The 60,948-nt window shown below is 50.0% G+C and overlaps 9 protein-coding genes across 9 annotated transcripts; 4 read left to right on the plus strand and 5 right to left on the minus strand.

The window, feature by feature from the left end:
- Positions 1–29,549: 29,549 nt before the first annotated feature.
- On the plus strand, positions 29,550–32,348 carry LOC131216306 (neurotactin). Its single transcript, XM_058210759.1, has 2 exons — positions 29,550–30,699; positions 30,772–32,348. The coding sequence occupies exons 1-2, from the start codon at positions 29,550–29,552 to the stop codon at positions 32,346–32,348; spliced, it is 2,727 nt and encodes a 908-aa protein (XP_058066742.1).
- Positions 32,349–34,561: 2,213 nt separating this feature from the next.
- On the minus strand, positions 34,562–37,016 carry LOC131215323 (E3 ubiquitin-protein ligase RFWD3). The gene is made up of 2 exons (XM_058209713.1): positions 36,295–37,016; positions 34,562–36,207 (listed from the first exon to the last, which is right to left on the minus strand). The coding sequence occupies exons 1-2, from the start codon at positions 36,953–36,955 to the stop codon at positions 34,688–34,690; spliced, it is 2,181 nt and encodes a 726-aa protein (XP_058065696.1). The 5' UTR covers positions 36,956–37,016; the 3' UTR covers positions 34,562–34,687.
- Positions 37,017–37,600: 584 nt separating this feature from the next.
- On the plus strand, positions 37,601–39,629 carry LOC131215408 (actin-related protein 6). The gene is made up of 4 exons (XM_058209800.1): positions 37,601–37,729; positions 37,799–38,806; positions 38,881–39,062; positions 39,163–39,629. The coding sequence occupies exons 1-3, from the start codon at positions 37,608–37,610 to the stop codon at positions 39,008–39,010; spliced, it is 1,260 nt and encodes a 419-aa protein (XP_058065783.1). The 5' UTR covers positions 37,601–37,607; the 3' UTR covers positions 39,011–39,062; positions 39,163–39,629.
- On the minus strand, positions 39,056–40,622 carry LOC131215419 (protein lin-7 homolog C). The gene is made up of 2 exons (XM_058209811.1): positions 40,193–40,622; positions 39,056–40,104 (listed from the first exon to the last, which is right to left on the minus strand). The coding sequence occupies exons 1-2, from the start codon at positions 40,227–40,229 to the stop codon at positions 39,548–39,550; spliced, it is 594 nt and encodes a 197-aa protein (XP_058065794.1). The 5' UTR covers positions 40,230–40,622; the 3' UTR covers positions 39,056–39,547.
- A 478-nt stretch (positions 40,623–41,100) lies between these two features.
- Positions 41,101–41,809, minus strand: LOC131215557 (optineurin-like). The gene is made up of 3 exons (XM_058209949.1): positions 41,711–41,809; positions 41,315–41,649; positions 41,101–41,257 (listed from the first exon to the last, which is right to left on the minus strand). Exons 1-3 carry the CDS (start codon positions 41,807–41,809, stop codon positions 41,101–41,103), a joined length of 591 nt encoding a protein of 196 aa, XP_058065932.1.
- A 654-nt stretch (positions 41,810–42,463) lies between these two features.
- On the minus strand, positions 42,464–44,776 carry LOC131206103 (phosphoglucomutase). Its single transcript, XM_058198499.1, has 2 exons — positions 44,451–44,776; positions 42,464–44,388 (listed from the first exon to the last, which is right to left on the minus strand). The coding sequence occupies exons 1-2, from the start codon at positions 44,526–44,528 to the stop codon at positions 42,781–42,783; spliced, it is 1,686 nt and encodes a 561-aa protein (XP_058054482.1). The 5' UTR covers positions 44,529–44,776; the 3' UTR covers positions 42,464–42,780.
- A 262-nt stretch (positions 44,777–45,038) lies between these two features.
- LOC131214920 (translocon-associated protein subunit beta) lies at positions 45,039–46,316 on the plus strand. Its single transcript, XM_058209263.1, has 3 exons — positions 45,039–45,208; positions 45,291–45,483; positions 45,555–46,316. Exons 2-3 carry the CDS (start codon positions 45,291–45,293, stop codon positions 45,938–45,940), a joined length of 579 nt encoding a protein of 192 aa, XP_058065246.1. The 5' UTR covers positions 45,039–45,208; the 3' UTR covers positions 45,941–46,316.
- A 31-nt stretch (positions 46,317–46,347) lies between these two features.
- LOC131215558 (uncharacterized) lies at positions 46,348–47,499 on the minus strand. Its single transcript, XM_058209950.1, has 2 exons — positions 47,375–47,499; positions 46,348–47,291 (listed from the first exon to the last, which is right to left on the minus strand). The coding sequence occupies exons 1-2, from the start codon at positions 47,403–47,405 to the stop codon at positions 46,348–46,350; spliced, it is 975 nt and encodes a 324-aa protein (XP_058065933.1). The 5' UTR covers positions 47,406–47,499.
- Positions 47,500–50,357: 2,858 nt separating this feature from the next.
- On the plus strand, positions 50,358–51,251 carry LOC131205398 (uncharacterized). The gene is made up of 2 exons (XM_058197477.1): positions 50,358–50,704; positions 50,789–51,251. The coding sequence occupies exons 1-2, from the start codon at positions 50,358–50,360 to the stop codon at positions 51,249–51,251; spliced, it is 810 nt and encodes a 269-aa protein (XP_058053460.1).
- The last annotated feature ends 9,697 nt before the right edge of the window (positions 51,252–60,948 follow it).

Consider the following 60,948-nt stretch of genomic DNA (forward strand, 5'->3'; position numbering starts at 1 on the left):
GGCGGTAGGGAAGCAAAGGGCATCAACGAACGCCGGATGGTATCAGTTATGGTATTTAGCCGCAGACGTGCGATATGAATTGAACTTTTCACTCCGTTCGCGGGCACAAAGGACGAGCTCAATCTCCGACCCATTCGGTGCATTTTCAGGGCCCCAAAGGGAGAGATTGTAATTGGAAACGAATTGATTTAATAACACAACGCTCCCGTGGTTCTCGTGGCCTGCAAGCAGTCAGCAAGGAGATTTTACTGATAAAAACATGAATTGGAATTTTGCTGTGTGCAATTGGAAAACCCAATGGCTAAGGGACAGTTTGCCAAATCATACACCGCAAAGGCGAACCGCAAGGACACCTGACACAGTTCTCGGGTTCGGATTCGGTCAACAAGCAAATTTAAAAACCCATCTCGGAAACGCATTTCTTCAACGCTCTTCTCCCTTGTTTTAAGCCATCGAAAAAATAGTTGGGTCCGCCGCACGGTTCCTTTTGGAAAGCAAGAAAGTGCTTAGTCTTTCTGGAACAAACTGCAGCGAGCTTAACCGTCTTTATCGAGCGTCGAGCGTTTGCCTCTCTCTTTCGCTCTCTTGCAGGAGCGTTGATTTGCTGCGCTCTTCTCAAAACCGCGTCCCTAGTTTCTGCCTCGCTCGCACTCAGCACGACGGTCTCGCTCTAGCGTATAACGGTTGCTAGGTGCTATTAACAAACTCGAATCTAGAACTCGAACGTTCATTTGAGTTAATTTTGCTACAGCTTTCTCTTTCTGGCTTCTGGCTCTTGCTGTATTCTGCTTTCTCTCTTACCGTGTTCACTCGAACGATCGAGTTCTCGATTCGAGTTTCGTAATAGGGCCTTTGGTCAGGTTCGTCATCAGGTTCGAAGTTTCAAAGTTGTGTTCAACACGGTTGGGATTCTCAGAGAAACAGCGGTCAGAAAAAAAGTCAAAAAATTTTCAACTTTTGCCGGGATCGGACGCGTTTTTGTGCGTGCGCGTGTGCGAGAGATAGGTAACGTCGAATTCTACGCGTTTTCCGGTTCCGGTTGGACGGTAGAACGGTTTGCACGAACGGATGATTTCCCATCGTACAAATCGAAGAACCCTTTTTCCTATTCCAATTTTTGGCTTTCGCCGGGGAAGGACGTGTGCGTGTTGCGTGCGGTAAATTAGCTGTTCAGTTTTATTGAATAGTGTTCCGGTTGAAGGTGGTCACTTCTTTGGGGGGAAAGGTGCACTCAATCCGTGCCCCGTAGCATCATAGATTTTTTTCTTTATTAGTTTTAAAACTAGCGCGTGTTTAATATTTTGGGCGGATAGGAGCAGGTAAAACACGCGAACGCCGAAAGTGTGTGCGGTGCCCATAAGTGAGTGTAATCACCGTATATCCGTATACGGCGCGAACCGTTGTGTGCGACAAGGATATATGCTGTAACCAAGGAAACCAAACCACCGCTACTACGGGTGCCGCTTGTGATGAAGCCTCCTGTTTTTTTTTCTTCTCCCTTCCCGCAAGCCAAACGTTGTTGATTTCGGCGCGTTTTGGCGTCTCTGTGGCCAAGGACGCCCAAACGGGTAAAAAGGTGCCGGATTCGATCGTAGCAGATGCGTGCGGTTTGGAGAAAAGAATCGCCACAAAAGCACGCTTCCCTGTGCTCTCGAAGCTGACAAAGCAAAAGGATATTTTCTATTACACCGCACACGCACACACTCGAACGACGAAAGCGCGCGGTACAAGGGAAACACCAAAAGTGAACAGCAACCGCGCCGCGCGCGAGTGAGCTCCTTCTTCTTGCGGCAGCGGTAACCTCTTTTCGGAAGAAATCCCTGAAAAAGGAGCGAAAAGATACCGCGCCGGGGCGAAAGAAGAAGAAGGAAAGAAATTCGAAGCAACAAACAGAAAGTGACGCCGAGAGTGGAGAAAAGTTTCGACGGGTTCCTTTCGAAGTTTTTCCGCCCGAAAGTGTATGTTTGTGTGGCGGCGGCAACTAAAGCAAACAAATAAATCGTGTGCGTCCAGTTCGAGTTCGTGAGCCGGAAAACTGAATTTGGTCGGGAAAGGAGAGAGAAATATTGTGGTTCACACCGAATTCTGGCCAGCAGCCAGCAGCAGCCCGGCACCTTCTGCGCACACGTACCAGCCTACTACGAAAAACGAAACGTGGCGTTTGTGTGCGTCCGCGTGCTTCCCTGTGTTGGTGTCGAAAGCGGAAAATTTCCGCAAACTATCGGTGCCGGGATTTTTCCTCTCGTCGTTGATTTTCCGTCCTTATACAGTTTAAGGTTTTCCCGCAACTGTTTCAGCAAAGTGTGTCCTTTTTCGCGTAGCATTGTACCGGTTCAGTGTTCTAATGTTGTATTCTCCATCGTTTTGTAGTATTTTTCTTAGCAAAACTCCTCAAAAGTGTTCCAGTGCCGGACTGTGTTTACGACGAAAGTTAAGAAGAAGAAAAACGTGTGTCCTTTGGTGATATTCAGTGGGCTCCTTACTCCGTAGCGTCAGCATTTCAAGGCTCCGAAAAGAAGCTCCCGAGGATCCGATTTTGGGTAAGTAACGGGACACGCGCACGAGTGAGACAGCGACCCACCGCGGGCCTGGCAATCACATTCAACAGCTTTCCTCAATTTTCCGTCTGAAAATTCATTACTTCTCCACTGCCGAGGGTGTCGGGAAAAATCTCGCCCAAATGCGCCACACCTGCCAAACGCTCTAGTGCTCGGCGATGATGTTGGACGCGCGACAAAAGCGTGAGAGAGGTGAAAATTGCATTTATCGATCGGCGGCTTCGGGATGGCCGATACTGCGCCACTCACACAGTAAAACCGTGTCCCCCTCGATGTGTTCGGTGTGCGGATGACCAGATTTCGCTTTTGCATGCACACGACGCGCGACTGCACTTTTCCGCGGTCTGATCCTTGCCGCGGCCCGTCTCTGAGGTTCACGCGGGTAAATATAAACTCTCCCGGTGCCGGTCCCGGATCGGTTGCTGGCGGGTAGCGAAAAACCACCAAACCAAGATCCTAGGCCACAGGATTTTTCGGAATATTTGACCGGTTTGGGATCACAACAGGATGCTCACAGCAATCTTCTCGAACTGGACTTTACTCTGCCTGATTTTTTTTCGATACCAAACCGACATAATAATCAATATGCTGTTCTAGAGACTATTGTTTGTCAGTTCGTATATTTCGTCTCGCCAAGCCCTAATCAACGCACACAAACGTGTGCCGTTTTATTTGTGGAACTAGCTCCATAGAAAGTCCTAGAGAACGGAACTACCGAAAGATCGGTTCAATGTTTTTCGGACCAGCAAAAGGATCGAAAGCATTCCGGCCATGTTGCAACAGAGCACCGTCGAAAAGCCGTCCAAGTGTGTGCCATGCATGAAAGAGGCGCCTCGTAAATTTGGCAATACTTTTGTGGTCCTATTTGGGTGCCCGGTGTGCCTCGCTTTAATATGGTCCCGAAGGACTCCCAAAGGACAACGATAAAAGGTTGGCAATACACACACGCACAATGTTGTTGCGTATGTAGCTGCTGCGTGATGGCACAACCGTTTAACAGCTGCCGTTTGCGGCACATGCAATATTCATGGCCCGGACGCGAAGGAATAATATTGGGATGTCAGAAGGCACCGTGCCCGTGTCCGTGCGTACAACATTCCGTCTCGTTGTGGATGGCTTTTTAAGACCGTATCTCGAAGGACACTCGAAGGTTTATAGTGCTTTTCGGTGCTCGTCGTTCTGTGCCTTTTATTGCACTTGACGTTGCAAATGTCCTAAAAACGCTGATCGAACCTGAACCATCAACAAACAACAGTTATTACAATTTTGCTAATGAATAGCAAACGAATGGACGAAAAATATCCGCTATTTTTGAACAGTACCAAAAAACCTTTTCAATTACCTGCCTGTCTCTAAACGAAAACCTTGCCGTGTTCGAAAATCTGGCAATTAACCGAAGGCATGCGAAGGTGGGTTTGTCCGGTCACCGACAAATCGCGCTGGGTAAACGCGAAACCGACAGCCCTCTAGCACCGTACCGTAACCACGGCACATTACGCCGGCACGCAGCAAAAGCATCACAACAGCCCGGATTTTCTGCCTCCGATTACCTGATCCTTCCACCGTGTCAGCCGTTTTGGCCGATGGAAACTTCTCACCCATTTTTCCTTTTCAATTTTTCCTTTTTTTTTCTGGCGGCGGACCCAGCAATCCTTTGTAGAATCGAAGCCCAGCGTGGCCGTCTCGTAGCAGTTCCCCCTATGGCAGTAGTGGTCGTTGTTTGAATGTTTGAATAATTGAACGAGACTTTCTGTTGCTGTTAAAGTATTGCTCATCTTGGTGCTGCCTTACTACCGGCCATAATCCTCAAAGAACGCGACAGGAGGAACTACCAATTATTATTGCAGCAAAAAACGCTACCCTGATCAACTATCTACTGGACGAGGAGCGCTGCTTAAACTAATCCAACAGCGATCTAGAAAATTAAAAATGATTAGCCTGTCCACATGGCCACGAGCAATCAAAATTCAATTTCAATCCACTTTTAATTTAGTGCCCCGTCACCTAGTACACTTCCGTTCTGATTGTTGCACCCGGTATCGGGCCATTGTTGGCTTTCAAGGGATGTAAAACCAGATATCCGACGACTAGTGTTGCTCCCCACGCGCCATTGTGGTGGTGGTGATGTTGCCGTGTCCTGTCAGCCATTTCCTCCTAGTTCCGGTGCGGCGGAAGTAGGCACTTGGGAAAACCCCCGTGACAGGCATTTTCGGCCCAGGACACGGAACTGTGTGTGACTAAACACATTTCGAACCGTGTGGCACCCACCCGACCAACAAACAATCCAGCGTGTGGCGTGAGCTCACCTATTGCAACTGCAACACCCGCGACCGGCTGTCTCATCAGCCCCGCGAAGGTGTACAACGCGCCTCGTGTGATGATTGCCTCGCGATAAGGCTCTGGAACTTCCTTCGCATTATCCTCCATATTGGTGCACGCTTCCGCACGCCACGTTGCCACGTCGCGTCGTGTGGTTCCGACCGAGTCCTGGCGAGTCCTGTACCGTTTCGCACCCTCTCAGACAGCGCGCCTCAAACTCGCCGAGTTGAAGGGACGAAAAAAACACATCAAAAACCTCCTGTGCTCTCGTCGGTTGGTCACGGGAGACGAGGGCGCTGTTATAGGTCCTCATGTGTCTGTGTGCCTCCTAACAGCAGGAACAGCGCACGGCGGGCGCACACTGTTGTATGTATTCGAGTCTGGGAAAATGGTTCCCCCAGTTCGTGTACGGTAGCAATCGAAACGACGCCTTCAGTCAGTCAGTCACCCTTTTCTAGGCGTTTGTTTCCTTTTTTCCAACCCCAGCCTATCGGGGAACGGCGCTAAAAAGAGCGAAGGAAAACTCCGATTTTCCGAACGGGGTCCCTACGTATAGAGGGGTTGAGAACGCCCTGTGGCTGGCTGGCACCCAGAGTCGCGAGGGTTCGAACCGGAAATTCAAACGGACGCGCAAAGCGCACGCCACATCACGGATCCAGTGCTGCCAGAGGCTCGGGCAACTTCTGGAGGCTCCCGTTTTTTTTTTGTAGGCTCCATCGGGTATCCGGCGACCTCCAGCAAAACCCGAAACAATCGCCTGCCATTTTCGGAACGGCAATTTTTGTACTAAAAGTCTGTAATTACGCGCGCCAAAGCCAACAGATGTGTGGACATGCATTGCGATTTGATCGAATTCCGAGCCGATTAAGGATTCTTATTAAGGATCTGAGTGGTCCCCTTGGTGTTGGTCTCTTGGCCCTAGATATCGATTGCGCTCTCATTAGATGATGTAATGGAAATGAATGCCACACAGGGGCGCTGCTACTATTATTGCTTCAGTAAATCTTAGGGTTGGCTTCCACTTCCATAGCTCTGGTCCCGGTTCACCTTCTGGTGCCCGGAGGCGATTTCTTCAATCTGACCGATCCCTGTTCCCAGATAGCAGCGCGCGATACCTACTGGGTCGCGATTGATTGGCGGAGACTCTGCTGGACGCTGCCCGGAGCTAAAAGACCAAGGGGCCGTGAAACACAGAGAGAGAGAGAGAGAGAGGGTGCCAAGAAAACAACCATCATCCTCCCCGCCGGGACCACGATGGCGAAAGCGCGATGGGGCATGGACCCATTTTTCATTCGGAGCTAAATATTTAACGAGTCGTTCTATCCCGAACCCTCCTGAGCGGGAGTCCCGAGGGCAGCCCATGCGGGCCACGATGTCTGCTGGGGACCATCACAGCATCCCCACACAGCTGGACACAGCGGGAGCAACAACAACAGCGCCTGGCACACTGTGGCACTGCCGGAGGGTTTGCTTTTCCGACTTGGGCCGCTTCCACATCATTCTTGGTGGGTCCGTAGCGAATTCGTTGCACACAACATCTTCGTGTGAGGGAATCGACTTTGCTGCCCTTTTTGATGCACGACTCTCGCCCATAGGCCCATAAAACGATCATTTTGGAGCCAGCTAGGTCGCGGTGGCGTAGTAATTCCGGTAGTAAACAGTTCCACAAACCGAGGGTCGGGTCGCATCGTGAGCACTTTACGCCAGGGCACGTTTACGATCGGCTGTGATCCTGGCCGGGTGGCCCTCCCGCGAAGTACCATAATCGATCGGCTAATGCTTTTAAATTGCTTGTTCCCCAATTTAACACTTATGCGCCGTGCTGGGACTGCTGCACCGGATGCGACGATGAATCATTGGCCGGGTTCCCGCGGGTGACTTCCTGGAACCCGCTCTGAAGCTGGCGGGCGAAAACGGGTCATTTCATCGGGAAACTTTCCGGCCGGCGTCGAGATCCCGGGCGCTGCTGTTCTTGGCTGCTGTCCAGGGTCTTTCCGTCCGGGTCTGGGTCCGGGTTTGAGGCTGGGTTCGATCGATAAAACTCATTAAAAGCAATAATCGTAAAACGGTTGCGGTCCGGAGAGAGGGCCACGGTCTACGGCTTCCCCCCACGAAGACTTTGGGCTACTTTGAGGCCTAGGGGAGAAAAAAAAAAGACGGGGAACGCTCGCGATCGATAAACTGTCATCGTCCGACCGGGCCCGGAGCGTCGTTACTCATTTCTATTGGCATCTGTCCAGTCATTTTTCATAATCCACCAACTCTCTCGGGCTCATTAGTTCGGGGCCTAAGAGGGATCACTGATCTCCCCCCGAGTATTGGACATTCCGGAATAGGGGGGGAATCTGATCCTCCGGGTTGTGGATTCTCCAATCCAGAATCTCCACACCTAATTACCGACTTGACCCGCGTTTGCTCGACTTTTCGACAGCCTCTTGATTCGGGAGTGTAGATGCCGTGGATTGATCGATCGGTTCCTAGAAGTCGAAGGCAGTGGCTTCTCCACACAGACATACACACCCCGGACTTCGTGGCAGGTCACGCTGAGAGGGCACTGAACGCATTTCGGGTTGTTGTCTTGTGTTCCGCCCGGACCGAAGTTTCGAGTTGTGGGGACGGACTGGCTGGCCGTACGTGGTTGAGGTCAAGCCGGCGGGTTGATTAGATTGAAAGATACATAAATTCAATTCCACCAATCGATGGGGGCTGTCCTGACCGTTGGTGTCGCGGTAGCTTCAACACTTGCTCGTTTCCCCAGCCAGCGAAGTGCTGCGTCTGAGATGAATTCAGGAGTGACTCTCACAAGTCGCGCAATCTTTCGTGGACGATCTTCTGCAATACTTGACGTCGCGGACAGCTTTGTGGACCACATTCCTGTGCCCTAGACCCTGGACGCTGGTTCGCTCTGTTCGTCGAACCGTAACGGACGAACCGCGATTGCGGCAGGCGGTGTTATTGTTCGGTATCTTCATAAAACCCTAACCTAGTTCCCGTCGGATGCCTCGATCGATCGATCGTGATCTAGTTGTACCACAGACTGATCGAGACTCGGTAAACCGACGCGTTGTGTCGTTGGTCTATGGCGATTAAAGTTGCTCATGTTCTGTGTTCGCCACGACCCCTCTCCACCCGGGGAACACAACGGTTCGATTGTTCCGTCGTCATTCGAGTGGCACTAAAGGCACTTTTGGGGGGAGCTCTGTGTGTGCTGTACCGAACATTGTACATTCCGGCTCTTGTGCGCCCTCCTGTCGGTTCTGGGTCCCCACCACCGGAAGGTTACGTTCCGTATCGCTCGCCACGATAATTACGTAACGAGCAAACATTGCCTTTTCGGTGGACTCACTTCCCCGATTCTCACCCCAGAGCCTGGGGTAGACCTCCTCCTGGAGCTGGTCCTCCCAGGTGATCGGCCGCGCCACATTGTTGATGTAGGCTTTTTTGCCGTCGCCCCGCCACACCATTTCGGCCACAATTATCCATTGTCGGGTGCGGGCGAATGAAGATAATTTTTCCAATTTTCCCCGCACAAATCGCCCACCGTCGTCGCCTTGGTCTTTTGGACCTAATATCTCCAAATGATGACCCAACAGAGAGGGCGATGGACGGTGGTGCCGGTGGTACTCACATTGTTGCGCGATTCGGGATGCAAGTCCGCCACGGCTTCCTGTCCCGATCCCCATGGGGAAGATTATTTTTACCGAGGCACGAGTGTGCCCCAAAACGTGAGCTAGGCCTCTGCAATGCTGCAATCCTCAAACAGCCAACAACAACAGGAAGGAGCAGCGCACAACAAATCGGTCGGGAAAATGAAACCTACAATCACTACCCGGTTCGTGTGTTACGAGATCAAACACATTTCAACACAGCACGGCGGCCCGTCCGCCGACCCCTTTTCTTGCGGACACCGACGACGACCAGTTGCGGAACTTCAGGGGGCATTTAAATTCTCGTTACCGAGTCGGACCGCGAAGTTGCGTCTAGCCAAGAACCGGGCGTAGTGCCGTGTGTAGCGCATGGGCTGAAAAGTCCCGAGCCTAAGAAAGAAAATGCTTTTCCAACTTCATCAAGAGACACAAAAGAATCATAGGACAAGTTATCTTTTGCCAAGAAATAGGCCTCAGTTTCAGCCATAATCTTTTCATTCGAGCAAAATTTCTTACCGGTGAGCATTTTTTGAGGTCTGCCAATAACCAGTGGTCGCTGGGAGCCAAATCTAATGAAAACGGTTGATGTGTGAGCAACTCGAAGTTCAAGTTCATCAAATTAAAAATTTAGCCTTCAAACGCTCCAATTACGCTATTTCATTATCACCCTTCTCAAGATAGTCGATGAATCCCAAACACCTGACGCAAGTTCACTTTCCGATCATTCGGAGCAATTTTGTGAATTTTTTAAAATGTTTTCTGGTGTTACCGCCTTATTTAGACGTCCACAACATTTATCATTAGCGGTATCTTTACGATCACGCCTGAAGTCAACAAATCATCGTTTTACTGTTGGTTCTGATGGCTACGGGGTCCGTGTAACATTTTTCATTTTTCAATCATGAAACCCATGTAGAATTAAAATTTTTATTAGAACGTTGTTACTGACTGAGAAAATGACGAATGTAATAAGACCAGCATCATCTATGTGTTAGGCTCGGGACTTTTTAGCCCATGTGTGAAGTTTTCTCGGGCGTATTGCTCTGCGGACCGTCCCGGGGAATATTCGGGTTGGGTTCTTCCATCTTTCCACCAACAAAATAGCAACAAACACACTCCACACGTACTCCCGGACCCTGGCAGTCAGCTGAACTGGCAGAACTTTTTAAACTAATTACCCACTAGCGGGAAATCGATGATTGATGAGATGAGGTTGTGTTGTTGTGTCGGGGGGGTTCATCACCCCACCCGGGGGAAATGCGCTTGGCCAGAGAGCGGGAGGCAATCCCGCGCAATTTAGCTACGCGATGGACGCCGGACGAGCTTCAGGTTTTTTTTCTTTTGGTTCTGGTAGCGTTTTTCTCTCTTCACTCTCCATTCGTCTACACGGCACCATTCTTCGTCCATGTGTGTGCCCGTTCCGCGGGCCGCGTTCCTCCCGCTATTATGCGTGGCCGCTGCTTTCCGGTTCGTTCTGTTGTGCTTCCGTCTATGTTTCGTTGGCCGTAGACCGGACTGAGGCTGGGAAGGAGAACACAAGAAGCAGCAGAACTCTCAATTCCGCCAATCTTACCGAGGCAACGGACGACACGCCGGCACCCACGGCGCGAGAACGAGAACCGATCCCGAAAGTGGCAGATGGTTGGTGGCGATGGACACTACACTCTGACATCGTGATCGCTGTTTGAATTCTTAGGAACCATTTCTTTATTCTTGAGCCAGATGGCGCACAGCCCATTATGTCGGAGTCCTTTGCAACGCCCCAGGTATTGGTCACCCATTGAGCTTTACAAAAAATGAGAAACTTTAACGTATGAAGTTTTGTGTTTGGACCAACTGAACGAGAGCTACTGGGCATTTTGTCTAACGGTCGACATTGTCACATTGATTTGCTTTGAAGGATCTGAACTGAGTTGAGCTGATCAAAAAACTTTGCAGATCACTTAGAACCCCAGACTTTCAGATGGCATACATTTTATGTTCTGCGTGATGGTATATCCTTCAAACTAAGGATAGACTCGAACAGTGGTTATCAATTTTAAGGTATAAAATTTTAACGTAAAGGTGGACGTAGAGCTAATCAGATTCCGTCCATGATTGACCAACTGAGATACATTGTTTGTGTACTTTTGCGATCTTTGCTTCGTTGTTCTTGGGGCGTACGTGTTTTTGTTGATGTTCCTAACTACGATCAGTTACATTTCCTGTGCAGCTGCCTTCTGCATGTTCATCGATTGATCGCCACTGTTTGATCCTTCAAATACATCCTTTTATGTCCATTATTTTTAGGAAGTAATCGCTATTTCTACCAGTCCACGGAGACATAAATTGCAGAATGGCCGGCAGTCGATAGCACTATTCAATATTCGTTGGAATTTTTTCGTCAAAGTCGAAGACCTTCTTCGATGGAAAGTTTTTCACTTAAGGTTATTTGAAGCAACTCCTTTTCTACCAAATTTTCGTCTAATTCTCCTATACCAGTTCCGTAGAGCGCGGATTCTCCGATCGACACACAGCAGCAGGTCCCACTGCTGCTTGCTGACCGGGGTTGATCCTTTCCCTGTGGCTCACTGTCGATCCCCGTGCCGCCGCCACGTCACGATCGAACGCAGATCAGCGATCGCCTCAATTTCGCACCATCTACGGGCATCCTGGAGCACGCCTGTTTGGGGCCCCCGATGCCAAAGGTCCAAGGCGAAGACTTGTAAAATCGAAGACATCCAATCTCTATCGAGAAGTGGCCGTTGGCCGCCGGACTGTGCCAGCGACCTGCTCTTGTAGTTGGATCGTTGTTGTTGCGATGTTGTTACTATGCCTCTCTCTCTCTCTCTCTCTCTCTGTTCCCGCTTGGCCATTCGCCCTGGGGCAGCATCGTAAACACATCACCCTCCGTGGAAGTCCGAGGAGCGCTCCTGCTGCTGCCAGTTTACTTTAGCGGGCACGAACTTCCTTCTTGCGTTTTTTTGCTTCTGGCCCCGATCCGGCGTGCGTCTGTGTGTGATTGCTGTTTTCATTTCTTGCTTCTTGGTAGTTTCCAAGCAGGTACCGACGGGGTCACCCCTTAAACTAGCCCTCTCCTTCTCGGACATTCGCCGTACACTCTCCATCGCCCGGTGACCCGGTTCGGCGTCATGTTGCTCCGGTTGTTTGGGTAGTTTTTTTTCGCAGCCCGCTTCTTTATTTGTCCGGCTCGCGGAACCCTTCGGGCGATGCTTGTTATGTGTTACACAACATACTGAAAAGAACCCGAGGAGAGAGTGCATACGACGCCATACCATGATGATGTTTCTGCGCTCCCGGCGGATCCTTCTGGTTGTGCGCTGAAATCTGAGATTCGGCGTACGGTCAAGACGTCTCCAGTGACTGGAGTGGACTGCCTCTTGAATTCTTAAACCAAATATTTGTGACCATTTTATCGCCACCCGAAAGTCGTCCCCCGAATTCGATTCGCCGGCTCCACGCCGATTCCACGATTTGCGTGAAATCGGAATCACGTGCAATTGGCGGGTGTCAGGTTGTGGTCGGTCGTTAAGAGAAGCGCTTTAAATGTGTGAACGCAGCTCGCGGGGCTCGTGTTTTGGTTAAATCGTGGAACTAAAAGGCAGAGAATTGCAACCGGGGAAAAGAAAAGCCATCCGCCGCCCTGCAATGGGGGTTTGAAGTGGGAAAAGTCCCACACTCGCTTCTTCGTGGAGCAGCAGTTGTAGTCCCATTTACTTCTCAAGAGTCCCCAGATCGTCGGGGGCACAAGCGGACGCACATGTGGCTGACCTTATTTGATTGTTTTGATTTCCGTTCGGCCAGGCGGAAAGCGACGGTTGATAGAATCCTCTTCCCGATCTTGTTGAAGACAATGTGTTTTAGGAGCGAATGGTGTGGCCCAATCCCAACTCAATCCCTACGACACGGGCACGGCGAAATGGGGCATGAAAATGGGCTATTACTCTAACCATCCCGAAAGTGGTGGCCAGATTTTCCCAACGGCCGCAACGGCGAATCCCCACCACAATCTCTCTGGGAGTCCGAACCCATGGTCGGAGTGCGTCCCGTGGCACACCACAATGTTTGCGACATCGCGCCCAGAGGACGTGGCGTGGCCGCGTGAGAAAACAAACGATGCAAATGATTGTTTATTATTGTGTAGCGACTAGGCGATGGCCAGGAGGAGCCAATCGAAACATCCCCAGAACTCTCCGGGCCGAAGTTGGACCAGGGTGTTGGGTTAAAGGTGTGAAATGGTTGCAAGCCCGGGTCTCTCAACCAGAACGCTCGTTTCGTGTAGGATTTGTGTGTTTGCGGAGGACGGACAATTTTCCTGCCCCTCACACACGAACGGACAAGCCTATGTTGCTTAATGGTAGAACATATGCTAACGAGTGGTTAACACCGAGGGCCGCAGGATGTTTTCATAAATGCGCTCTCCTCGTGCATCATCGTCGCGGGCACGACGACGCAACAAGAGATGTGCACGTGCGTGCGGCTGGTGCTGCACACACGTGGACTGGAGGGGTGCAAACATTAAAAAACATAATATCGATGTTTATGAGAGTTCGCGCCTGCGCTCGCGGAGCCGGTTCGGTCCCGGCTTCGAATGACTTCGAATTCCCGTTTGGCGGTGCGTCGATAATTGTCGTAACAACTTTCTTCGCACAGGTCGCTTAGCTTCAATCGGGTGTTTGTCTGACGCGACATCGTTCTGGTTTTGTTGACTATTTTTTGGTTTATTTAGGTTTTTTTGTATGTTTTTTGGGATGCTTTGCAGAGGCTTACAATAGCTCGCGATAGAACTCATTGTGTTCTGATTGATACTTTACATAGGGTCAGCTATGTCAACTTTCAAATTGGATTTTGGTGTCTTAATTATTAACTTGTAAGACATAATGATTTGTTCGGAACAAAATGGTTTCATTATTTGTTTTTTCAGTGGAATTTCGAATATTGTTCGAAATGTGGTTTAGGGCGTGTTCCGCTTTACTTATAAGGTGGCAAAGTTGGTTGGCCCACAATAGCCTTTTAAGGCTTCCATTTTGACGATGTTTGGACTAACAAAAAGAGGCGAATCAGGTGGCTCATGTCTAGCTGTGATATGTTCTTCTGTGACTTTTGCATATTCCCCGAGATAAAACTTCGGCTTCGAGGAACACGTGTCGAGGTGTCTAAATGCTGCAGCCTTAAAAAAGGGAATTTGTAGAGAAACCTTCTGCCCTTCCTTCCTTCCTCTTTTTAGAGAAACCTTCTAAAACACCCGAACCTAAAGCTAGGGCCACACGAACTTTTAGCAAAGTGTAATGCCAAATCGTTTACACTTATGTCAAAAAGTTTATATGTCCGTGGAGACGTAAAACCAAGCCTAAAACCGAGCGTAAACACTGTTTGCAAGCGCTTTGTTTGCAAACAGAGGATAATGTAAGTTCTTATGCTGTAAGTTCTTTGCTGGTACAGCAACAAAATAAGAAAAAAACGAAACAAATATTCAGAAATCAACTTACTTCTTCGATTTCTTTTTCTCGGGCAAAAAACACGAATGCAAAAGCAATAATTTGGCGTGCAGGACGTACAGCACAGACATGGGTCAACGGACCAACACGCGATTGTCCCAATTAGTACAAAAGGACTAGCCAATTTTGCAATAAAATTAAAATCATGGTCAACGAAAGGTTTATCGTTCTCAAAACTCTCAAAACGGAAGGTTTATTGCCAATCGGAGTACAGACAAGTTGATCCTCAATCAGGGTTCTCTGCCCACTGTAAGGTAGGTCGAAAGATCCACTCTCCCCTCCCGCGGCATAATCTTCCTCAACTGGCAACTGGCACCGAACGCGAGTCACCGGTTCTTTAAACTCACTCCTATCGTTGTTTCCACTCTGCTCAAGCACCGTGGCCGTAAAATGGCGCACCAGCCTGCCACACAACACCCGGGCCCCTTCAACTGTCGTGCGAGTTCCCCTTTTCGCTTCCCAGTTTATGTAAAGTATCGTGCACCTCAGTGCCCACCATCGCCCAACGCCACGGAAGCGTGAAACTGTTCACCGTTCAACGGCGAGAGGAAAAGTGCACTTTTCCGTGTGCCGCCTATCGTACGGCGCCCGATCAGTCGATTTCCGGTCGAACGGGATCGGTTCCGCTTTCGCTTGCGCCGCCTGCCGTTTGAGGTCCTCCCGCGCGCGGGACACACGCAGCCGACGACGTTTACAATGTCGCCCACCGGGGTGTGCAAAGTGCAGCCAGTCGTGTGGTCTAATTAAAAACGAAGCGAAGGCATATAAACGGCGAGGGTGTTGTGTGCATAAACAGCAGTGGGCCGCGCCCGCCAACATTAAACGCCGGCCGGCAAATCGATCGCAAAACGTCGGGCGCTGCTCATGTTACCCTCCTGTCCCCACGCAAAGGTAACATCCCGTAAAATGGCGTGACCAGCGCGTTTCGCTATGCTCTCGCTCCGCCCGGGACGGGGGAGCTTCTTCGGGGGGGTTGTTCCTCGGCCCAGCAGAGGGGGTACCACCTTCAGCATTGAACTTGGCCCTCGTTCCGTTTCGTGCCAGTTGCCCATTAACTGGCGTTTTTTGCGGGTGTGCCACGCGTCAAACGATCGCTTTCCCCGGGTGGGTGGTTGCATCCTGCCAACCAACCTGGACATTCAACTATAAATTGTTTACCCAGACGGAGAACCGCGCATATGTTTATGCTCGAAAAAAAAAAAACGCCGGCGAAGGAACTTCCAGGTCCAAGCCTGGAAGTAGGAGAGAAAAGGATTTGCCAGTTTTGCTATGGCTTCGCTTAGTGCGACGGACGGATACCCCCGGACACGGACACGCTATCTTGCTCTGCCCGTTGTGGGACTACTTCCCAACAGGAAGCCACGGCTAGGGTCGCTCCTCGGTTTTGGTTGTTTCCCCGTGTGGCCCCATGGGTTTATTAACTGCCACAGCAACTAGACGGCAACGAAACTTCTACGTCCTGCGCCGCCTGGATGAAACAATGGAACACCAGGGCTCCGGTGCTCCCCTTCCGTTCCGGGGATCGCGGCCCCACAGATACACCAAGGGTTGTTGTGATTGGAAAAATCACGGAAAACTTTTAAGTGCACGGCTCTGGCTCCTTCTTTTTACGCTTCGTTTGGCGTCGTCCAGGTGGCCGGTGGACCGATTCCGAAATCTGATAAACCTGGCACAGCACACTGCAACAGCGACACGACCCAGGCACCATTTTGCGCCATCTTGAGCTCTGCGCGCGTGGACCGCATGGCGTCTAATTGCTGACTCCGTCGTCTAGGATAAGCCTCCAGGCAGCCGCCAGCCGCTTTCAGTCGTCGTGGTTCCTTTTATCTCTCCCGCAACTCCCGAGATCCGGTACGGGCAGCCAAACAATAGGTGTACTCTAGTCTGCGGTGATAACCTGGCACAGACGTTGTTCCCCTCTGTCCCCATGCCCCACCAAGAAGTGGCATGTTCTCGATGCGCGGAGAGCAGCCAACATAAAATGGAAAACGTGCGTCCAGCTTTTATGAATCACGATTTTTTTGTACCGTTGTGTTTGCATGAAAAATCATCAAGAGAGAGTCCACTCAACTCCCCCGGGCCTCGGGCCGCCCGACCTTTTCCCTCGGTCAGTGACCTCTTCCGGCGCGGTTCGCGTGCTTTGTGCGCGTTCCACGAAAATCGCTCGCTGCTTCGCTTCGCGAGCAATTTATCGTTTATTTGATTTCGATTTTTTGTGGCATTTTATTTGTGGGCGGTAGGCGCTCGAAAAACATAACGAAAACCCCGAACCAGACGGAGCCATCACGAAGGATACCCACCACGCACACATAGAGGACGGTGTGCTCCGGTGAAATTGAAACATTATTGCCCATCGGGCGCGGGTTGGGGCCACGTTTTGCGAGGATGATGATGGGTTTCCGGCTTCCGCTTTGTTTGCGGGCGCGATAAAGGATGGCCGACTGTTTGTGGGGAGTCACAGGCAAACAAATTTGTCTATTGGCTGGTTCGCTCGCTACCCGGCAGCACGAGTCTGGGAGTTTTTGACAGGGACTAGACAGTGTGCTCTGTTCAGCGTGTTGTGTGGGGCTTGAAGTGGAATTTAATGGTGCCACGGTGTTTCCGTTTCCGATCATCTTCTCTTTATGGGTGGGTTCCGTGGCAAACACTTTATGTGGGTTCCGGCGACAGAGGGAAAGTGGTTAAAGTGTGGAGCGCTAGTTTTAGTAGAGGCTCTCACCTAGCGCCCCCATCAACTAACTTGTGTAGGGTGATTTGTCAACCTTAAGCATAATTTGTTGTGATGCAGCCAAATTGTGCGCTGATCATTATTTACTCCCCTTTTACTGTGGAACAGATTTTTCCTAGGAACAGAAAATGATTTTTGTTTGGAAATTTCTGTTACAAATTCGTATTACATAGGATGGCAATTCGACAGAATAACTGTAACAAACTGGTAACTTTGTCAAATTTGTGCTAATGACAGTTCGTTGTATTGTCTACATAGACGCAAATGCATTTGGATCGCGGTTCACTAGGAAAAGGATTAAAAAACTGAATTCCTTTAACTTAATATGTAGGCAACTCATCCTAAAACGTTATATTTTGAAAATGGCAGCATCGGTGAGTACACCGGAAATTCGCGACACTTCTCGACACATATTGCCCCAATGAAGTTAAGGTCAGGCCTTACAAGTCCTAACAAGTCCATAATCTTATAGCGCAACTAAACAAAAGCACCTAGACACAGAAAGAGCAGAGAAGTTGTTAGCCATGTCCACCGCTTGAAAGTGGTCATTTCCGCAGCATTTGGTTGTTTTCTTCTCTGATGAGAAAAACTTTTCCTAACTGATAAAAATTCTAAACTAATCAATGAAATTTGGTTTGCTTGACCCAATGCACAATATGAACGTTTGAGCTGTCGGATGACAACCAGAATTAAGAAAACAGAAGAAAGAATGCATTTATTACCACGTGCCACACTTAGATTCTTCCACACAATCAACTCGATGATTTCCGAGGTACATTTTGAAGATCAATTTAAGGACTAAACACTGGGTCAGTATGGACGAGCTGAATTTATTCTGTCGAATTCTGCAGCTTAAGTGTTTCTTTGTCTCCAGCCCATTACGAACTTCCGGACAAGCACCAGACGTGGGCTTAACATATACAGAAAAATCTCAAAACCGCCAGAAAAGGCTAAACATGAGATTTTCATCCCCAATATTGCACGTTAATAAATTTCTCAAACGCTCCGTTTCAATTGACCAAATGTTTCCACATGAAACCCGGAAGGAATGGTCAAAAGCACGCGCAGAGAGACCCCGTTCCGTTCCGCACGGGTGGGTTGCCTGTTCCAGTTGGGGTCTCGTATACGTTTACCATCACATCATCGCGCACAGCATTAGCATAAAAGCACACGCCCTCTGCTGGTGGCGCCCAATGTCGCCGTTGTACGGGAGGTTCACTCTGTCGCTGCCCGTAACGTACTAATTAAAATTAAACTTTCAATTCACTCTGTGCTTCTCCAGGTTCGCCTTCCTTCTGATGAGCAGCGCGGCCGGGTAACGGCCAAACACCCTCCAAACTAGAGACGCGGACACTAATTTCTCTCAGGCAGCGCAACGTCGTTTGGAAACAGCGGTTAGAAACCAGGCAAAGTTTCGGGCGTGTGTGTCCTGGTGCTGCAACTACTGGCCAACCGGTGCTCAGCCGGTTCTTCCGGAAACAGCAAAACCAACCAAAGGTAATTCATGGTGCTCCGTGTGGCGGGGCTAGTTTTATGTAATTTAAACGGAAAAACAATTTTGTTTCTACGTCTGGACGGGAACGGGAACTCGTGGGGTACCGAGACTTGCCCCCAGCTGGCCGGGGGAGCTAAGAAGCGCGTGCTGCCTGCGGGGTGAAATTATGAAACCGAACCGTGTCATTATGACATGAGGTTCGATCGTGGCGAACGTTCCCTCGTTTTATGTGCTCAACACTTCTCTTCCCTTGCCTTTCTCGCTCACTCTCATTCTCCGTCGACCGATGGTGGTGATCCCCGTCCCGTTCTTATGCTTGTGTGCCGGTTCTTATCCGGCGCTGATGCGCTGTGATTATGCTTCTTCCTTTTTTTTGGTTGAGAGCCAGGCTCAGTACGACGCACCATCGCCGCCGCCACCGCCTCCATTATCTACACGATATGTAAAACGCACGTCGTCGTCGTGTACCACGCGATCGAGAGTCTCGCCTCGTTCTCTCTCACTCTCGTGCGATCCGGGAACATAAAAAGTGGGAAGAAAATAAAACAAAAGCCCCGAAAAAAAAGTGCGCCGCATAACGGACCGCGCACGCCGGGCGAACACGTGTGTGCTGTTATGGGCCCGCGCCCGGAGTGTGGAGTGTGTTGAAATAAATGGCCACAGTTGGCCGGATAATTGCTGGTGGTGCTCGAAAATCTCGCCCAGCCGCCAATGCTATATGGGGCCGGGATTTTATGCTATCCCACATTTTTTGCTTTGTTCTTCCTGTTTTTTTTTCTCGTTGAGTTATGTTGTCTATCGCACCGGCCGGGTTGTCCGGATACGTCCCGTGAGGGGGAGGGATGTGCTCACAGGATTGGTGTATTTTTTCATATTTTATTACTGTCTAACAAGTTTTAAATGCCCTCGGCCACCGAAAGGCTTTGGCTTTGGCTCTTGGCCGGGGCGGTGTTTTACTGTCACCGAAATGCGTTCAGTGGCTTGGGCCCATTTGGAACGAAAGAGGGAAAATCAGCGTGTCACTGGTTTAAATATGCTCCACATTTTCATTTCAATTTTTGTTCAAAAACTGCGATCAACATTAAATGGTCGTTGATTTTTGGGCATACTTCTAACGATTCCGGGTTGTTACTTTTGGGCCATATTAACGCTTTTTTTTTGAGTCGGTACTGAAAAAGCTAAACTCCTTTTTGTGTGCTGTTCGATGTAATGAAAGTACAAAACGACGGAGTCTGTTCTGTTTGTGGCCGCCATTGAACAGAAATTCGACTTAGACCCCGGCGCAAAATATGTTGTTAATAGACAAAAAATTTACCCATTTACTTGATTTATTTAAAACTATTTAGCCAATATCGGCGCTTCGATTCGTCGATTTTCAGTCAACTGCTTTAAGAACAGGGTCGCTGCTACTCTTTCTATGAAAGAGTCTCGCCAATCCCTCTAGCTTATCCGGTCCGGCGAAACTACGATTTTTCAGTTATTGTTAGACTTGAAGGTAGACAATTTGCATCTCTATATCATCTTATACAGCATCACGCTTCACGAGTGATAAAAAAGGCATCAATTCCAAAGATACTTTATTAAGAGTCTGATAATATATAATTTCACAATACAAAGAGAGGAGTTCTCTATCGAGCGTGTGGCTGCATGTTTCATTTGCGTCTGTAACGTATTGTCTCAAATATTTTTTAACAAAAACACCAATCACTAGCCTAAAATAGCCCATTTAAAACACCGATTCTAAATTTGGCCGATTGCCCTCATACTACACCCCTCTGCAGTCTAGCGAGCATATCTCTGAAAGTGGAGGGAAATGCCCGCCGCCACCCAGAGGTCCCAACTATTAAAACATAATTACAATGTTTAGCAGCCCTCTCTCCAAGGTAGAGTAGAGGGCCCTTGGAGAACAATACTACGCGTTATGATTTCGTGCGAGGGAAAGCCTCGAATGTGTCATTCCAGCGAAGGGAGACCATTAGAATGTGCTCGTTAGCTGGCCTGGCCCAACGGAGACGAGAACCCTACATTTTACAACATATTAACTGTGTGTTCTTCTGGCACCAGGGAGTTTTTTTTTTCTGGGTGCCACGAATGCTTTCCGGGTCCCCGGATCACTCCGGCAGAGAATGATTTAAATTCTCCTCTAAGCCTCCGGGGGAGCACCGGATCTCGTTTGGCAGACTTTTGCGGAACTGTACGGAGCGAAATCTGTGCCTAAAAAACAAGCGGAAACATACAGCAACTGCGCGAAGAAGAAGGATTTCTGCAGGCATTTAAATGAGAACATATGTTGGCAGCAGATTGGCAGCTCGCTGCTGCCCGATTTCTCATCTAAACCATGCTTCGGGTTGCATACGAATGGCCGGCTCCAGCAACGCAACAACAACACGGACACATGACGGCTTCAGCACGCAACCACGCGGCCGGCGGCATCTCTCTCTCGAATACCGAGAGGCCTTTCATGCCATTTTCCCCAACATGGCGGCATAGACTTATTTGATTATGCTTTTCCTCTCTTTTCACGCGCGTTCGCCCTCGTCGCGGGCCCAATTGTGGCCCCGGGTTGCCCGGGGTCCGGCGGCTTTTGTTGTGCGTCGAACCGAACCACTCGAAGCGCAAATGCAAATCTTCTTCACGGATTCACGGCGACGGGCTGCTTGAACGGGTGAAGACATCACTCTTTCGCTCGGCCTCTGTCCGTGCGCGTATGCCGCGTATTCAATTCCGTCCTGGCCCCCTGGATCCTTTCGCTGGACTTTAACGGGCGGCCGCAGGAAGCAGAAATGAATGAATGAATCCCGTCGGAAGGTTTTCGTTCACACAAAGGAAGTGATCAGAAGAAGAGGTCTTGTCGGGTGGGGAGGGCCGGCGGAGAGAATGCTTGATGCTAATAAAATTCAATTTACGAGTTCTGCCTATGCGCCATCGTCGTCGTCGGCTTCTTGAACTTCTTGTTGTACCATCGGCCAGAGTGGGCCTCCGGGGTTCTCCGTTCTTCTTCTGCTGCTGGGCGGCTGCCTTCTGCTGCCAGAAAGGGGCCCTTCTGTTGTCTTCTGTTTGGGTTGTGGGTCCGAGTCCGAAGGCTCCGGGAGGCGCACCGCGCGCCGGTCATGCTGATTGAGAGGAATCCAATTACCTACATACGACGCCCTACGACGGCCACAATGACCGACACGTTAATCTCGAACGGGAACGGCTGAAGACCGAAGATGATGATGTGCGACCATCAGCGACCTAGGCGCCCTCCCTGGCAGGGCACGACGACCCGCCACCCCCCGATGATGGGTAATAAATTTTAATAATTCCAGATAGAGTATGGTCATTTTGATATCTGATTGCATTTGATTGCTGCTGCAACTGCACTCTACGCCCCCTGGGCTTTTCTACGAGGTGTCAGGCGATGCTATGCAATACCCCGCCGCCGAGGGAGGACGGCCCGCTGGGGTCAAGTTCCGAGCGTGACCTCCAAACAGAGAAAGAGCCTCGGGAGGAGCGCGCACACACCACACGTCGTTCCGTGGTTCCGTGTTGATTTATGTTATGACACGGCGGCCCTAGGCCCCTGTGCTCGGCTCGTTTGGGTCCGTTCGGATTGCCAGATGCGGGTCACCGTACACTACGCCACAGCCGTCGTTCCTGGCGATGGGTTGGGTTGGTCGATCGATGGCGTCTTTCAACATTGCTACTGTGGAAGTTGGAGGCTGAGTAGATCCCCTATGAACCCTTAGTCTGATTTTCTCCGAACTCACGGCGACTGGCCCGGCGAAACGGAGAGGGAGATTGTAAACAAAGTCGGATTTAGAGTTTTCTTGTGTTCTTCATCCAACACCAACGCGATTCCGTGGGCTACGTAAGGCCCCCGAAGTCTCAATTCGAACGGTCGTCGTCGGCGAGGCGTCTGCTTAATGGTGTGACACATCGCGGGCCCGGCTGCCGACTGTGGAAAGACATGATCCAGAGAAGACGCGGGCCGTTCTTGGGCATTGGGCTTGAAGACTGTGGCTTGATGAAAGCAGCGCTAGCGGACGATCATCACAATATTTGGAATGGGCTTTTTAACGTAAACAAACACCTATCGGTATTTTATGATCAATTTCAACTTATACCCATTTCGAATTAATTCGTTAAATTTTGTTAACTCTGTGCCGCTGATGCCGTCACCTTATTGGGAATGCTACAACCTATCAACCCGACTTTAAAAATAACCCCCCAAAGTTCGGCTTCCTATTTAGCTCTTTTTTTTTTTGAAAGGTTGATGAATTGTCCCATCGTTCACAGTTGGCCGGGTCGAGCGAACAGCCGCCGACGGGAAGTCGATAATCGTAGAACGGGGCCGGGGCCAAGCCGCCTGTCAGCACCTACGTTACGACTCCCGAAAGCCGTTTTTAATGGGATCTAATTTGTTGGGAAAGTGAAAGGACGCGTCCGTAAAACAATGGCCACGCACAACACACTATGTGTCACAACAAAAACAGCATGAAACTGTAAAAAAAAACAAACAGCCAGCGGTGAGTTGGCAAACCTTAGAAGCGCTCAGCACCGGCCGGCTAACGACTATTACTTCAGCTACTTACCGCTCATATTCGGCACTCGATATAGGCCACCGATGGGTACGGGATCATATTTCACCCCCCGTATGTTTTATGAAGTCCCTACTCCAAAACGCGACTTATTAGCTCTCGCCCCTCGCCGAGAGGTCCACGGATCGGAAGTGATTGCGTGGTCGGCTTCGAGGCTCGGGTTCGTCGGAAGGAAGCGAAGCCTCTCTCTCTCTCTTTAGCATCGGCGCACTGTTTTTCAAGGCCCTGTTTGTTGTGGAGTGGTAATCGCTTACCTCTCGATCGTCAAGAAGTAAATAAAGCGTGTGCATGTGGTGTGTACCCCGTGAAATACGATAAGGCTCCTCGTCGCCGCTGCCTCCTGCACACACTCATCGGAAGGATCAATTACATGTGGACTTTTCGGTGGCGTTTGGTGATGTGGGGGCCTCAAACACTTGCGCACCTGACAAAGTTCCGAAGCGGAAGAAACGGAAGGTTTACCCCATTTTGTTTTGGTGTTTGCTAATGGTCCCCCGAAAATATACGCTTCTCTGATATTAAGACTAATTCGAAGGACGTAGGTAGCCTAATCACTACCTGCCGAAAGTCTGTAAGAACAGTGCCACTGATAAGTTATAGTAATTATGCTGCAGTCTTGCTGCTTCTGTTGGCCAGACGTGGGAGCCTCTTTGTTTGTCAGATAAATATTTGTTTTATCATTAATGCAACTATTAAGGTAAGGCAGATAAAAAGTAGTCATATAAGGTTAGCAAACCTAATTCGAGATTTTGTCTTATAGTTTACCTTCGACCAAGTATTCAATTTAGAAGGATTATTGAAGACATCGAAAACAAACTGTTACGGTTATATTTTTGAACTTACATTGAATGCGAAAGCTCACAAGATGACTTACCTAGTAGTTTCACAATCAATTACTCAAATGCTACCTCCAAGCTTCTTCTCATGATATAAGATAAATTTAGTCTTTACCTAAATCTAGAAATAAATAATTTGTCGTACAGTTTGTTCAATTAAAGGGTGTTCAGATAAAGGAACGTACAGCTTTTGAACTATTTCAAACTGCTTTCTTTGTGATGAAGCACATGTTTGCCCAAACTGTTAATGCAAATGGCATTAAAGTCCCTACTGATGTCTGGCAAATGAATAATTTGTTCTTCAGCGTCAATAGTCAACATTCTCTTTCGCTTTCTCTTTGAAGAATTAAGAAGTTGAATTAATGAAAAGAAAAGTCAAATCAATAAATCCAAATACCTTTGGGATCCGAATCGATCAAAAAAACCTTCTTCGAACTCGAGATTGAAGATTCTAACAAGGAGACTGCAAGCAAAAGGTACAAACTACCTAAATCTAAAATAAAACACTGCACGGGGAATGGCTTTTAATAATATTTCTCTTGACACTCTCAATCTTATCACGAGCGTGTGCCGTTAGTGTCTCATTTAGATAATTTTCAACATTTCCGCGCACCCTTTCAATCTCCCTGGCACAGAAGGTAGCGGATGTCGAAATGGTGGACTTGCTCTCTTCCTCTGTTTTTCGACTGCTACCAGTCCATAGAGTACTTATGGCAATGCCCTCTGTTCACTTGACAGGCACCCACGAAGAAGCGCCCTTGGAGGCCAGCAGGCGCGGTTTAGTGCATTCCACGCGCTCTGGCTTCCGGAATGACAATGTTCTTGCCCTCTGAAGGGCCCCAGCATCCCGAAAACGGTCCGGCGATCACCGTATTTTATCCGGTGGTTAGAGGCTCAGGTCTGCTGGGGCGCTATTTCGGTGGCCACGACAGTCGGTTGAAATTGAGATGTCTAGTAGCAGCATTATTTACGAGCTCTCGAGCTGGGCGTGTAGCTGATGTCTCGTGCCGCGAAGACCGTGGAACTCCTCGGACCAGCGACGCAACATTCCCAACATTCTAATGAGACGATGTTAAGCTTCTTTCGCACTTTCACTCGTCGTCACTATTTACAATGAACGGGCGGAACGAATGAAAATAAACAGCACCAACGGGTTTAACAATACGTCCCCAACCGTGTCCCCGGCACGCGTGTCCTGTGTTGCACCGAGTGACCCTCGAGGTGGGTCTCCCCCTACACCGTAAGTGACAAGCCCAGGCCAAGCGCAGATGGAAGTGTCAACACGCGGCGCGGCGTAGTCCCTCCGCGAGGAGAGAGTGACAGCACTCGTCGTCGTCGTCCGGATGGTAATTGCTCGAAGAGTGCATTTCCGTTCTTCGCGTGCAGTTCCGCCACTGGCGGGTGAGATAATTAAGGTTAGGTTGGGAGTTGGGGCGGCGGAGCCACCCGGCAGCTTGACGCGATTGAACCGCGAGATAGTGACACACACGACGCGGCACCGTGTTCCCCGAGGCGGGACCTCCCTCTAGAATGCTCATAAATTATGCCATCAAACAACGGGAGCCGACTAACGACCCGACCGTATGCGACGTCATAGTGATAGAGAGGTGCTGAGTTATGTTGAGCCACCCCAAAAGGTTGTGATGCCGAGGTGTAGCGCCCAGCTTTTTCCGTTCCGTGTCACATTTATGGTCAATCGTTGACTGGTTGCGGTATCTCGGCTAGGCTCTACACGCACCACACTCTTTCGGAACACAGGTGTGTCTTTCCGGTGGCATCCGGAAGCACCCATCGTCGGTGCGGAAATGTAATGGTCAGAGGCGACAAAGTACCAAAAAACACGGGGGGTGAGTTCCCGGACTTCCGGCACACCGAGCTCCGCGAGGTTAGGTATCGATCGATCGATCGAGAGAAAAAACAAAGGAAGGAGCCGCTACAGTGATTCGGTTTTGGAGTTCAATTATTTTTTCGGTTCCGGGCCGGTCGAGTGGAAACGTGTGAATTCCGTTTGACGCGGTACTTTAATGACCGGTTGATTGTTTTTCCCCAATTTTTATGGGGTCCGATTCCCCCATCGATTCCGGCTGAAGAGGTCTCCCTGATGGTGACATTTTGATGGCGTGCAAGGCGTGTACTTTTAAATCGCTTTCAAATAGAAGTTAGTGGAATGCCATGTTTACATTGCCATGCGTGACGCACTCAGCCAGCCCAGCTAGCAATGGTGGGCTGGCCTCGACCTCGAAAGTATCAAGAAAGAAAACCTTCGCTTTCACGAGGACAACACTCAGTCTCGGCGGGACCGTTTTTTCGGAGTCATAAATCGTAACTCCTCGACGATCGCGCACACCGATTTCTGAACCTTTTTTATGGCCTCGGTTGGCCCCGTGTCATGATCCCGATGTTTGTTTATGTAGTTCACACCCAAGAGGGGCCCACGATCCTTCGCTTCTTAACGCTTAACGTCGAGAGTGTGTGGCGGACAGGACACTCGGGGTTCGATCGATCGATCGATTGTTTGATCGCTTCCAACGAAAAAGAAACGAAGAGAAAAGAAGGATCGGGATAAATACATGCCTTCAGCGGCGGGGTCCGGATCATAAATTTCTCCCACGTATCCCGCGTGCTAGGGCGGTCTGCCCAATGTTCAACCGAAAAGCCAACGGCATCCCGTCCACCGATAGGCCGCGATGCCTGGCGTTGTCACACCCAAAGGATCCCCCAAAGCGCAGCTCTCGGCCCCCAGAAGCCGCGATCGGTTACCCTAAGCCTTGTTGCGCTCCCCCAGATTCCCCCAGACCACACGATCGCGTGTAATTATCGTCGTCTTGTGAGTGAGAAAATCCACCATCATCTTGCTTCTCGTATTTCGACCGAGATTCTTTCGAATCATAAATAAAACTCGGCGTAAACCCCGAAAACCCACAATTTCCTATCAGACAGTCACCAAGAAGAAGAAGTTCCCCAGCGTAGAGTGAGAGCATATGCACATAAAATGACTCGAAAAATGCACCGGCCAACGCGAACAGGAGGCAACACAACAAATCATCTTTTCCCATCCACAGACTCCTCTCGGAGACCGAGGGCCACACGGTCCTTGCGCCCTGGTCGGCCTCAAACACGAACAGGATGTCGCTCATTTTATTGCTCCTCTGTGGCTGCTACTTCGGTCAGCAGAACGCAAGGGCACCGAAGTTCGAAGAAAGAAAGCCAGGGACAGGAAGAAACAGCCCAACGTCCTCTGGCTCTGGGATGGTGACATCCGTGTAAGGGAGAGAAGCTGTGCGTTCGTCGGTCGGTGGCATAGAAATGGGCTTTTAATTGATTTTTTATGCTGATCGCTGGAACAACCTCCCTATTAAGATCGAAACACGGAGTGGAGTGTCCAGTGTGGTGCACACGAAGAAAGGCGATTGAAATCTCGCGTCTGTCCCCCCTTCAATGGCACAGTGCTGGAGTTGGCCACAATTTAGGTGTCATAAAAAGTATTAACCCAGCAGCCTTACCCTCTCACCAGAGGCCGTGATGGTGGCCTCCGAAATTCCGGACCGCCGAACCGTGGAGTCCCGGGGGGGAACACACATTGACCCGAAAGAGGGAGGAAATCAGTAAAAGATGCTTTTTATGTTTCTTCGGCGCAAATGGCGTTTTCCGCCGCGCTCTGTTTACAGACACACACTCTCTGGACTGGACACTCTGGCGCAGTTTCGGTGGTTTTATTTTTCTTCCGCTTTTCGGGGGCTCTATGATTCCCGGGAACCCTTTAAAACTGTTCTCGGTGCTGAAGAGGTCTATTGTGTTGCCTTGGATTAGCCTAGCAGCAGCCAACTAGCCAAAAAAAAAACGTGATGGACCCGCTTCTTGGACCAGTTCGCTGGAATCCGGACGATCACGTGGTACGCGCTTGACCGTGTGGAGCTCGATGCTGCCGCTTTATGGTCGATTGTGATTTTATCATATTCTTGTTTGTTTTTAATGTCGAAAGGTCACATAACTTCCTATGAGTCACCGAACTCCTCGGATATTGATAGACACTCAAGCTACTACTGTGCAGCCAGCAGCCGTGGCACACCCCTATGGGCCGATACTCCATAATTTCACAAACTGCTGACTCCCGTGAGAACCGCTCGATTGTAATCTAATTGACCGCTCACCACGCGAAGGATGCGGAGCGGTCCCACTGGGCGGCGGTGTAATTGAACATCCATTGTCACATCCCGTGTTGCATTCGGTGATACGAGCAACAGGCTGCTGCGAGGTTATGTTGGATCGGTCGAATGAATGTTGTTGAGGTTTAATTAAAGCATAATGGAGCGGCTTTTCGGGGAACGACCGGTCCCGGGTCCCAGTTCGCGGTCAAGAGGTTGTGCGCATTCCAACACGACGAACTCTCGGACTCTGCTCGGTGTGACTGGAGGGCCCAATTCAAAGGGCCGCCGCATGTGTATCATAAATTAATCTGTTTCTCCATTCGGAACCTGCGACAGGAGACCCGAGATCCCGACACCGCAACGAGAACACCACCAGCAGCATTTCTGGTGCTTGCTGCCCGCCGAAGACGGGGATGGTTTATTAATGTACGAACGGTTTGATTTGTAGCAATCAAGGGGTCCGTGTCCGTGATTTGGGAAGCAAGTGTGAGATTTGGGATGGGCATAAATTTTCTCCCGCTAGGGGGGCAATCAGTTCCCCCGGGGACCAAGAAGAGTAATACCTCATACCGTGAGCCTATCAACAACTTTCTTAATTATGCAAAACACGACGCTGAACACTTTTAGCTACCGTACCGCGAACGTCCGTAATTGCAGATTAACCGAATGACCGAGAAATGCCTGCGCCGTAGCTTTCCTTCGCTGTTGCGGCCTCGGTGACTCACTCGTGCGAGCTTTCCTAATCATTCGAAGCGCCCACAGAAGAGTGCATGGGGCACGGTGTAGCGAATTGAGAGATCCATAAATTGGCCGTTCTCCCGTTTCGCTAGAAAGTTTCTCGGCTCTTCGGTTTAATAAAAGCAAACACGGGGAAAAGGCAAAAACGAGAATGCTACCTACCGCCACCCGTACATGGCTAAAGAATGTACAGACGGGAGGCCGGAATTGCAACTGCACTGCGCCGCCGTGGCCGCGAAGCTTGCCCCAGGATCGATCTCCGGTGATCTGGGTCGGATATGGTCGCGGACGTGCAGGATGAAGCGCGCGCGCGCAAGCTCGCCGGAGCCGGAGCTAATGTGGAGCGAATAATTACGGCCGTGTTGCCTACTTTCGATCACAAAACCGGGGCCGGCTGCTCATGTGCCTAAAGAACCCCCCCGGGCGGACATACACACACGAAGGCGGAGAAGGAGAATTGCAACGATGGACCGGGTTTTTTTTTTTTTTATTTTCGCTAGCTGCCCCATTAAGGGTAGCGAGCGCTGGAACTAATCCTGGCCCCCGGGAAGCGAGTTTCTGATGTCTTGATCTCTTGATCGCACCCGGCCGACAGGTGGTGGCTAGATCGAGGTCAACGGCGATACCTCTTCGCCACCTTGTCTAGGTCCATAATTGGCCGTAACGGGGAGCATCTGGTACACTCGTGGAGAGAGGCAATATGCACCAGCGTGAGGCTTTTAGTTAAGATCGTCGACGGCTAGACTCGGTGGTAATGAAATACCAGTACCCGATCCCGATCTTCACGTGCTTGTGGAGTAGCGTCGAGAAAGATTGAATCTAATCAAGAACTGTCACTTCGTCATCATAGAACTGTCTCAGCAGCTTGTAGATCGGAATGCGTCGATCTTAGATTGTGCCAACTGAGTTCCCGTCTAACATTCAGATTTCCTTCCTTATTACAGACGAACACGACGCGGCGTACGGTAGGGAAGTCTGACGGGCCGCCAACAGCACAGCAGTATGGGTGAAACGGACGAGAAGGAAACAACGCCAGCGGCCGGTGCGACCGAAGCAACCGAGCAGGGTCAGAAACCGGCAACACCGCAACCGGCCGGCGACGGACCGGAGCCGGAGGCGAAGGAAACGGAGAAGCTGCTCGGGGAGAGCGGTGGTGGTGACAAGCCTGGCAAGGAGCAACAGCAGCAGGACCAGCAGCGCAAGAAGAGCACCGAAAACGTGGCCAACGGGGAGGAAATCGTGAAGCTGCCGGAGGAAGCCGGCTTGGTCGACAAAAAGTCCGATGGCCAGGCGGCGGAGCAGCCGGGTAAAGAGCAGCAGCCGCCGGCGGCCGGTGACACGAAACCGAACAAGGTGCAGGCCGAGGAGCGGGAAGTGAAACCGAAAAAGGTTCCGGCCGGAGCGTTCAAGTTGCCCGGGTTCTTCAACAAGAACAAGGAGAAAACGAAGGAAGCGGACGGAGCGGACAACGAGCTGCTGGAGAAGGGCGAAAATGGGGAGCAGGCCAAGGACGCGAAGGTGCCGGCGGACGGTGGTGAGGCAAAGGAGGAGAAACCGAAGCGTACGGCCGGTGGGTTCTTCGCCAACCTGAAGCTACGCAATCCGTTCGCCAAGAAATCGGCGGCGGCGGCGGCGGCTGCGGAGGATGTGGAGGCCGGTGCAAAGGCAGCCGAGGCGGCGGCGGAAGAGGAGGAGAAGGACGAAGTGACGGCCGAAGCGACGGACAAACCGAACGACGGGGGTGGCGATGCGCCCGGAGAGGACACCAAAAAGGGCGAGTCGGCCGCTGACGAGACGGACGGTAGCCAGGCACCGAAGAAGGGTCTGCTGGACGCGCTGCGGGTCCCACTGGCCAGTATCATCCCGAAGCGGTTCAAACCGGTGGCGAGCGGGGAACCGGACGACGATATCGAGCTGGGGAAGACTCCGAAGAACCGGGCCGGGTTGGCGTCGATGGAAACGCTGGACGATTCGCTGAAGGACACCGAGACGAAGGATGGAGTCGATGGCAAGACGGGCGTCAACGGCACCGATGGTGAGGCGCTGGTAAAGCCGGAGGACAAGGAAGCGAAGGATAAGGCGGCCGAAGCGGAAGAGGACGCCCAGGAGCGCAGTCTGTTGCAGCGAGTTCAGGCGTACCGGTGTTCAGTCGGTAAGTGGTCGAAGTGGTGTCGGGAACACCGTTTGGTTCTTTACTAACTCTTACTTCTCCTGCTGCTGACAGATGACATTGCCATCGTTGCCGGTATCCTGATCTTCCTGGTGCTCGTGGCACTGATCATCGCCTTCACGTTCGTCGGTAAAAGCGAACCCGTTACGGCACCGGTTCGCGATGGCAAGTACATCGAAACGGTCACCAACTGTGGGCGCGTCGAGGGCGTGCTCGAGGACGGTTCGTTCGCGTTCCGTGGCATACCCTACGCGGTTCCACCGGTCGGGGAGAACCGCTGGAAACCGGCGCAACCAATCGAGAGCATCGAGCACTGCTGGAACGGTACGCTGAAGGCCCACAACTCGACCCCGGTCTGCTGGCAGTTTTACGCCGACGGCAAGGTGGACGGTGCCGAGGATTGCCTCACGCTCGACGTCATCACACCGCACGTGCGCTACGACAACCCGCTGCCAGTGGTGGTGCTGGTCGGGGCCGAATCCTTCACCGGGGACTCGCCCGGTAAACTGCGGCCATCGACACGCTACGCCCGTGCCCGTGACGTTATCTTTGTGCGCCCCAACTTCCGGCTGAACGTGTTCGGATTCCTTGCCGTGGAGCAGCTAACGAAGCGAGCCCATCCGCCGACGTCCGGCAACTACGGGCTAACGGATTTGATGGTCGCGCTCAAGTGGATCCAGCTGAACATCCCGCACTTCGGGGGCGATCCCAAGTCGGTCACCCTGTTTGGACACCGTGCCGGTGGCACGCTAGTGACGGCCCTCGCGTCGTCGAACAAAACTACCAAACTGTTCGCCCGGACCTGGGTCTCATCGGGAGCCTCCATATTCCCTGGCAAACCGCTGGCCGACTCGGAGAAGGAGAATGCACTGTACGCGAGCAAAGTGCGCTGCACGGACGCGACGTGCCTGCTGGACAAGGAGGACGAAGAGATTTTGGATGCGGTGCCCGACGTGTGGCGTCGCACGTTCCCCGATCTGCCGGCGATCGGTGAGCTGAATGGTACCAGCAACGGTGGTGGTCACGAGTGGCTCGTACTGGACGGTAACATCCTGCAGCAACACCCGGCCGATGTTTGGAGCACGGACGTGTCGACCCACGTACGGTCCGTGTTCGGTTCCACCACCCACGAGGCCCACAATGGTAAGCTGCACAACAAGTACACCGAGTGGACGCCGGAACTGGTGACGGCACACGTGAACGAGAGTGTGATCGGGCAGCTTGGGCTGACGGAGGAGGCGCTTCGGCGGTACAACGCCACCTACCAGGGCCTGGTGGCCATGATTTCGGACATCCGCACGATCTGCCCCCTGCTGACGGTCACGCAGCAGCTGACCAGCTCTCAGTTCTACGTGGTGTCGCAGACGGGCGGTGCGCTCGGCATGGCCGACGTCGACTCCGACATTCAGGCCATCCTCGGGCGGTACGAACCGAAGACGCCGGAACAGCGCCGGTACGTGTCCGCCATCCAGCAGCTGTTCTATCACTACGTGTCGCACGGTGAAATCAAGCACGAGCTGCGAAAAAAGCTGCTCGATATCGGCCAGGACGCACTGCCGACGTACAACAGCGACAACTGCCTGTTTTGGATCAAGAACGACGTCGTGCCGCGGTACGCACGGTTAGACTAAACGCGGACCGAGAAACTGTGACCAACCTGTGGTGCGCTGCGTGGTGCGAGGACCAACCAAAAAAAGAACAAGACACGGCAAGAAACCCTCAACGACGGACGAAACACTAGACGGTAGAGCGCAACGTCTGGACAAACTAGCTAACAGTAGTGAATTAGGTAACGGAAGTATTTAAACAACAAACACACACCAACATCGCAGTCTACGAAACGCAAAGACAAACAGACCATTTTATACATTGTGCGCCTGTATACACGTTTACGTAGATGGTAGTATATACATGATGCAAGTATATAACCTCGGACAACGGACACCTCAACATCCTGGGGACATCGTTCCGTTTTCGACGCTTTTTGGGACACACTTTTCCACTTACGTCTACCGTGCTATTTATGCGCTTGCGCTTAATTTTAACGCAGCTTTTCCCAGTCCCGATCCTCACGAGGGAGCAGTTTTTTTATGCAAAGTATTTTATCATTTTGCGCCAGAAAGGCGCAATTTTTTGTGCTCACGTTATGCTAGCGGAACGTGAGGAGAAGTATTTTATAGCAGTATTGTAACGGCTCAACGGTCAAATACACCCTACAACAGCAGTTCAGACTACAGTGAGAGATAGGTTGTCCTTCATCCAGTTCATCGGCGATTTCATGCGAACCATTTAGAGAGCGAATTAGAACCCAAAACTCATTTTCACGGGTACACACATTTGGCCCTAACTGCCCTACAACACTGTAATTAATCACTTTCATCGGTCTGAGCGACGTGAGCCGTTTGTCCTTGGGGGGCTTCATCTTTGAATTCTCGATGGTAATGGCGAGCTTTTGTGGGGGCATTTGAAACACATTGCCTTACGGCAGCAATCCTCAGCTCATGAAACTAATTCAAACGGGGCGCCACCTGCCGGAATCTGAACAAGAGTAGGGTTTAACTAAACGGCCACGCGGTGGTCAATCCCCACCGGGCCACGGAAGCAGTGGGGACGAGTTGCGAATGTAATACAACATAAATATTTAAAGACTAAAGACGCTAAACGCAACTCTCTTTTCTATGCATTAATTTATGGTCACCTTAGCGAGGTAGCAGCGAGTTTTAAGTATTCATTAAGTAAACGCATAATAATTAAAACAGATTAGAGCATGTAAAGTGATGCGCGTCAGAGGGTAAGATCTGTAAACGTGACGGAAAGAATCACGTCAAGTTAAAGATAAAAAGAAGCGTAATAAATAAACACAAATCTAATAGAAACGACCACACCAACCAAGCGAGAGAACCGTGCGAAGCAGCAATAGGTGCGGCGGGGTGCAAAAAAAGCGTAAAGAGCTGTACACGAAAGTAATTTTAGCAAAACTCAGACACAGCAGAATGGAACCGTGTATTTGTTGTAATTTATAATCTATTCGCTAGTTTTACGAACCACACTCTGTATGTTTTACACGCCGTCATTTTATTCTGCCGAATATTAGCTTTTCATGCTTTTCTCGATTCGTCCATAATTCGTCCCATTTCGGCCCATCTTCGGCGACGCTGGTTCTGAGTGTCGTTTCCGTCTTTGTGTAATTATTACTGGTCATATGCGATAGATATTATTATTATGCTACTGATCGATTCGCACTAAAACAACAACAATCGAACATAATAGTCAGAACAGAAATCGCCATCCTTTTTAAGGTGGCGAAAAGAACCGAGCTCGACACCTGAACTGCATTTACGTAGCCAACAGTGGGACGGCTAAACATAGCGATCGGTTTGGAGAGAAAAAATCACCAAACATCCACCACACATTTTACTATCACAACAAGTATCGCGCACTAACTCTTGCTTTCTTCGCCATCCCGCGTGGTACCAAGTTTTGTTACGAAAGCCAAACTTTACCGTTTACCCGAACGAGTTTCCCCTCGATGTACGCAACAGTTCCGACGGGCAACGCGGAAGCGGCCCCCGACAGCGGCAATCTGTAAAGTCTTAGTATTCTACTGAAACAAAACAAAAATCGAAAGGAAAATATACACTCTTTGTTTGAAAATGTAGCCGCTATTGTGTGAGTTTTGTTTTACAAAGTCCGAACACGAACAGCGCACGCACATCGCGTATACCCCCCACATGTTGATGCCCCTTGGAAGACATTCCATAAGTAATCCAAACAAACGTTCGTTTAGCAAAATCGTCTCGGTTACAAATTTATTCAAATTCTATATACTAATTCAGTAGAGGTCGTACGGTTGTTTTAAGAATATCTCGCTGACGACGCGCCAAAACTAGCAACCGGCATCGATCAGTTTCGGATGGCGAATGCAAATAAAATGCGTGTCCTTACAAAGTTAGCATCGCGAGGCCCCATGTCATTTTGCAATTCGGAGGCAATAAATCCGACAACGGCGACTGCACAGAGTGGCCACGTGCATTTGGTTAGGCATGAACTTGACCGGGCAAATGTCCAGTACGGTATCGCCCATCTCTAGCTTCTGAATCGGGCGAGATCCGCAGCTGGTGCTCCAAGTGCCCAGCGCACGGTCGTCCTCCAGGAAGGACGCCACTAGTGTATCCTCACCATTGGGCGTCAGTAGCTGGGCATTGCGTAGCATCGTTGTCTGCACTTGTGACCCTTCGAACTTGTAATGCACATTGAAGGAAAAGATACCTCGCAGTTGCTCGAGCGTCCCCAGCACGTGCGTTGTCCGCTGGCCGGTACGTGTGATACGCTGCGTGACGAGAATAAACCGGCTGACCGCATTGTAGTTCATCGACCAGAATGGTCCCTCGAGGTTGAGCCGATTCTCATTGACATGCCCCATGGAGGTGTATTCGAAGAACCACAGCGACTTGAGCTTGCAGACGAGAAAGCCCCCCAGTGGTATGGTGGGCGTCGGATCGACCGGACAAATTCTAATAACGGCCGTGACGTCATTGTGCGCGTGGCCCACGGCGAACTGCATCAGGCACTGTTCCGGCTGACGAATATCGTACACGTACACCGCGCCGTGAACTGAACCGAGGTACAGACACGTGGGCCGCTCCTTATCGAAGGAACACGACCACACGGCCTCTTCCGTATTAGGAGTGATCGTGAGTTTTATGTTACGCTGGGCAATGGAAAATATCTTGACCGTTTTCTCCATCGTAGCGCAAGCAAACAGAGCATCCGCAGCATCTACCGCGATGTCCCGAATCGATTGCGAAGAAACGAACACTGTGCCGATTGCATTATAGTCGGGGGCCCGCAACATGCGCACCGCATACCCCGGGAACAGAACTTGGGTAGACTTTAGCGAAATCAACAAAATTTGAGGCCCGGCTGCGTACGCCATCACGCGACAGCCCGGCTCTGAGCTGATTTCGATATTCTTGTCCATGTTGAGCATGTAAACCGTCGGTCGCACGGTCGAGTTCAACACCACGACGGGATTTTCACCCGCAGTGCTCATCTCATCGAGCTTCACTTTGTACTGTGCGGCCAGATGGCGCTGGTTGGCCAGTTGCACAGTGACTGCCGTGAGCTTCATGTGTAATTCGGCCACCCTGTCTCGCTCGATCTTCAGGTCCACCTTTAGTTGCTCTTCGCGTGTCGTGTCTAACGCTCGGACAGCTTTGGCGTAGATGGGACGGAAGTCACGCACGGAAGCTCTCGTTTTGCACGTGGCGCAACACCGATGGGGGCCCACATTGCTCTGGAGCCACCGGGTGATGCACGACTGGCCGAACAGATGACCACACCTCAGCGACACCACGCGGTGCTCGCCCGATGTCGTCCATTCGTCGAGACAGATCGAGCACTGCAACCCATTGTCTTCGTCGTCAGACATTCCTTTCGCGGCAGCCGACGGCTCCGTTTGTTTCGGGGTCACGGTTCTTTTTCGTTTCTCTGAAAATCGTTGACCAGGGGCAACAGAAATGATAAAAGATTACCAAAGAGCCGTTTGGCGTGTGCTTCACCCTGATGTATGCTTACTTCTTCGGGGTGTCGTAAGCGGACTTGTGCGATTTGATGGGCTGCTATCGGAAAGCTCCACCGTCACGATTTCCTCGGTCGGCTCTTCTTCTGTTGACTCTAGTGCATTATATAAAGCTGAATTCTCAATACGATTAAGCAACACCACCGAAGCTAATATGCGGTTATCCTCCATTCGAGCCAGAATGAGCTCCATATCTGCTGGGGGAGGTGAACCCGAAAAAGCGGCCTCAGGACCAGCATCGTTTGCTGGCTCTTCTGGGTCAATGCTTGATACCTCAGGTTCAAGGGGCTCGCGAGTCTCGATCTCCATATTCATGGTAGGTGGTGCCAAAATAACGGCCTCAGGATCTGCTTCATTTGCCGGCTCTTCTGCGTCAATGCTTGATACCTCAGAATCGAGGGAAGGCCGTTCGCGGGGCTCTGGAGTCTCGATATCCCTATCCACGAGAGGTGATCCCGAAATAGCGGCTTCAGGATCTGCTTCATTTGCTGACTCTTCCGCATCAGTGCTTGGTACCTCCGGTTCGAGGGGAGGCCGTAGCTCGCGATTCCCGATTTCCATATGTGATTCCAAAATAGCGGCATAAGGAATTGCTTCGTCTGATGACACTTCTACGATGCTTGATACCTCCAATTCGCCATCGTTCTCGTCGGCCATCGTGGTACATTGAAGAATGCTACAATTGAACCTGTTTCAGTTTCGCCCAAACGTACCTTTGCCAAACGACGCCAAGTGATTGTAATGGTCGTAAAACAGCCAGGATGGACAATCAATTCGATTTGTGGAACAAAGCGTAAACAAACCACTGACAGCTGTTCGTTAGAAGCTGAAACCCGAATGGGAAAATCGGGTGACAGTTTTGGCGGAAAAAAGACATTAAAGCGGCGTTACTGCTGACAACGTCCTTTTTCGAAAAATATTCGATTAAAAAACCTGGTGAGTGAACAAAAAATTAACACCGAAACGTATGGAAAGACGTGCAAAACGGTTTTCGTCAAAAATATTCGTCAAAACCAACAATCAGATTTGACTTGAACTACTATCAAAACAGGACGATGGAAAATATCATTCCTGAAGAGAAGCGTCAGTATATTGCACCAATCCAAGTAGTGATTATTTTAAGTTATTACCTCGAGTTTTAAGTTTTTTCCCTCAAGGATGATTATTTTAAGTTTGCACTAGATTCTTTTTTATGTCAAAAGTTCTTTCGTTTGACGTTTCGTTTGACGCATTCGGGGGTGCGTTTAGATGCTTTCCATCTCGGCTACCGTTGTAAAACTTCTTAACGGCGTAAACAAAACAATCTCTGATGCCGGTGGTTCCGCACAGGCACCGAAGTATTTCCACAAAAATGGGCGACGGTAGTGTGTTTGTACTAGATAATGGTGCTTTCTACGCCAAGCTGGGATTGTCGGATGAAAAAGAACCAAAGTAAGTGTAGCAATTGGACCGTTTGGTGTGTGATTCCGTTTCAGTGTGAGTTTTGGTCCTTCGTTTCAGAACGATACTCAACTGCATTACGAAAGCCAAGTCCGAGCGGCGTCGCCCATTCATAGGCAACCAGATCGAAGAGTGCCGCGATGTGTCTGGCTTGTTTTACATCCTTTCCTTCCAGCGTGGCTATCTGGTGAATTGGGATGTGCAGAAAACGGTTTGGGATTACTTCTTCGGGCCGGACTGTTATCCGGTGCAGTTCTCCGAGACACCGCTGCTGGTCACGGAACCACTGTTCAACTTTGGCTCGATCCAGGAAGCGATGCTGGAAATCCTTTACGAAGAGTACGATTGTGATGCCGTGTGCAAAGCGACGGCCGTCGATTTGGCCTCTTTTAACTACACGCACGGAAACGAAACGTCGGAGCGCAAGAAACCGTTGTGCTGTGTGGTGGTAGAGACGGGTTTCAGCTTCACGCACGTCGTGCCCTTCATCAAGGGCACCAAAGTGAAGGACGCCATCCGGCGGATCGACGTCGGTGGCAAAGTTTTGACGAACCATCTGAAGGAGATCATCTCCTATCGGCAGCTGAACGTGATGGACGAGTCTCACGTCATCAATCAGGTGAAGGAGGACAGCTGCTTCGTGTCACAGAACTTTGCCGAAGACATGCGAGTAGCACGCAAACGCTTTCCCGACAACACCATCGTGCGGGACTACATGCTGCCGGATTACACGCAAATTCGGCGGGGCTATCTGAGAAAACCGAACGAGCAGTCATCGACGGCCGATGGCAGCGAGGAACTGCAAACGCTGCGGTTGGGCAACGAGCGTTTCGTGATACCGGAAATACTGTTTCACCCATCGGACGTGGGCGTCCAGCAGATGGGTATCCCGGAAGCGATCGTCGATGCGATCAATGCATGCCCGGAAGAGACACGGCCGCACCTGTTCGCAAACATTGTTGTGTGTGGTGGATGTGCCCTGTTTTCCGGAATGCAGTCGCGCGTGGAGAAGGACGTCCGAGCGATGGCTCCGGATGAGTACGAGGTCAACGTGATGGTGCCGAAAAAGTAAGACTGAACCGAAGCGGCCGGTCTCTACGACCGACCGACGACTAACCTCGATCTCACTTGCCTTGTTCTAGCCCCATTACGTACGCCTGGCATGGTGGCAAACAGTATTCGCAGTCGCTCAGCTTCCTGAAGTCGTGCATGAGCCGCAGTCAGTACGAAGAGTACGGCGCGAAGCATCTGGTGGAAAAGTACGAGAGCTAGCGGCGGGTGAAACGATAACAGGCGCCAGCCAACACGTGGTCCCGGTTATCAGGTAAACGGGTGGTACATATACTTTATTTACGAACACATTCCAACATTGTGCACAATACCTTTGCTCTCTGTCTCTCGCTGTGTGGGCTATGGCATTTTAGGTGAACAGTGGGACGCAAGAGAATTCCGATTTGTCTGGGACGCCCGAGGTTTCTAACATGTTGGATTTGGGGTTTTCTCTCGACCGTCGTAGAGAAGGCGGGTTCTACCGATACCACCGATGGTAGAGCGCCTTTCACCGTGAGACAAATGCACACTCGTCTAAACAGAGAATCCACGGAAACGAACCGTATCAAAAGGTTTGCGAGCCTATCCGATACAAACTGAGAGTGAAAGTGTACTATTAAATAACGATATTTTCCTTTTCTACACGATGAGATGCCTTCTGACTAAAGTGTAAGGGTACGGAGAATATATGAGAATCATTGTGAGGCCACAACAAAACACGAACACACGACACGCGACACTGACGATCGTTCCTCGCAGTTAGTACTGCTGGCGTCTTCGGGCCGCCCGCTGCTTGTCGAAGCGCAATTCCATTTCCTCCAGCACCTTCGGCGTGTAGCGTACGACCAGCTTCACCGAGCCGACCGCTTGCTTGAGCAGCTCAACGGCCTTCTCATGGTTTTCACCCTCCACCGAGATGCCGTTTACCGAGAGTAACTGATCGCCCCGCTTGAGACCGCCGTGTCGATCGGCTACACCGCCCGGAATGATGCGTGAAATGTAGATCGGCGAGTTTTGCTCCTTGCCGCCCATCACGTTGAAGCCGAGTCCCTCATCCGTCTTTGGCAGCTCGACAACGCGTGGATGGGCGTGACCCTCGCTCGCCGCGAATGCGGCAATCGTTGCTTTGGCCGTGGCTGAAGCGCGCACATCGAGCGAACCCTGTATGTCCACCGTCTCGTACACGTGCTCGTAGACTTCGCGCACCGCGTTCAGAAAGTCGCTCTGAAGCACCTTCTGCAGGGCGGCCAGTTTGGTGGCTGGCACCTCTCCGCTCATTTGCAGCTTTTCCAGCAGCTCGATCGAGCGCTTCACATCTGAAAGCAACCGCGCGCAGGGAAACGTTAGTAAAATCGAAACGGGGTTTTGTAAGGTCATTTGCTGTGCTCCCCCAGGAGCCGTTACCTTTGGCCAGCGTGAGAGGCTCACAAACGTTTGCCATGCCTATTTTGATTGATCTGTTTACGCAAACGCTTTCCAGATGGTTTCAGCGCGACATCCAGTCACGGATCGATGATGGGGTTACACACTCTCGGGCCACTGCCACCCAACTCTTTTCCACTTTCGCGGACACCGAGCTACGCGCTTATGTTTATTATTATGCTCAGCGCCTTAGTTTTGCACCCTATTAGGGCACTGCTATGAATAGCATACGCGGCGATGGTCGAATGGGCGGCTACGTCAGAGCAGAGCTAGGCAATCACTTTTCCCAGTTCCGCACCCAGGAGAGAGAGCAAAACGGACCGTTCCTGGCTTGGGGATTGCGTTTCCACTTACTCCACGCTCTTACTCGGTGTTTTTGGCTGCTTTGGTGCAGAAGGGTTGGCCGCGGGAGGAAAATTGTATTTTTCTCTTCACCCGACTCTTGACAGCAGACGAAATGTCAGACGAACTGTTTGCATGGAGATGGTGCCCAAGGTGGCTAGATGCCTTTTCAAACGATGTTTCGTTTTGTGACGGTTCACTCACAGATTGTAAAATGTACAAAAAATCGCAACATAATAACTGTCTGGAAGTAAATCAGTTGTTGCAATGTACTCAACGGAAACAACCTTAACGAAAGATGAAAATAGTTTGTTGCAGCCAAAAGTGAGTAAAGCTTATTTAAATTATCGCACCGCTTTTGGTAAGTAATTTTGCTTGAATATTGGATTAAACAGTAATATTTTGCTAATCACTGTGTAAATCTTTCCGGCTTTAGATAACGCTCTAGATGATAACACGTTCACACATGGAGAGTTAAAGCTGTTTATTGATACCACGGTGCGTAAAGTTAAAATAAAGCTATCCATTTATCATCGCCCGCCTATAGGCTAGTAATCGAGCCCAGGACAATCTTTAATGTGTGTTTCGAGCGTCACAAAATCGCCGAAAACATTGTTGCAGTGGGGACACGGTTCCACGAGACGTTCGAAAATGCCGGGCGATGTACCGTACAGCTTGATGCTGCCGCGCTTCGGGCGCTCTCGGCTGCAAAAAGAAAAGGCGGTTAGTTCCGGTTAAGAGCGTCCACATTTTAGCACTTACAACGTGTGCGCGTTGTCCATCGAAAGTTGGTGATTTCTTTGTAGCATCACCTGCAACTCGGCCGTTATACGATTCTTCTCAATCAGGAGCTCCTGATAGGCGGCCCGTTGTTCGGTCAAATCGTGTTTGCAAACCTCCAGCTGGGCCTGCAGTGATACAACCTCCATATTTGTGGCCCCGCTCGCCAGCGTATCGGGTACGGGGAGCATGTTGAGGTCTTCGGATGGCGTTAGCATCTCGTGGCAAAGAATGTCTGCCCGGCACTTCATGAGTAGAGTTTGCAGGCTTCCCAACGAACGCTTCATCGCATTGAGATCTTCCACGTAGACTTTACGCTTCAAACAGAGTGACTGAAGTTGTTCACTTGTTGCTGGCGGAATTAGAAGTAGGACTTACCAATTTGTCATGTTCTAGCAGTTTATCACGCAGAGCTAGATTGGTAGCTTCCAGGTCTTTGATCCGCTGCTCGTAATCTCGTAGCACCGATGCTTCCATGACAGTGCTTTAGAATTCTTACTACTTGTAGCCGGAGTGGACCCTCTGCTGCAACGGTTAACGTTGTATCGATACTACCCAAAACCGGGTATGGCACTGAGAGTACTAGGCACATTTTTGCTACGTCCAAAAACTTATCTTTTATCGCGGGTGGTGTGTCGATCTAAAGATACGGCGATACGGGTAGCGATATGTTACGACCAGAGGTCAGAAGTCGTCCGGATTTGGCAAGGCATTTACGGCAACAGTTACCGGTGACGACAACCATGATAAGTAGTTTTGATTTGTTTTGGTGGATAGGATTAGACCAGCGGGAAATGTAATTGTTCCATGTTGCCGCGTATCAACTCGTAGATATGGACAGCTTCGATTGATTACGGTTGACTTTCGCAGCTGATCTTTGTTGTCTTATGCTGATAACGTTGGGCTGTAACACTATATAGTGCAGGGTTCTGTTTGTCTAATGCATTTCTATTTTTACCGAGATATCTAACGAAGGATTACATTGGTTTGCAAATTACTCAGACTCGAGTAATCAACCAAGCGAGAAGAAGATCCTCGGGACATGATAAGCGCTTGGACAGTATTTACTCAAAGCAGTTATCAAACAACAGTCGGAAATAACATACAATAAATCACCAGCAAATCGCCACGACAATGCGCCAATAGTTGGCTGATAACAATCTGTTATTGGTTTTATTGAAAAGTTCCATACAACTAGTGTTTTTGTGTTTTTACAGGTTTTTATATACCCCAAAGGATAACAATTTTTTGTGAAATTAACAAACCCAACTTTATTGAGTGGTGCATTTGCATAAATTAGCGTAACGAGAAATAAAACCCTACTTCATATGAAGAACATCGAAATGCACACTTCAAGCGTAACAACGGTGTACTAGTGTATTGCACTCGCTTTTGCGGTACGATGGCAAATTGAGATGGGGGATCTCCGATACCCTGGACATTTTGTTTTACGTGATAACCGTCGGTGCAGTGCGACCGGTAAAGGTGGGCAGCTTCGACACTTCCAGTGCGATATCGATCAACGGTTTCAGCATCTCGGATGCGCTTCCCAGCACGTTCTCCTTCTCGTACGAATCGATGTACAATCGGACCGTGGCCCCGGAGCTTCCGGTTCCACTGAGGCGCATCACGACCCGGCTGCCGTCGGTGAACACAATCCGCAGTCCCTGCTTGGTCGAGACTGATTTGTCAATCGGATCGTTGTAGCTAAAGTTATCGCCCAGCTTCACTTTGTACGTTTTGCCACCGGAACTCAGTTCACGCCCGACGAACGCGGGACTGGTGATGGTGGTCTCCAGCGTAGCCATCATCTCGTTGCACGGCCCCAGATCGCACTCTTCGTAGTCGTAGCGCGTGAAGTAATTGCGCCCGTAGCGCTTCCAGTGCTCGACGCAAATCTCCTCGATACTTTTGCCCGTGTGCGACATGATCGAGAGCCAGGCCAGTACCGCCCACAGACCGTCCTTCTCGCGGATGTGGTTCGATCCGGTGCCGAAGCTCTCTTCCCCACAGAGACACAGCCGTCCCGCATCCATCAGGTTGCCAAAGTATTTCCAGCCCGTCGGCACCTCAAACATTTCCTTGCCTAAAGCTTCCGCCACGCGGTCGACGGCCGAGGCTGTGGGCATACTGCGCGCGAGCCCCTGGATACCGTTGCGTTTAAAGTACGGGATGCACTCTAGGTAGTGTGCGATCACGGCCAGGGAATCGCTAGGCGTAACGAAGAAAGCCTTCCGACCGATGATCATGTTCCGATCACCGTCACCGTCGAATGCTGCTCCGATGTCGTAGTCGCCGGCACGCACCGTATCCACCAGGTCTTTCGCGTACGTTAGATTCGGATCCGGGTGGAGCCCACCAAAGTCGGGCAGCGGGGTCGTGTGTACCACTCCGTCCTTGGGCGCACCGAGACAGTTGAGGAAGATTTCATTTACATAGCTCCCGGTAACACCGTTCATCGAATCGATGCGCATCTTGAGCGGTTGACCACCGGGTCGCGATTTTCCCGAGACAAACTCCTTCAATCGGTCAAAGTCAAAGATTTCCCGCATCAGTGCCACATAATCGGCCACCGAGTCGATCACCTCCACCGTGAAAGGGTTGCCATTCACGTCGGCATTCGTTACCCCAACCTTCGAGATGTCTACTGTTACCGGGGCTACTCGATATTGTTTGATTTCGCCCGACAGGGCAAAGATCTTGTTGGTGAACCCGTCCGGCGCCGGGCCACCGTTTTCGCAGTTGAACTTGATACCGAAATCGTTGTCCGGTCCACCAGGGTTGTGCGATGCGGTTAAAACAATGCCCCCGAGGGCCTTGTGGCGTCGGATCAAACTCGAAACGGCCGGCGTTGAAAGAATGCCGTTCTGGCCGAGCAATATTTTGCGCACACCGTTGCCGGCGCACAACCGGACGATCAACTCGCACGCTTCCTTGCAAAAGTATCGACCATCGCCACCGACGACCAGCGTAGAACCGGCCAGCGCCGGACCATTCGCATCCAGCGTGCATTGGACAAAGTTTTCGGTGTAGTTTTTTTGCGTAAACACTTTAACCTTCAACGAACAAGGCGCGGTTGTTATTTGGGGTCACTGAAGGATTCAATGTAGCAACTTACCTTCTTCCTAAGACCACTCGTTCCTGGTTTCTGTCCCTCGAAAGGAGCCGTAGCAACGGTTTCGATCGTTACACCCATGGCTTGCCTCTTTGAATGTCTTTTCAAGAAAAGTGTGACCCTTCGTGTGTTTGCGACAATCTCGCTAGAACCGTATTATCTCGGAGCACGGAACGCGAGGCCGCCGTAGTATCTCCTTGCCCTTTTGAATGTCACTGAAGGTCGTTTCGGTCTCGGCAAACATCGGGGACACAATTTGTATCAACGGTTCTGACAGAAAGATAACAAACCGATGCGCGGCAGTTTCCAACGGTGGTCACGGTGCGTAAAGAATCAACACAGATAGGTGCTTTGCCATTCATTGCATTCATAGAAATATTAACTATCAACAATCACATAAAATTGACGAATTTTGGATTTCATTGAGGAGGTTTGCTCGGTTGAGATGAAAGAAAATTCTTTGCGTAGAGCGTTCTTATATCGATCTTGTTCGAAAATGGGGTGGCGTAAAACGTTTCTACGGCAACCTTCACGGCACGCACACACCGAAACCAGATTTTGACAGCTACCGTACACGTATTTTGACTCGCACGCAGCGTTGGAATCGGAACACGGCCAGTTTCACGGTGAGAGGCACGGTTTCGAACTTACCGCATTCACTTCTGGATAGACGACGTGTACAGTTTTTCCCGGAACCGGCCGTGTAAGCGGTGTTTATTTGCATTTATTGTTGGCAAACTACAAATCCTTTAAGTGAAACAGTAAGTGTGTCTGGCCGCGTTTTGCGCTACCGGCAAAGCGTGCTTTGATTAAGTTTCTCATGTTTCTCCCTGTGACTTGTAGATGAAGAGTTTTGTGTACGCACTGTTGGCCCTGCTTGCCGTTAGTCAACTTGGATTGGCGAACGAGGACAACACAGCCCGCCTGCTGGTATCGAAGCACATCCTCAACAAGTATTTGGTGGAAGCGCGGGACATCGTGGTAAAGTACACACTGTACAACGTTGGTTCCGGTCCGGCCGTCAACGTTCGCTTGGGTATGTAGCTAATCTCCGAACGGGGAATATTAACTAATTTAAGTTTTGTGTTACCGTTCCACACGCACCAGTCGACAACGGTTTCCACCCGGAGGTGTTTGAGGTGGTAGGCGGTCAGCTGGCGGCCACCATCGATCGTATTGCACCTCAAACGAATGTGACGCACATTGTGGTGGTGCGGCCCAAAACGTACGGCTATCTGAACTTCACCGCCGCCGAGGTAAACTATCTGGCCACGGAAGATGCGGCCGAGGACCAGTTCTCGATCAGCTCGGAACCGGGCGAGGGTGCGATCGTGGCCGAAGCGCAGTTCAACAAGCAATTCAGCTCGCACTATCTCGATTGGCTAGCGTTCGCCTTCCTAACCCTGCCCTCGCTCGCCATCCCGTACGCGATGTGGTACAGCTCAAAGACCAAGTACGAACTGCTGGCCAGACCGTCGAAGAAGGCAAATTAACGGAGGATAAGTGACGGCAGGTTTGGTTTTGGAAGTGCGCACCGCGGAGTGACCGATTTTTCCTGTTGCTCTTCTGCGGGTGGGCAGCATTCAGCATCTTCGAAGACTAATTAAATGTGTAAGAGAGAGTCCCTCGTTCGCGGCACCGTAACATTTCATCGATCCGTACGTTGCACAAACAGCGCAATCATCACCCCGAAGCATTCAAAATGTCCCTGTTATCTTTCTTAGGCCCCGAGACCTTAAGTACTGGGGAGAGCAGACGCTTCTGAAGGCGCAGCGAGAGATTTGTAAAGTAATAGTAGGCCGACACCCATCATTTGTTTTGTTACTGTAAATGAACGAAACGTTTTCGTCCAAAACTCCCAACAATAATCGTAAGCGTGTTGCGTTGACATTTTCATTTCTTATCTTTGTTCCGAAATTGGCTTTTCAACTCGCTTTTTCACCGAACGGTAACTACAGCACGGTTGTTGACCATCGTCGGGACGGCTTTTCAACGGTCGGGGCAGATAAGGCGTTGAAGTGGTTAGTGGGGTTCTGAAGCTAGCCACGCCAGAGCTTGCGCTCTCCTTTTTCGCCGGGGTTAAGCCTGCACGCATGGGACCCTTTTTGCCCATCAGGGCGGTCGACTGTGCTAGGGGCGTACCGTAGCTGGCCGACGAACTTTCGGCAGATTGTGTTGGCGGCACGTTTTCTGACGATTGGGCCGAACCGAGCTGTCGCACACGGTCGTAGCACTTCATACCGGGCTCGATGCATTGTGCCAACGGGATGCCGCTGCTCGTCAGAACGGCAATCCGTTGCATACATTCGGCCATCGATAATGTCGGTTTCGATAGCTTTTCGTCCTCCGTCCACAGGAGTTCGCTCAATTGCTCCGACATGTAGATGTAGCGCAATGTCAGATCGACGGTTGGCGCAGATGGATGCTCCACTGGCGCCGATACCTGCTCCAGACCTGGGCCTCCGACAACCGGTTTGGTTTGCAGTTTAATCGGTGGCAAACCCGCGGCCCCGACGGGCGGCAAAGGCCCGTCCTTCACGAAATCGATCGTCTCGCAGCAATCGACGTGCTGCAGGACGTCCTTTCGGTAGCAGTTGAACATTGGATTGATGTACGACCGAACGTCGTATTGCAGGTTTTCTAAGTAGTCCGGATTTTGCATAATGTCATGGAAGAAAAAGGTTCGCAGTGCCTTGGCGGACATCGTAAGGTGTTCTTGCGTGCGGCGAAACGATTCCCAGAACTCCAAATTCCAAGCGTTCCAGTCGATCGCCATCAACTCGTACACGAACAGGATCATCTGATGGGCGAGGCGTTTTAGGTCTTCGTCGACGACCGATTCTGCTAAAGTTCACCAGGGGGAAAATGTAAGATGTAAGATGTTATTTACGCCTTAATTGGGACAGTCGACGATTAAAAATACGAACCTGAAACGTTCGCTTCTTCTGGGGTCTCCATCTTGTCGAACAAAGGAAAATGGGCTACAGAATAAAATTGAAGGTAACACGAAACACGGACCACGAAAAAGACGCCTGATCAAAGTGGCTTGTGATTACTGAGAATTGGCGCTGCTGCGCCATTTGCAAATTTCAAACCGCAGTCTGTTTTTACTCACAGCACGAAGCCCCACGGATAGGGTGACTAGCCGCGGCTGTCAGTTTTGTTTGATTTCAGTAAACGGACTCTTTTCCCATACAATCGATCTCTATATTCGAAAAATCTTAATAAATACGACACGGTCCGTTTTCCTAACATTAAAAAAATCTTACAATTTGTGTGCTTCATTCAAGCATAGTAAGCATTTAAACCATGAGGTATTCGTTGTACTAGGAGAATGGCGGGCAGCACAAACTAACGAACAAACGGTTGTGGAATGATTTCATGCTTCCGAGAGGGAATAAAGTTCCGTAAGACACTAGCACTTGTGGGTATTTAGTTTTACCTTCCCGCAAACAGCGGAAACTTCGAACGACCGAGTGACGAAGGCAAGAATCATTCCAACCCGCGTGACTTCGCAAACGCCGTGACGTCCATTTTCTGTTCGGGCGTGCGGAACTGATTTTCCGAGACTTCGGGTGGTGCTATGCCAAACTATTGTGCAAAAATCCTTACTCGCTTCCGTTTAGTTTCCATTTTAGGTGCCACGTGAGCCGTGAGCCGATCCTTCACGTGAGGGCCACCGCCTCATTTGCGACTTCGAATCGTAAAGGCGCAAAACTTTTCTATCCTTGGCAATCCGCCTTGGCACATAAGCAACCAGGACTTGCTGCTGCTATACTTTGGGCAGGCAAACGTGGAACCCACACACCCCGTGGAGGCCGCGCACGCCGATGATGGGCGACTCTTGGCTTACCGCCGATGCCAAACGATGGTGTTAAGTGGAAGGTGTTACCCACCCGTTCGGGAGGTGAGATTGCAACGCGACCGTAAACTTTCATTGACGTACTAGCCTCCCGACCTGTTAATTATACAATCACATGGCCGGTCGAAAGGGCAAACGTTGTTTCCATCGGCATCGCACCGGGTTTTCCTCCAGCTTTCAGTTTTGATTTTTCAACAATAATTGTTTTGCCAAACCGCCACCCCCGGGTGGTCACGTTATCGGTTAGCTTGCCTCCCAACGTAATGTGATCCATTATGTAGCTCATCAGTCACGCAGTGATTTTATGGAAACCATTGGAGAAATTTGCCTCCACGCATCACGCCTGACCGCCGTTACCATCTAGTGAAGCTAACAATTTTTCTCAGGAACATGCGATAGTGGAATTGGCCGAACAAGATAGGCTTCTCATCATGGGTCCGTTATAGTCACATTAACTACGTCGAAGTAAATTTTGAAACTTTCCAAAAACGGTTTGATATTTAAAATGAGTAGAAAAACCGAAAAAATCTAGGTCAAACCAGCGGCACCGCGGCGTGTTCGGTGTTGTTGGCAATGGATGCCCTGCCTTTTGGGGCCTGTGAGCTTACAGCAGTGTCGTCGGAATTGAGTCTTATTTCTGTTCCGACAAATTACCCTTCGTATCAACGGGTGCCCATTACGGTTCTATTTTACCAGCCCCAGATCCTTCCGGCAGCGAGGGGGCTCGCTATTACGCAATCTGGGCCGATGAGCGTAAAGGATACAAACTGCGACGAATTAGTTGATTATCTCTCGGGTCTGCTGCTGGTACCGGGCTTTTGCTGTTGCCTTCACACACTACTGTGTTGCGTAAAGTGCAAGTCTAATTCGCTACGCCCCCAGCGGTTTCTTGGAAACCCCGGTGGAATCTGTAATTGCAAACTGCATGCAGAGTGTTTGGGAAAATGGGATAAATTGGGGGTCAATCAAGCGTCGAGTCGAAGCTATGCTCTTACTTGGATTATTGTGAGGATAAGACGAACATAAACAAACCGCCAAGGAGACCGGTAATTTAGTAAACCGGTTCGGATGGTTTGGTTGACCCTTCGATCTAGCAACCCGTCGGTGCCGAGTTACTGAAAACAATCTAGCAACCATTTGTGAGCGCATATTAAGTTTACGGTAATTGTTTGCGAAGGCAGAGCACAGTAAGTCTTAAAAATTATAAGCAAGCATCTAATTATTGTTCTTCAACTGATGTATGTCGATACTGATATATTTTGCTAGCCATCAAATATAAGCTAATTGCATTTAAATATATCTTTAGTTGCAAACAACGACTCCTTTCAAAGATGGTTGTGGATTAGGTCCAATCCCCCAGTTGGTATTTAGTTTGCTTCGAAACAGTTAAATGCCACGTCAAACTAATGACATAAATAATTTGCCCTCCAAATGTTTTAGTTGAAGGCAGCGTCAGGAGTTTTGTTCAACAGAGCTCTCCTATGAATGAACGCAGCAAGGCTCCTGGGCCATTCGTTGCATGTTCCGACGGCAGCGTCAGCTGCATCTGAAATGTGAAGGATACGCCACTTCCGGTGCGGGTTGGCGATCACTAGAATGCGCCAAAAAGCGCCAGAGCGCGGTTGCTACGGCGTGGAGAAAGCATTTTTCCTTCTCACAAGGACACCGCTTTCACTCTCGGTTCGGCGTGGGCTCGGTTGGCCGATGAACTACCATCCCAGTGCAGCATCCAGCATCCGGCAGCGACTTCGGCTTCGGGTGGGCCCCAACTTCGGTGTTGCTGCCTCCCGAGCCGAGCCGGAAACTCTATAAAAGGCGAGCGCGTGGCGTACTCTGGCCATCAGTAAACGGATAGTACGGAGCTGAGCAACAGCTAGTGGAGAAGTCGAATTCACAACCGCCTTCAGATCTTTCGAAAAACTGCTTCCACTCGCGCAACTTTGGATACAACGAATCATATCGGGTTGCCAGAATCGTGTCACGGTGGGTTTGGGACTATTCGTGTCCGCATCAGTAGTTCCCAGTGCTCGAGAGTGCCACGTTGAACGATGACGATGACGCTCGAAAAGCTCAGTACCGGAAATGGTGTTGGTGGTCTCCCCACCATGGACCGTCACCGACGGTCGACCGACAGCTGCACGCCCGTGTTGATGGACAACTTCTACATCGACATACCGACCCCGTCGACACGCAGCGTGTCACCGCTCTCGTCCTCGGTGTCCCCCGGGAAGGACAAATCGTTCAGCTTTTTCCGGAGCGTGTACCGCAAGATCAGCCTCAAGTCGCACGACGAGCTGAATCAACTGGGAGTTACACACGGGGACGAGGATTCGCACAGTTCGTCCGTCGATTCCTGCTCGTCGATCAGCGATCACCATCGGGAGCACCTGCCATCGTCGGCCGCCAAGAGCCATGACGGTGCGGACGACGACGAGGAAGACGAGGAAGACCAGCTACGGTACTCGCGGAACGGCAGCAGAAGGACCAAGCTCCAGATGCAGCTGCGACTGTCGGAACTGGCCGCACTCTCGGGTGCCTCCAGCGAAATGACCGTGAATGGCGCCAAGGAGGCGCCCGGTGATGTCTCGGGCTCGGGAGTGCAGGATAGCCGCCGGAAGTCACGTCGCTCGTCGGTGCTAAAGCTACTGGAGAGCCTCGCCATCAGTGCACCGATCCGCTCGCGGTCCCTGTCGTGCAGTAGCAGCTCGGTGAACAATCTGCTCCACAGCAAGGGCCGTGACTCGCGCACCGAGTCCAAGTGTTCACTGTTCAGCACCAACAGCAACGGAGCCAACGGTGAGCGGAGCAAGGAATCCAACAAACCACCGCCGAAAAAGATCCTTCGCCGGCCAGTGTCCTACACGTATCTGAGAGGTATCTCCGGGCTACCGACACAGCGCGTTCCACGGTCGTCCATCTGCTGCAGCTACTACGGCCGCTAGAGTCGGGCGGCGGCAAAGTGATTAGCTCTTAATCGGAATAGAAATATCATATCAAGTCACGGCAGAGCAGAGCACGTGAATAAGGGATTTACTAGAACTAGTGGCTAGATAAGTGAAGTACTTGTGAAGCAAAAACATTCTGGACAAAAAGGACTGACACGCAAATGCCAAAACGCGCTACGCAACGATTGGGAACACAGATAAGTTAGGTTATTTTCTAAATTAGAAGTCCCCCTCCGTCGAGAGCAGGAAGTGTATTCAAAACGTACCTTTAGCTTACGCTGTGCCGTGGATTGCAACGAGAGGGACGTTTTGTAGTCTCGTACATGGCGATGGTAGAGTAGATGGCCGCCTTGCCCGTTCTGTCGCCGTCCTGATAGACAAGGCGAAGACAGAGAGCGCGACAGATACAACTTATTTGCGATAAAAAGTGCAATTACTCTACTCATTAGGAAACAGTTCCGCGTAGCCTTTGGGAACCATTCCTTTGCGCCGGTGCTAGTGAAGAGGCCAAAGTCCAAAACACCTACCATAGGCTCCCCGGGGCGATCAGCGGTGTTATCATATTTATTAAGAGGATCGAGGCGAGCTAAGGTTGCTGGATTGACCGGAGGGCAGTAGTAAAATCGAGATTAGGGCTGCAGAAAGGAACGCCGGGTAATACTCTTCGTGGAGCTTTGCCGCAACCGGAACTGGAACGGAATCGCGATACACACGCGAACATACCATTTTTGGGGGATCTTCGTAAGCGAGCGGAACTCTGTCTCTCTTCTATTTTATTTTGTAAATAAACGACACAAAATTCGAAAAACTAATGAAACTTTGCCATTTTTATCAACCTTCCGTGAAAATTGTATATCCGAACTGAATTGGGACAATTGGACTGGGTAACAGCACAAGTTCTCCGTTAGGTGGTACAAGTATTTATCTCAAACGTCCTGAAACTATTCCAATGGTTCTTATTTGATCGTAACCTTATGGAATGTTTAACAAATATGTTTAATAATATGTTCTACGTGTAAGTGGTCAATCAGGGTTGACTTGGTTTACAAAAAAAGAGAAATAAATAAATTATCAGCCTAACTTCTCTTACAACTAACCTTTGTTTTCATATTTTTCGCCGTCTTGAATTTTTAGGTGATCTAGCTTAGCATTTACTATACGTTTATTATGTTTCTTAACAAACTGGCTAATTTATATATAGTTTTAATCGTTTAAATTAATAAATATTAAAATTATCAACAAAAGCTTATAGTTTAACAGCTATTTTATCCTTTTTGATTTAATTTGACAATAATTCGTGTTTTGTCAGAATTTTATAAAATAGTGTACCTAGGAAACAATTACAGATTAAACTCAGTCAATGAGTAATTTCAAAAACAAGTACTAGGTCACCCAGATTACTTTCAAAGAGCTTCCGAATTGCGTACCAGAAAGCCACAGCAATGCCTGGTGGACATGAAACATAAATCCTCATTTAATCTAGGGCAGCGAAAAAGACAAAAGAAACATTCCAAAACAAACATGAGCTTAGAATAAAAGGTAACATTTCCGTATTGCGTAGTTGCGCCAAGATCTTCAGAAGGAAGGACAAACAACAACTGATTACAACGAGAAAAGTACATCCCCCGACCGTGACGGTCCAAGAGCAGCGACACAACAAACAATTAGCCAACCGGCACCGGGTGGCGTGTGGTGTGGCGTTTTACTACTTCCTTCCGATTCACAACTTTTATCCCGCCGTTCGAGTGGTCACTCCGGGCTCCGGGGGTCGCCCGCGATGATCCCGATCTTGGCGGACGAGATAAAATATTTACCTATCAGCCTCTCGGGCTGGCCAGGCCAGTGCTTAGTGTGACCTCGATGACGCAAGTTGTCTGTGGACAAAAATTGTGCCGCGCAATAGTAGCGCGTTGATTGCCATCGTTTCGTTCTGGCTCGCGTAACTTTTCGGCCCATCAGCATAACGCCATTTTTTTGTTTTGTACAAAGCAAATGTAAAACTTGGCGGCCAAATCAATTACACAATGCGTGGCCGTGTTTGCGGGCGGGGTGGAGGTTGAGACAAGATAGCATCAAACAAAGTTGCGTCCTCCGCCATCAAGCCCACAGCACCGAAGGCGGGTGCGTAGGAATTATGCTGGGTGTACGGTTTTGTTTTTCTTCGCTAGTGCTCTCTTCAGCTGCTCTTCTGGTTGATGGGCCCCGAAAACGTCGCCAAGGTCCTGGGGAACCCAATTTCCGCTTCCTAGGAAACGGAAGTTTACCGCGGTCGGTGCAACGCGCAGAGGGAAACGTGATGACGACGCAGTTGTCGAGAGCATATCGAGAACCGGCAGCAGCAATCCATCCATCCAGCCATCACGCTCCACTATCCACCACTCGAAGGGACGACGCAAATGTTTTGGAAAGGAAAATTCCACGCCTCACGGGGTTCGGGGGATTGTTTTTTACGCTTCGACGTGTGGGTTAGGCCGTCGTCCATTGAGGCACAGGGTTTAGGTCTCAAAGAGATTTGTATTTGTAGGTTCGGAAACAGAAAAATAAATTCGTGGATAAAGCAGACCCTCAGCAGGCGATTGCAAACGAGGGTAATACGGATTGAGCTGAACTAGAAAAAGGTCAAAGGATTCTGCATTTCCTTCACCCCGACGGTGGCAACACTATATTGACTCACACCTAAAGAGTCTGTCCAAGAAATCAGTCCTTTTCCATAGGGTCCATCGATAAAAACTGAATCTCTGCTTTGAATGAGTTGAAAGATCTCTTTTTTTGCTTTTAATAGTTTTGTTTTGTCTTAATTTTCCTCATTGCGAATATTTTCCTACAGTCATAAAATTTAAACGCAGATCGAATAATTGGAAGAACTAAAGTTTTCAACATGACATCGATTTCATTAGCTAACGGCTTAATTACGAACCGTTTCTTACATTTTTTCCTAGGTTTTCAAGAAGTTCCTCAAACAACCTAGTAGAAGGTTTGGTTGGAAGTAGCCTATCACAAAGACTAGCTAAGTGACTACCAATTCTGGAACTAACAAAGTTTACCATGAAGCTCATCGGGAGCTCTTTTCAATTCTCACATTGCAATTTTTGATCGAAAATTTATTACTATTCGATCACGTTTATATGGAATGTTTATGTTTTGTTAGATTTTTTAAATATATTCGAAAAACGTTTGTATTCTTAAAATAGGAAAAGCAAATCGCTTCAGCATAAACAATAATTTTGCTATTCCTAACATCAGCGGTCTAACTAATAAACTGCTGCTGCTAACCGGGGCTCGCCAATAATTCGAAAAAGTCCCTCAATTTTTCCTAGGATCCCTAGGATCCACTTAAATCTAAAATCCCACAAAGCTCTAAGCCATCAACTGACTTCTGTTCGTTTAACTCTTCCTCGTCGTTTAACTCTTAACGAGCCTCTGTCCTTTCCACCGTTTTCTGATTGTTCAAACTATTCACGTACAAACAACAAAAATTGTTGATCAAAATATTATGAAATACAGGACTAAACGCCCTAAGATGGTGATAATTATGACTGAGACTTTAAAGCGGCCGATTCTTGTTGTCTGAACCTCACTATTTTCCCGTCCACGTAGTAAAGCACGCATGCTGGGGGGTACTGAGCAAATATTGGCCCGCCGTGTCTCGAACGGAAAAGGACGAGCAAGGGACAGAGATTTGGAAGAAACCCCTACGGCAAACAAGAAACAAAAAGCTTTTCCGCCCAAAAGCCTGAACGGGGCAGCATCGCGTCGTCATCCTCGAAACGCTCATCGATCGGAGTTGTTTCACAGCCACAACACGCTGCCGGGGCGGAGTGTGGCAGAGTGCTTGTCGGAGTCGGGCGTCTAAAAATAGCCACACCCGGGGCCGGTGGTGAAGGGGTTTTCATATTTTTGGAAACAGCATTATGCTCATGGCGGCGGAAATCAATAGCAAATTTGGGGCCCACCCCAGCGGGGCCAGCGCTCAGGTTTACAGTGGAAATTCGTCAAGGAGTAGCTTTGGCATGTCGTTTGATTTACTGACCCTCGTCAGCCGCGGTGGAAAAAGGAACCTGACGCACCCCGCCATGGTAGGTCCATGGAAACGATACTTTTGGGGAAGCTCAATGGTCTAACCTAGCGTCTCTCGGGATACGGCCGAGAGCGTGTGGCTTTTATTTCATATTTTCCCGTTCCTGTTTGTTTGCTCTTCTTCGCCAGTTGCTCATTTTAATCTACAGCGTTCTACACGCAATTTAACGGGAAGCACCACATTTGTGTTCCCGGGAGCGTCTTTTAGTCGTACCAGGAAGACAACCGCCAATGGGGGAGGTTTCAGCATTGAACGGATCCCATCACTCCCAACTGGCACTGGCTCCACTCTAAAGTGGTCCGTAATGAAGCGAAAACGGTAGGGCTGTGCCAGGGGTCTTCCGGTATGGGTTCCCGGTGAAGAATGTGTTGCATGGGCCTCTGCTAGGGCCATCACTGTTTGATGTACCACAACCGGTTATTTTCGTTGCGACTATTGATTGCCTCTTGGACGATAGAAAACCCCTGCGCATACACAGAACGATCCCGGGATGCGTGAAGTTTCACGGCGGTGAGCCTGATCGGACTGGAAACGTTGTAAAACGTTACGAGACCACCCTGCCGATATCTAATTAGTGTCACTTTAATAGCACATCCGAGAGCGATGACGAAAATCGCAGCCGCCTGGTTCGGCGTGAGCTTCGTGAGTCCATAACTCAATCACTACCGTTGACCGTCTTTGGCTTGGCTGAGAAGCAGCAGCACCAGCAACTCGGGCCCTGCCTGGGCTTGTTTTTCGAAATCTAATAAGTGGTGCCGTATTTTTAGACGGCTAACGCACCCGCCAAATGACGCGGATTAGGTTTGCCATCATCAATAAATCATGAGCCACTGCTGGGGTGATGGAACCGGCTAACGGCTACGGAAGATCCGCCATCTTGGTTGGGCGGCGAAGGTTTTGCATTGTTGATCGGGTTTTAACGTGAGAAACACAGTCGGCTCCGATAAGTTTGGTTATATGAAGTGAACTAGTTGGCGGTGAAATTTCACACAGGCGGAAGCCGAGCATAACTGGTACGATCAAGTAATCATAGAAAATAACGCCTGAAGTGCAAATTGGTACATGGAACGTCTTGTAGATATTTGAAATACCGTAAAATGGACCAGTTGTGTTAGGGGTCATAGCAAAGAAATAACCTGTGCTGAGAGCGGAAGAAACTAGAAATGTCTTGATGATAGTCATTTTGGTGAAAAAATGTTTTAAAAACATGTTTAAGACTTGTGTTATGGAACCGAAGTATTCCTCAAATTGGTAATGAAAATGCTTCTTTCTTATTATCCTTGTGAACTAAGCTATATTGATCTTTTGAATACTTTACTCAGCATAGCCGGGCCCTAGGCCGGTCCCTAGACGCAACCATTGTGTTCCAATCGTACGCTTATGCGAAATGTGAACGAAGGATGTGCGTCAGAATTTTAAAGCACCCACTTTCCCGCTCCCGTCCAACAAGTTTCGATGGGCATTGACTTTCGCACCGAAGCAAACGGCCGTTTAATAATGCAAGCGCGTTCGCGATTGAGAAGTAAATGGCTTTTTTTCATTATTCCACTCCACTCACAGCATTGTAACGTCCGGAGCGGCCAAAAAACGACGCAAACATCGGAAAGCCTTTCCGAAAGGCCGAGGTCACCCCGTAAACAAACCAGGCAACAAAGCGGAAGAAAAGGATTTCACACAGGACACGCAGGAGCGTTGTTTCGGGGGCGACGATGCGCAGTTTCGCGGACGAAGGATCCACCGTCCCCGTGTGGGAGTGAATATTGTTCATTCCTTCACACCGGAGACCAACCGACCCATCCGCCCAATGTTTGATGTTTTCATTAGCCCCCGTAGTTTTTTTTTTGTTTCCCCCCCATTTTTAAGGACTGCTAGGAATCTGGGACACGGCGCGAAGGACCGACGTCAACTGGCACGGGCCAGATGAGGCACACTATTTTTAGGTCCCAGGAAACGCGTCAAAGTGACTGATATGTTTATGCTTTCGATCATTTCGGGCTCGACGACCCCCCTCCCGCCATAAGATGACGACAAACAAACTTCAAACAGCGACGTCGACCCGTGCGCCAACATCCGGTCTCGTCGGTGCATGAATGAATCAACGATTTGCGTGGAAAACAAGTTGAGAGAGAAACTGAGGCGGGACTGTGACATGGAAAACAACAGCCGTGCCATCGCAAGATTTGCTTCTTCGACGCAATAAGGGTACACCCAGCCGGGGGGTCGCTACTTGGCCGCTAATCGTGAGGCGAACGTGACTCAACGTGAAGGGATATATTTTTTTGCTTTCCTAGGTCGTGTCGAAACACGAGACACGCGCTTTGGGTGTCGCAGTTTTTCGGTTTTGCCTGACGCTCATGCATCGCCGGAAACGTTGTCTAACATGTGGTTAAACTGGAGTGGTTTAGTATTCCTTCCACTTCTTAGAGAAACCACTAAGCTTCTTGCCTTCCTGATCCTGCTCATCCAGCTCCAGTTCAAGTGTTGTGTGTACTCAGGATATCCTTGAAAAGGATTAATTTATACCACCGAGGGGCACAATAACTGAGAAACTTCATATCAACTCGGTTCTGGTTCAGCCGGGCAGCGGAAGTTTATCCGCAATCTTGTACGGGCAAATAATCGCAATATTGCGACGGCATTGGAAGTCTGTAGCTGAGTGTTAATGCCCCGTGCTGCACCTTAGCCGGGGTCCGCGTGAAGGCTCTGACTGTCCGTGACCTTACGCGTGGTGGAAAGGCACACCCACCAGTAGGCAGCAACGGTTTACCTGACTTTAACCTGCTTTCTAATAAATAAACATAAACGCGACTCTTAGGCATAAGCCCTACTTAAAAACTATTACTTGCTTGATTGGTACACACAGGCATTAGAAGTGACAGGACACCGATGTTCCGTTCCATCAGGAAGAGGCTCCATCCATATCGTGGTGTGACCTTCAGCCGGGTTATGTATCTCGGGGAATGCTAGTCGATGGTCGAAGTATTATTAGCCGGCCGGGGGAAGATATTTACGGTGGCGAGTACTTCAAGAAACGGTTTTGGCGACAGCGCCGACGACGACGTGCCCGGTTGCGTGAGTTGCGCTTCCTCCTCGGTGGGACGTAACGGACCCCTGGCCGTCTTGCGGACGCGATCAGGTTGCTTTGAATCGTCCTGCCATCTCGGGAGAGGGGAATCCTTTCGCCGGCTCGTTCACGCACCGAGCATTGCACAAGCACCCGCTGTGGCGAAACTCGTGCAGCGGCCACGTCCGGTTCCGCTACTTTGTGGTTGGTAATGGACCCTCCCCAGCGTTGGACATCTGCCGCTGGAACATGTGACGCGCAGCGTAACCGTGGCCGGGATCCGGACGACGGTCTTGGCGGTCGCGACCCGTGCTGATCGACTCGTGACACCAGTGACACCGGGTGGCAGAGCTTATTTTCAAGCCGCTCGACCCAAACCGTGATCATCACGCGCTCACACGGTCCACGGTGAACTGCACGGTGCAGCAGAGTGGACACTTCCCTGTTCGTTGCCGGCCGGCGTCGTGATTGGGCAACGACACTGAAAACGGGAGTTTCGCAATTGCCGAGACCTGGCAGGACCCGGACGTGGCAGTGGCAGTGGATTGCAGATTCCGTCGGCGCAACGTGATCCGTGGCCCGCGAACCGGAACCAACGTTCGGTCGATTACGGGTTGAATCGGGCCGGTGGTTGCGTGGCTACCGAAAAGTTTCGTCATCAGCCGCCTACGGTCCGTGTGTTTTTTCTTAGTCGTATTTTGTTTGTTTGGTGAACGAAGGATAATTCAGGGTTTGATTCAAAACACCACGAGGTCCGTCCGTACTGGTGGGTTTTATAGACTTTTTTTGTATCAGGCCTTGTATCAGGCCTCTTCAGTCTCGGCACGCTGCCCTGTTCTTCCAGTCACCAAAGCCGAGTAGGTCCTTGCTAGCCTTGCCGACACTGTCCTCCCATCGAACTCTCGGCCTACCGACTGGCCTCTTGCCGTGAACGTTTTCCACTGAAATTGCCCCACTGAAATTCTTGACTCATTAATGAACAAATTCGTATAATGTGCCCAGGCCATTGTAATTTTTGTTTCTTTATCATGTCAGAAACTTCTGGCTCATCAAATATTTCATAGATTTCTCTATTATGTCTGATCCTCCTATATTCTCTTTCTTTCACTGTGGTAAGGATTTTGTAAGGATCTTTCTCTCGAAAGCATTTGATCCGCTTTCTTGTATTAGGCAATTTGTGTTGTTTTGCCTTTGGGGGCGCTGCCTGCAGGACTGTGTCACGATCTTCGTTTTATCCTTGTTTATTTTGAGATCTGCCTGTGCTGCTGATCTGTCCAGTTGCACAAAGGTCTCTGTGGCCAACAGTTGTGATCGAGACATGATATTAATTTCGTCCGCATATGCCACTATCTGTGTCGATCTGGTGCAGAGTGTCGGGCAAGATTGAATAATATAGGAGATTATTGAATATTATTGAATAATATAGGACTATTTCCTTGTTTCAGTTCGCTATCTGTCAGAAAGATCGTCCATAATTCTCCGTTGATTCGAATGCACGCCGAGGTATGGTGCAGAAAAAGCTGGATCATTCGAATTAGTTTGCTGGAAATACCAAACATTACTAAAGCAGTTTCTATCTATACTGTCGTAGGCTTGTTTGAAGTCCACGAAGATTGTATGGACGTCCATATTATATTCCCAGCAGTTTCGGAGAATATTTTTAACACAGAATATTTGATCAGTTGATCTTCCCCATCAAAAGCCACCTTGATATTCCCCTACAATGGTTTCCGCTATTGGTCTTAATCGGTTCTCCAGTACCTTAGCCCACACCTTCTAAGACGCACATAATAAAGCTATCTCTCTGTAGTTGGTACAGTCCAAGTGGTCTCCTTTCTTGTATAACCTTTCTCCTTCTTGTATGAGACTCATTCACCCTTCTTCGGGTTATGTCTCCGTGGTCCAAATTTCAGGTATTAGTTTGTGCAACGTAATGGCTAAATTGTTACCACCAGGTTTAAGTAATTCCCCCCAATTTTCATCCATACCAGCAGCATCAATATTTTTGAGTTGGGCTATAGCCATTCCTGTCTCTATTTCTGTTGGAATTTCATAGTTTCATCGAAGCTTGGCTGGGAGTTATAAATAACCTACTTACGAGCAGCTCGTCGAACGTCCCGAAAAAACAAACCGTCCGGCGGAGTGTACCGGGACCGGGAGGCGGATGCCGCCGGTGGTGCTGATTGTCTCGGAACCGATCCCGGGTCATTGGCCCCGGGATGTGCTGGGGCTTTTCGGTGCTGTCAGGCGCGCTGGCGGTCGTCATGACTCCCCGTGTCTCACGGGGTAAGTGATCTGTCACTTACGGGTCGGTTTTCGACTCGGGCGGCTCCATTTTCTACGATTCTCCGATACACAGAACAAAATAAGTGCATCCCCCACGAACCCCGAAAATTGGCCCCATCACGCCCCAGTTGGTCTAGGTCGTGTTAGCGCCGGATGTAAGGATGTTTCTGTTCGCGCCCACACGGCCGGACTAAAAATGGGAGCACACAACACTGGGCCCTGTTTGGGGGTCGACGCCTCCACCTTCGAATAGTTCGCGCAACGTC

Source organism: Anopheles bellator, chromosome 1, assembly GCF_943735745.2.
Source record: "Anopheles bellator chromosome 1, idAnoBellAS_SP24_06.2, whole genome shotgun sequence".
NCBI classification, from domain to species: domain Eukaryota; kingdom Metazoa; phylum Arthropoda; class Insecta; order Diptera; family Culicidae; genus Anopheles; species Anopheles bellator.

Bases quoted from the DNA above. Each gene is read 5' to 3' on its own strand.
- LOC131205398 (XM_058197477.1), top strand. From the start codon at position 50,358: ATGACGATGACGCTCGAAAAGCTCAGTACCGGAAATGGTGTTGGTGGT. The intron at 50,705-50,788 runs GTCGGCCGCCAA...GAACGGCAGCAG, and splicing joins CATCGGGAGCACCTGCCATC to AAGGACCAAGCTCCAGATGC.
- LOC131215419 (XM_058209811.1), bottom strand. From the start codon at position 40,229: ATGGCAAACGTTTGTGAGCCTCTCACGCTGGCCAAAG. The intron at 40,105-40,192 runs GTAACGGCTCCT...GGTTGCTTTCAG, and splicing joins GCCTCTCACGCTGGCCAAAG to ATGTGAAGCGCTCGATCGAG.
- LOC131215557 (XM_058209949.1), bottom strand. From the start codon at position 41,809: ATGGAAGCATCGGTGCTACGAGATTACGAGCAGCGGATCAAAGACCTG. The intron at 41,650-41,710 runs GTAAGTCCTACT...CTCTGTTTGAAG, and splicing joins TGCTAGAACATGACAAATTG to CGTAAAGTCTACGTGGAAGA. The intron at 41,258-41,314 runs GTAAGTGCTAAA...TTCTTTTTGCAG, and splicing joins ATGGACAACGCGCACACGTT to CCGAGAGCGCCCGAAGCGCG.
- LOC131215323 (XM_058209713.1), bottom strand. From the start codon at position 36,955: ATGGCCGACGAGAACGATGGCGAATTGGAGGTATCAAGCATCGTAGAA. The intron at 36,208-36,294 runs GTAAGCATACAT...AACGATTTTCAG, and splicing joins GCTTACGACACCCCGAAGAA to AGAAACGAAAAAGAACCGTG.
- LOC131216306 (XM_058210759.1), top strand. From the start codon at position 29,550: ATGGGTGAAACGGACGAGAAGGAAACAACGCCAGCGGCCGGTGCGACC. The intron at 30,700-30,771 runs GTAAGTGGTCGA...TGCTGCTGACAG, and splicing joins GGCGTACCGGTGTTCAGTCG to ATGACATTGCCATCGTTGCC.
- LOC131206103 (XM_058198499.1), bottom strand. From the start codon at position 44,528: ATGGGTGTAACGATCGAAACCGTTGCTACGGCTCCTTTCGAGGGACAG. The intron at 44,389-44,450 runs GTAAGTTGCTAC...TGTTCGTTGAAG, and splicing joins CGAGTGGTCTTAGGAAGAAG to GTTAAAGTGTTTACGCAAAA.
- LOC131214920 (XM_058209263.1), top strand. From the start codon at position 45,291: ATGAAGAGTTTTGTGTACGCACTGTTGGCCCTGCTTGCCGTTAGTCAA. The intron at 45,484-45,554 runs GTATGTAGCTAA...CACACGCACCAG, and splicing joins GGCCGTCAACGTTCGCTTGG to TCGACAACGGTTTCCACCCG.
- LOC131215408 (XM_058209800.1), top strand. From the start codon at position 37,608: ATGCCGGTGGTTCCGCACAGGCACCGAAGTATTTCCACAAAAATGGGC. The intron at 37,730-37,798 runs GTAAGTGTAGCA...CCTTCGTTTCAG, and splicing joins TCGGATGAAAAAGAACCAAA to AACGATACTCAACTGCATTA. The intron at 38,807-38,880 runs GTAAGACTGAAC...GCCTTGTTCTAG, and splicing joins AACGTGATGGTGCCGAAAAA to CCCCATTACGTACGCCTGGC.
- LOC131215558 (XM_058209950.1), bottom strand. From the start codon at position 47,405: ATGGAGACCCCAGAAGAAGCGAACGTTTCAG. The intron at 47,292-47,374 runs GTTCGTATTTTT...GGTGAACTTTAG, and splicing joins AGAAGAAGCGAACGTTTCAG to CAGAATCGGTCGTCGACGAA.